Source organism: Ovis aries, chromosome 3, assembly GCF_016772045.2.
Source record: "Ovis aries strain OAR_USU_Benz2616 breed Rambouillet chromosome 3, ARS-UI_Ramb_v3.0, whole genome shotgun sequence".
In the NCBI taxonomy this organism is placed as follows: Eukaryota; Metazoa; Chordata; class Mammalia; order Artiodactyla; family Bovidae; genus Ovis; species Ovis aries.
The window spans coordinates 107842221-107897975 of NC_056056.1; the positions used below are offsets into that span (position 1 = coordinate 107842221).

The following is a 55755-nucleotide window of genomic DNA, read 5'->3' on the forward strand; positions in this document are numbered from 1 at the left end:
GACAGAGGAGTTGGTGGGCTGGAATCCATGGGGTTGCAAATAGTTGGACACAAATAAGCAACAAACACAAGCAGTTACTCTAATTGCTTATATATTCTACTAAAAAAGATCTCTTTAAATAACAGTGGCTTGGTCTTCTGAAAATCAAAATCTAAAAATGAAAACCAGAGTTCCCTGGTGATACGGTAGATAAGAATCCACCCGTAATGCAGGGCACACATGCCTATGCTTTACAACAAGAGAGGCCGCTACAATGAGAAGCCCTCACACCACAAAGAAGAGTAGACCCCACCCACCGCACCTAGAGAAAGCCTGCATGCAGCAATGAAAACTCAACACAGCCGAAAATAATCAAATAAATAAATGATTTTTAAGATTAAAATCTTTGTTGTACTATGTTCTGCTGTCTATATCTTTCCTTGGTACCTAGGATGCCTCATGGCTCCTGGAAATACTAGAGGGAAATTCCCACAGATTAAAGTATCACAATTTTATCCTACCTCAATTCATGCAGCGAATGTTTATTGAGTGACTGTTACGTTCTGGGCATAGTGCTAGGCCCTAGAGACTCAGTGGTGTGCCAACCATCAAGGTATCTGTTCTCGTGGAGCTTATAAACATGGACACAAATAAATGTTAGGAGTGTGACAAAAGTACTGAAGCTGAGCAGTGTGGTCCTCTCGGGTGCAGATCCTTTCTGTGTCCCCTGTTTCTTATTTGCAGGAAAAAAGGCTTCAGCCTCCTAGACCTTCTTTGAGTTCCAAAGCAGATTCAAACAGTTACTGGTGAGAGAAGTGAGGGAACGCAGGAGCAAAAAAGAAGCTGTCAACCAAAAAAAAAAAAAAAAAAAAATGCGGGATGGTCAGGGTCGTGGTTCCTCATCAAGGGATATGTGTGTATATATATATATATATATATATAGTATACACAGACACACACACGCACACACACACAGACACATGCTGCTAAGTCGCTTCAGTCGTGTCTCTGTGTGACCCCATAGACGGCAGCCCACCAGGCTCCCCCGTCCTTGGGATTCTCCAGGCGAGAACACTGGAGTAGGTTGCCATTTCCTTCTCCAATGCATGAAAGTGAAACGTGAAAGTGAAGTCACTCAGTCCTGTCCGACTCTTAGCAACCCCGTGGACCGTAGCCTACCAGACTCTGCCGTCCATGGGATTTTCCAGGCAAGAGTACTGGAGTGGGGTGCCATACATGTATATATCTTTGAGTTCTTTTGCCAGAACTAAGGGCTTCCCAGGTGGCGCTACCGGTAAAGAACCAGGAACTAAGGCTCCCACCCAGGTGGAGGATGGCACCTTTTGGCTCAGGACAAGATTCCTGGAGTAGTGCCCTGCTACCTCGTCAACCAATCAGAAGAAAGTCACACATCCTGCAGCCCTTACTCCAAATTTGCCTATAAACACTTCCCTGAAAACCACTGGGAAGTTTGGGGGTTTTTGACCATGAGTCAACCATTCTCCTTGCTCAGCCCTGCAATAAATCTTTCTCTGCTCCAAACGAGAACCTGGAGGCAGATGAGGACTAGGCCTGTAAGATCAGAATGGAAGCACTTGAGACCCTCCTACCATAATGATAGGAAGAGAAGATGGTATGAGATGAAGGTGGAAAGTCAGGCAACATCCTGATCACGTGGGGACTTTATAAGTCATGGTAAAGAATTTGAGTCTGTTTATTTTTAAGTTGTGTAAGTTTTATTTTTCAGTCAAGGGCGGTTTTTGTTTATTTTTGTGTTCGCATTTTGGCTGCACTGGGTCTCCGTTGCTGCACGCAGGCTCTCTCCAGCTGCGGCGCGCGGGGCTGCTCTCTGGTTGCAGTACGAGGACTTCTCATCGCAGCGGCTTCTCTCGTGGAGCACAGGCTCTAGGGGCACGGGGTGTAGCAGCCGCAGCACGTGTGCTCCCGAGCACAGACCCTGTAGTGCGGCACACAGGCTTAGCTGCACAGGCCTGTGGAGTCTCCCCAGACCAGGCACTGGACCCTTGTCCCCTGAACTGGCAGGTGGACTCTTCTCCACTGTGCCCCTAGGGAAGTCTCAGTTTATTGCTTAAATTACTCCGGCAGCTGTTTGAAGAATATATTGCAGTGGGCAACAGGGCAAAAAGCAGTGGCAGGGAGGGGCTTCCTTGGTGGCTCAGTGCTAAGCAAACCACCTGCCAATGCAGGAGCTGTGGGTTTGATCCCTGGGTTGGGAAGATCCCCTGGAGAAGGAAATGTCAGCCCACTCCAGTATTCCTGCTTGGGAAATCTCATGGACAGAGGAGGCTGGCATGCTACAGTCCATGAGGTCGAACACACTAAACAACAACCAAAAGCAGGGAGACATGTTAGAGGGCTATTGTAGTAGTCACACACACACAAAATGAGTTGATTGTCGGTTTCACTAGGGTGGTAGAGATGGAGAATTGATGAATGCAAGATCTGTTTCACACAGGGAGCCCGGCCAGATGCTCTAAGATGACCTAGAGGGGTGGGATAGGGAGGAAGGCTCTAGAGGGAGCCTATATATATATATAGGCTGATTCATGTTGTTGCATGGCAGAAACCAATACAACATTATAAAGAAATTATCCTCCAATTTAAAAAAAAAAAAGAAGCAAAAAATCTGTTTTTCGAGGTACAGTGGATGGATGTGAAGATTAAGAGAAAACAGAAAGATATTAGCTAGCTTTTAGCTGTAGTAAATAAAATTATTTACCAAGACAGGAAAAACCAGGGAAGAAACAACTTTTGGAGAGAAATTGAGGGATCTATTTTAAACATATGGTGTTTGATATGTCTATTTGACATTTGAGTGACGATGTTAAATGGGAGTTGCCTATATACATGTCAAGCACACAAGGGAGTGATCAGGAGTGATAGATGTACATGGAAGAGTAATGAATATGCAGTGGACATTTCAAGCCGAAGGACTGGGTGAGGCCACTAGAGAGAGAGTTTTACTGGCGACAACTGAGTCTGGAAGCCCACTAACACTTGGAGACGGGCACAGAGACTCAGACGCACTGAAGCGACAGAGCAAGCACTCACGCATAGGTGGAGAAGCAAGCAAAAAGATGGAAAAGATGCAGCTACAGCTAATCGAGCAGGGGGAAACTGGAAGATTGTGATAACCTGGAAAACACCGGGGGCACAAACGCCACAAAAAAGAGAGTGGCCAGCTGAGTCAAAGTTCCGAAATACTGAGAAAACTGAGGATAAAGGATGTGCCCGTTTGATCTGACTTATCTGTGGAGCAGCTGGGTTAGTCGATGTTCCTATGGTTCCATAGCTCCATGCGCTTGTCCCATAGAGCACTTACCAAAGTTTACTGTAACTGTTTCAGTTATTTGTGGTTCCCAGTAGGCTGTAAACTCGATGAGGGCAGAAGTCATGTCTTACTGGATTACATTTGTAGCACCTGACAATGTCCAAACAAGGTAACATTTCCAGGCACAAGGTATTCAAACCTGATATCTTCGAAGGGCCATGACCAACCTGCCACAATTTACATCTATATTTCCCTACTCTGTGCTCAAAATTGTGCCAAACTGACTTATTGCAATCTGGGAACATTCCTTAAACCCCACTGTAAGCTAAAACTGGCAAATTATTTTAATTTTAGACAAATTATTTCACAATAAAGTTTTCATTGTTTTTCAGTGATGAACACAAACTACTGTGTTTAGATTCCAAGATGATTAAGCTATTAAATGATATGCGATCCATATTATTTGAACAGTGGTTGAAACGATTGGCTATACTGAAAAGAAAAGGCTTAAAGGAAGATCATACAACTTTCTTCACATGTATTAATATAAGATGTTTCACAGAGAATAGATACATGTTGTGTAGGTTGAATGAGGAACAATTTATTGTAGGCAGTGAGAGGTGAATTTCAATTCAATATTAAAAATTCAGAATGTACAATGGAATCGGTCCCTTGAAAATGAAGTCTCTTCCAAATTCTGGAACAACTCATGAATATCCAAAGACTCTGAGAGCAGGAATGTGGAGAGAAGTAGAGAATACATCCTTAGAGGCAAGGATGAGGATATTTTATAAAAACATAAGGTTTCTTTATTGGCTGATTCAACATAAATTGAAGCAGTATTATCTTTCTCCAATCCATTTTTCAAATTATAGCCAGAGAGATCCTTTAAACATCAAATCTGATTATATCAACCTCTTTAATTAAAACCCTTCATTTGCTGAAAGGTCCTTTCAGTATTGATTCTTGGCTTCCGTACTAGTCTCCTCTGAAGTTATCTGCATTCTTATCTTACTTGTTTTTCATCTCTACCTCAAGGCTGTAGGTCATGCTATTCTTTCTGCTTGCAGAGCTCGCCTCCCTTCTTAACACAGATTACACCTTTCCAAAGGTAGCAGCTTTCCATAGTAGGCTAAACCAGTTGGGTCCCCATCATTTGTGGTGTGCTCAGTCGTGTCCAACTCTTTGCAGCCCACCAGGCTGCTCTGCCCATGGAATTTTCCAGGCAAGAATACTGGAGTGGGGTGCCAGTTCACACTCCAGGGTATCTTCCCCACCCAGGGATCTAACCGGCATTTCTAGCCTCTCCCGCATTGGCAGGCAGTTTCTTTACCACTAGCGCCACCTGGAAACCCCCTGGGTCCCCATATACATTTGCAAATACTCAGAACTGCTTTATAAAGATGAAACCATTCAATTGAATAATGACCGTTTCCGTTTTTCCTGCTAAACAGTAAGTTCTTAAAGACAAGGCATTGTATCTTATTCAACACAGTGCCTGGCATATGGGCGGCACCTTCCAATATTTATATTGACTCAATGAATGGATTTATCTGGTTTGAACTGGAAGAGGAGTCTCATGAAAAAGAATGTTTGATGACATCAGGTTTCTGGTTGCAAACTTTTAGAAACACTGGTATGGTATCTCGGAAGAACTTATTTCATGAAAGAAAGGGGAGGCACAGGAGGAAATCATCAAATCAGACAGGTTTGTCAAGGCGGAGTTAACACGGAATGTCAGTTTCATGGGGGAAAAAGCTTCATGAAAGACAGGAAAAAATGGGAACCCAAGGCATAACGTCCTAAGAAGTATCATTTATTCATTCCTTCCCAAATATTTGTAGAATACTAGTAATGTGTCTGGCACCTGGGGTCAAAAACTCAAGGGTGGGCAAGTTTCACACAGTTCTTGCCTTTAAGAAGTCTATAGCCTAATAAGGAAAGACAAATACTGAACATAGTAATTTCCACGAAGTATGGTAAGCTGAGCTAGAGAAGATACACCGGTGGGGAGAGAGATGAAATGACAGGGGAAAAGATGGGTGGTCCGGGAAACCTTCTGGTTTAAGGTGAGACACTGAAATTTAAGAAGGAGTCCAGGTGGTCTGGGGAACTGAAAGACATTCAATAGTTAGGATTTGGGATCCCGCAGAGAAAGACTGTCAAGATACTGAGGGGGCACCTTGGCAAAATCGTTTTACCGGGACCTCCGGAAGGATGAGGTCATTAGCCTCGTGAACATCCCTGGGCAAGAACGAGAATATTGTGTACATGAACATTTCACCTGAGCTGGGCTCGCCTCAAATTCCTCATTCCTCATTGCACGCAGGCTCCCACGAACTGCAGAGAGGTGGCGACCCGCAGACAGCCGGCGGCCTGCAGACAGCCGAGCTCCGCAGGAGCTGGCCCGCGGGGTCCTGCTGGGGCCCGCAGGCCCCGCCCACACCCAGGCGCGCTCCGGGGCCCGCCCCCGCCGCGGCCGTCACGTGACCCGACGTGTGACGTAGGAGGAAGGAGACGCCATTAGAGGGAGGCGGAGAGCGGGCGCTCCTAACCTCTCCCCAGGTTCCTGACGTGGTGCCCGGGGCCCTTCACTATCGGACTTTCCCCTCGGCGCTTCCAGGCCTCGCCCGGAGGCGGCAGTGGGGACGGCGCCCGGGGCGGGGGGCGCCGGTGCGGAGTGGCTGCGCGGGCCGCGGCTGTGAAGGTGCCGCGGCGGCTGTGGGGACCTCGGCGCGGCGCTAGGGCTCGGGCGGCGGGGACGCGACGGGATGGCTGCGGCCGGCGGCGGCGGGGCGGCGGCGGGCCGAGCCTACTCCTTCAAGGTGGTGCTGCTGGGGGAAGGCTGCGTGGGGAAGACATCGCTGGTGCTGCGCTACTGCGAGAACAAGTTCAACGACAAGCACATCACCACCCTGCAGGTGCGGGCCGCGGGGCGCGGGGGGCGGCGCTTCTGGGGCCCGGCGCCTCCGCGCCTCAGGAGACTTTGCTACCGCGGTCCTTGGGTCGGGGCGCCCAGATCCCAGGCCTGTCCCCTCCGCCTGCGCATTGCCTTTGTGATCTCGCCCTGGGAACACGCGTCGTCGGGGCAGCCCGGAGACGGGACAGGCCCTCGGGAGAGAAGTGGAAGGGCCCTGAAAAGTCCCCGGGGTCCCCAGAGTGGCTGCGCATGTGGTGGGGTCCCCGTCGGGGGGCTAGTGTTTCCTCTCTGACTCGCTTCCGCTTGAGCCCTAGGTGCCCTCACTCTGCGGTCAGTCAACCGGGCGTCAGCCCTTTTTCTTTCTTTCGGAATTAGGAACTTAGCTGCCGGTTTGATTTTGCGAACTAGGTGATGTGTAACTTAAGCACTTACTGATGACTAAGTGTTTGGGCAACTTCCATTTTGTCCTGTCTTCGAACAAGGTGCCGATTAGCAAGACTTTTCGCTCTGGAGGGATTTTGAAACGACCGCTTGCTGGTGAGGGTTACGCAGTTCCATTGCAGCCTGCGTGGGTCTGACTTGTGGGTCACTTATATTCACCGATGCAGGTCGACCCATATTCACATGGAAACGTCATATGAATACTGGGCAACAATTGGTCCTCAAGCTAACAGCTTTACTGCTGCTATTTATTTTCTTTGCTTGTAATTGTAGGGCCAGCTTTCATTTGCAGATACATCATTGTTAGTCAGAAAAGTGTTAAAATGTAATCATTAATTGGGCGTGAAATCAGTTTGCACGTGTTAGAACAGAAATACCCAATGAGTTCGCCCTGATCTGTCTTCACCTCTATTCGTTTAACTAGCTGTGATTTGGGGCAAGTTAATTAACCTATCTGTGCCCGTGTTTCTAGATCTGCTGAAATGGCCATAATAATAGTATATATAGTTCGTACCGTTGTCAGGACAAATACACATAACACACGTAGGACCTGGCCCAGTGTAAGCTCTCCATCTTTATAATTACTACCCCACAATAGATCTTAATTAGTGATTGTGTAGTGTGTAAGTCCATGGACACTATTTGATAGAATGCAGTTTTTTAATTATTGTGACTTTAGATGTTTGATACTATTATTAAACTACTGACTCTACAATTTCCAAAGATGCTCTGATCCCATGTTCTATTTTTACTCCTCTGTTTTTACTTCTTTATAAAGCATACGATCTGAAAAAGTGAATGTCAGGAACCTGGGTGGGTTTTTGCTTTTTTTCCCTTGCATTTTTGTACAAGATCACTTAACACAATTTTAATAATTATGGTTGAGTGTTACTAGAGAGATAAAGGAAATTTGTAGGGTAAATACCTGTGATCAGTTGGAAATTTAAAAATTTACTAAGGTAAAGTAATAATAATAGCTAACATTTAGTGAGTTCTTACTGTGCTGAGTATTTTACTTTTCTTCTATTCTTATAACAGCCTGTGAGGTGGATAGTTTTATTAGCCTCATTATACAGATGCTGAAACAGGCATGGTTAAGTTGAGTAACGTGTTGGTCATCATATTGCTACAAGTTTTGGTTCTCAAGCTGAAATTTGAATCCAGTTTAGATTTAAAATTTTGGAGCACTGTTTCTGGATGTTGGTAAACCACCCCTTAGTGATTTCTTTTGTGCTACAGATCTTAGAGAAAAGAGAAGACCATTTTAATTGAGCTCTTAATTTTTTAAAAAGATAATTTAGCCCTTCAGCCTAAAAATTACACTTACATTATACATTCCAAAGATATCCTCAAAGCTCTTAGCTGGGTAAAGATTTTTAAATATCTGAGAGGAAACCTCTGCAATCTACATAGATCTCTAGTATCAAAAGCATAGCATGTAATTCTTATCACAAACATTATCTGGATTATGTTCTAGAATTGAGGCTTTTGCTGTGTACCAACATATGGAAACAGCATTATATACAGTCTCCTTCTCTTGGATATCAGTTCATCTTTTTAAACAATCTTTTCAGAGAAATTTTATTTCAATGAGACCCATAGAGATTCTTGTATGCCTTGCATTCCAAATGGAGAGGAACTAATGCATCATAAGATGTGAGAGAAAGAATTTCCCCTTTTACTTAGCAAAAGGAACTACCTACTACTTATCTTTGTAAAATACTTTGTGTTTTGCTTGCAAAGTACACTCTCGAACATTCCTGTTTTAAAGACTGAAAGGAACCTAAGATAGTTCATGGTTTACTATTCCAGTCTTTCGTTTAATATTTCAGTCAAGTGATTTTCTACTTCAGTCTGAACAGCTTGGAAGTGAGATGAACTGATACAGAAGGTAGAAAACAATGTATCCTGAGATAAGCGTGTTTCATTTTTGGACTGATTACTTTCCTGCGTTTTCCTGTGTCTAGAGACAAAATCTGTTTCCCTGCTCTCTGAATCTTAGTCATACATGGCATCCCTTCTGATAGTTGAAGATGGCTATACATCCCCTTGAGTTTTGTCTTCTCTTGGTAAACAGTTCTGGTTCCTTTTACTAGATCTCCTCTAAGTCATATCATTATTTTGACATCTCTTCTGGATACTTGGTATTTAATCATTCCCTTCTCTTCTTAAAATTTGATAGCTTAAGCTGTAGAAATTACTCTTAGTGTGGTTTGAACTGTGCAAAGAAGTGCAGGCTATCACCTCCCCTGTGGAGAATCCTTTTCTAACTCTGAAGTTGAAAAGATCCTATGAGTTTTGGGGCTGCCACACTGGTTAATATTGGGCCTGCTGTCTTAGTTTTGTTTGCCTAAAGGAAGGAAGAGAGATACAGGGAGAGAGTGAGGAAGGAAGACTACATAACTCAAATTCATTTTACTTTCATTGTGTAGTTCCCTTCCTCGCCAGCCTCCAATGTATCTGACCCATTAAAGTCGGCTTTGATAGGTTTGCTCCAGTGCTTAATGCCTGTTAATATGCTTTTGAATTTTGATTCTATAGCTCAAGAAACATTGATGGAGCTACTGTGGGTCAGGCACTAGATTGGGTCCTGGCCATGCCCATAAAAATAAGGCATGATCTCTACTACTGTATTAGGCACCCATTTTAACTTTTCACCTGAAGATTTGGTAAGACTGTCTTCAGTGTTCTCATCAGTCATTAATAGACTGAAAGAAAAGGGTGAGCCGGGGCCAAGCACAAAGCCTTTCACAAGTCTCTGTAATCTAGTGACACAGGGCCAGAGGTGGGTTTCTCTTAGACTCGCAGTCTAGTTCAGGTCAGTCGCTCAGTCGTGTCCAACTCTGAGCGTTTGGGACCCCATGAATCACAGCACCCCGGGCCTCCCTGTCCATCACCAACTCCTGGAATTCACCCAAACTCATGTCCATCGAGTCGGTGATGCCATCCAGCCATCTCATCCTCTGTTGTCCCCTTCTCCTCCTGCCCCCAATTCCTCCCAGCATCAAGGTCTTTTCCAAGGAGTCAACTCTTCGTATGAGGTGGCCAAAGTATTGGAGTTTCAGCTTCAACATCAGTCCTTCCAATGAACACCAGGACTGATCTCCTTTAGGATGGACTGGTTGGATCTCCTTGCAGTCCAAGGGACTCTCAAGAGTCTTCTCCAACACTACAGTTCAAAAGGATCAATTCTTCAGCACTCAACTTTCTTCACAGCCCAACTCTCACATCCATACATGACCACTGGAAAAACCATAGCCTTGACTAAATGGACCTTTGTTGGCAAAGTAATGTCTCTGCTTTAAGGGTGGGGCTTTTCCCAGACCAAACACAGACCACAGCCTTCTTTCCTTGTGACTGCGCAACAGTCTCAAATGGAGTGTTAATACATACTAATGATGATGGAAACAGAAAACAAGACTGACTGCTATGGGCTACTGCCTAGCGGACATGAAACTTTCAATGAAAATGGCTATTCCAGCATTACAACTCTTTTTTTTTCCCTTGCTACATCAGTCTTGCCTGTAGGGGATATCACGAGATACTTTGTCAAATGCTTGCAGAAGACAAGATGCTTTTTTTTTTTCTGCAGTAGGACACTATCTGATATGGTAAAAAGGAACAGGACTTTGAAGTTAGTTTGAAGTTTTGGCTTCTGCCTTTTAGCTATCATGATTTTGGCAGGGTATTCTAATGTTTGTAAGCTAGGTCTTTATCCATGAAATTGTAGAATCTCAACGATAAGATTTTTATATGGGTTAGAGAACCACAGTATGTAAACCTCCTGGCACAGTGTTTAATGCATGTTAGCTGTTGAGTGAATTGTGTGTGTGTGTGCTCGGTTGCTCAGTCATGTCGGACTCTTTGTGACCCCATGGGCTGTGGCCCACAAGGGTCTTCTGCCCATGGAATTTTTAAGGCAAGAATACTGGAGTGGGTTGCCATTTTCCTCCTCCAGGGGATCTTCCCCACCCATGGATTGAACTTGGTGTCTGTTGTGCCTCCTTCACTGCGACGCAGATTCTTTACCACTGGCAACACCTGGGAATGAATAAATGGTGCTTAATTTCTGTTGGTTTCTTTCAGGGTAACGCAGACAGAAAGGTAATGGGATTAATTTGACATGAATTATTTTGAGAACTCATGCAGTCTGAGGGACTGCTCGCTTTTATATTTTTATACATACATATATATTTGTTTATTATCCATTCTGGAGTTTGTTTAGGCTTGACATTTCTGGAAGGTCACTTTTTTTATTTTAAAAAATTGTAACATTTGCCGTGCTTTGGTGTTTTTAGTACTGTTCCTTTTTTGCAAACCTCCTCCTCAGTTCAGTTGCTCAGTTGTGTACGACTCTTTGCGACCCCATGAATTGCAGCACCCCAGGCCTCCTTGTCCATCACCAACTCCCAGAGTTTACTCAAACTCATGTCCATCGAGTCGGTGATGCCATCCAGCCATCTCATCCTCTGTCATCCTCTTCTCCTCCTGCCCCCAATCCCTCCCAGCATCAAGGTCTTTTCCAGTGAGCCAGCTCTTCACATGAGAAGGCCAAAATATTGGAGTTTCAGCTTCAGCATCAGTCCTTCCAACGAACACCCAGGACTGATCTTTAGGATGGACTGGTTGGATTGCAGTCCAAGGGACTCGCAAGAGTCTTCTCCAACACCACAGTTCAAAAGCAATTCTTCAGCGCTCAGCTTTGTTCACAGTCCAACTCTCACATCCATACGTGACCACTGGAAAACCACAGCCTTGACTAGACAGACATTTGTTGGCAAAGTAATATCTCTGCTTTTGAATATGCTATCTAGGTTGGTCATAACTTTCCTTCCAAGGAGCAAGCGTCTTTTAATTTCATGACTGCAGTCACCATCTGCAGTGATTTTGGAGCCCCCCCCCCCCAAGTAAAGTCTGACACTGTTTCCACTGTTTCCCATCTATTTCCCATGAAGGGATGGGACCAGATGCCATGATCTTCATTTTCTGAATGTTGAGCTGTAAACCAACTTTTTCACTCTCCTCTTTCACTTTCATCAAGAGGCTTTTTAGTTCCTCTTCACTTTCTGCCATAAGGGTGGTGTCATCTGCGTATCTGAGGTTATTGATATTTTTCCCGGCAATCTTGATTCCAGCTTGTGCTTCTTCCAGCCCAGCATTTCTCATGATGTACTCTGCGTATAAGTTAAATAAGCAGGGTGACAATATACAGCCTTGACGTACTCCTTTTCCTATTTGGAACCAGTCTGTTGTTCCATGTCCAGTTCTAACTGTTGCTTCCTGACCTGCATATAGGTTTCTCAGGAGGCAGGTCAGGTAGTCTGGTATTCCCATCTCTTGAAGAATTTTCCACAGTTTATTGTGATCTATACAAATAGAGGTCAAAGACCTCCTCCTAGGTTATTGATAATTATGAAGTAATGTTGTAGGTAAGCTCTCCGAGGACTCAAGATCCTTTAGCTGGCTTACCAAGAAAGCTTGAGCTTATATAAAGTCCCCAAGCGTCCTTCTGTGATTTCTTCATTGTTTTGGGCTGTGTTAAACTTGACATAGACAAGAAAGACAGTTGGAGTGAGGGACTTATTGCTTTGTCTCTGGAATTGTTGAACCTAAGCAGTTGAATTCAAGAATTGTTATTTCATACCTGTTACATGTCATTGTGCCAGCTGGGGAAAGTAAAGATGAGAAAGATATTTTGATCATCTATTAACTTTCTTTATTCTTAAATGGTTGTGTGATTTCAGTTGTCTTTGTTTCTCTCTGTACTTGTGCTCTTGGGTAGTCACTTCTTTTCTTCAGCTGAAACTCCCTTTTCCCCTTATTGTAAGACTGTGCACTCTGACTTAAATGCCTTTTACCACTTTGAACTAGTCTTGTGTGTAAAAAGTAACATTTTTCATAATCAGAACCATCCATCATCTTTCCTTTTAGAACTCTAACTGGAATTCCACCTGTCTGCCTCCTGAAGTCTCGGGAGGTGCCTGCCATTTGATTAGCAAAGCAGTGCTGTAAGTGAGAAAACGAACGTGTAGGTTAGATTTCTGAGGTCCTATGTATAGTGATAGTGTACTGTTTTTTTCTTAAGCTAAGTCAGCTACTTTTTAAAAAATTATTCATACACCTTAACCTCCAGAGCAACACTTGGCGTTCAGATTCTAGTAGTTAGCTTTATACTCAGCTAGGAATCTTAATTTCCTTGTTTATAAGATTAATGTTTCAAATGTCTGAAAGACCTTCTAAGGTAGTACTGGAAACCAGTTAGAAGATTCAGCCAATTTGTTTACAATATCTTTATAAAATACCATAGTAGAAATCTTTCCTTTTTCCCCTCAGTATTTTACTAGATAATATGTGGGCTATGGAAGGGTGGATGATTTTTTTTTTTTTTAAAGAAGAGTTTTTCTGAATTGTTGCTTTGAATGTCTAACATATAGCTATTTTATATCTAACTTTTATTTTCTGCTGTTATGTTTTGAGCTAATCCTTAGAAGTGACTTTTTGACTCTTCAAAGTATTTACTTGGACTCTAAACTGATTATAATATCTCTTTATAGAAGCTAAAGATAAATGAGATATTCAAGAACCCAGCTTAGTTTTCTTTCTTTCTTTAAATTAAAAATATTTGATATATAGCATTTGATAAACTTAAGTTGTATAATATGTTGATTTGTTACCTTTATATGCTGTAACATGATTTTGACCTTGTAGAAATTCATCTTGTTCTTCTGGTAGCTCATTTTTATTGCCTTGCTACAGAGGACTCATTTTATGAGTTATCTGACTGAACCCTTTCATCTCCCTGGCTTCAGTTGAAAGTAGTCAGTGGATTAGCCCCACCCCTCCCAGCCCCACTTGCATAATCTTAGTCCCTGATCAGGGAAGGACCGTGGCAATGAAAGCACCAAGTCTTAACCCCTGGACCACTAGGGAACTCCCAATAGACACTTTAAATCCTTAAGCTGGAAACAGTGTTTGTAACTGTAGCAAAAGTAATGTAACTGGAAAGTCTATTGAATTTAGATAAAGACAGTTGAGTATTTGTCTACAGTTGTTACTGTACTGCACTAGGTATTCTGTTTTGCCAAAAGAACAAGTAGTTTGGCCAACAAAAACAAAAAAACATGAAAACTTCGATGAAACCAGTTATGGAAAGACTTTCATTTGGAAAATGCAATTTATTCTTATTATATCTCACCTATAAGCATTTTTTAAAAATACAGATTAAAAAAATACCCACCGTGACTTCAAATAAAATGCTGGGTAAATAAGCATCAGGTGCGAATGACAGATGTCTAATAAGATTGATAAGTCTCTTAATGCACCGAAAATATGGAAGATGAAATCTTTGGAATTAGAAGAAATAGTGATGCTGTAACTCAGGGTTTTCAGGTGGTGCACTGGTAAAGAATCCACCTGCCAGTGCAGAAAGTGCAAGAGAGGTGGGTTTGATCTCAGGGTCTGGAAGAGCCCCTGGAGTAGGAAATGACAGCCTGCTCCAGTATTCTTGTTGGTGACAATTCTGTAGCCAGAGGACCCTGGCAGGCTGCAGTCCATGGGGTCGCAAAGTCGGACATGACTGAGCAGCTGAGCACGCTGAGCGCACGCACACACACAAACACATACAACTCAGAGTTTGCAGGATTGAAGTGAGAAATGTACCATTGCTTTGATTCTCATTGTTTGTGGCTACCCTGAGAGTATTTTGGGAGATGAGTTGGTGTCTAGGAGTACTTAGTCCGAGTGGAGGAAAGCCAGGTTAAGAACGTGTTTGTGTTCTAGAATAGACAGCTTTGTGCAGTGGGAAAAGCACTATGGAGACAGCCAGCCTTCCGCCCACTGCGGTACCTGACTCAGTTGTCTGACCTTGGGTGAGTCACTGTATTTCTTTAAGTGGAGGATTCACACCTGTAAAATAGGGCTAATTGCCTACTTCACAGGGTTGTTATTAATACAAAGATAAAATGAGAAAGATGAATCGTGGTGACACATGGTATATACTATTTTTTTTCTTCCCATATTCCTCGAAACCTTTGAATTGACATTATTTATGCCACTCTCCCCTTCTCTTTCTCAATGGGGTTCTTTCACTGAGATGTTGCCAGGGCTTTATCCCTTAGGAAAGTGTGTGAAAAAAAATTTTTTTTTTGATATTTTGATAAGTGCATATAAACAGTTTTCTTGAGTGTTGAGTGGGTTCATGGCTTTTATCTGATTCTGAAAGCAGTCCATGATTATACCTCCCTCCCATTTTTACTACCATGTAACAGAATTAAGAACCTCTGCCCCAGAGTGTTATATAACCACGAGTGGTATCTCAGTAGCTTGACCAAATTAAGTATGCCTCATGGAGGTAGTTGGGGGGAGAAAAAAGAGGTTTCAACCTTCTGATCGTTTGCTGCTATCTTGATGTCATGTAAAATATTTCAGCTTTATTCTCACCTACCTATAATTGTTTTTAAAACAGAAGATGTTTGTTCTTTAAGAAAATATCTATGAAATATTAAGAATTTAGGATTTATATAAAATGAGATGATTTGTATTACAGAAGGACTCTTTCCATAGAGAGGGATTTAAGTTTTTTTGTTATGAAGGCAGAAAAAAAAGATTTAGCGAGTACTGTATTATAATTTGCTTTGCTGGTGCATCACATATTGGAGTTAAAATAATTTGGTTTATAAGGAAACTTTTCAAAACATATCTTTTATGTAAATTGAATTCTACCAGGCAGAGTGTAGATGAATTTATCTCCAGTAACAACATTTGCAAGTCTGCTGTGGGCAGCACTGTGCTTCCCCCTGCCCCCTCTGTTAGAGAAGTGTTCCTTCACCTCCCAGTCTGAGAGGCACCACAGCACAGTGAGTATGAGTCATGTCTGGAGCCAGACCGCCTAGATTGCAAATCCTGCTCTGTCGCTTGTGACCTTGAACAAGATACTTAACATTCCTTTGTCTCTGTTTCCACTTCTATAATATTTGGATAATAACCATATCTAATCACAGAGTTTTACGAGAAGTGAATTAATATTGAAAAGTATTTAAAACACTGCCCATTTCATTGTAAGCACTGTGAAAGTGTTAAATAAATAAAAATACGTAATCTAGTTAACAGAATACTTATACCCATGAAAAGATAACTTTTATGAGGTGGTATGTGCTGTATATTGTAAGATTAGGTTCCCTAAAGTTCTGCTGCATGGAGAAATCCAGTGTGGGCTGTATGGCTGGTATGAGACAATTTAAAAATTCAAAGAAGATTATAGGTCTATGAACTGGTCTTGGAGAGATGAGATTAAGATAGAGAATAAAAGAATAGGCCCAAGATAGAGAGGAATTTTATGAACAAACAGGATTGGAGGGAATATATAGTATAGACTCTATGAATACTGGAAGCTTTCTAGAAAGATTGGTATGGACAAGTGGTGGAGGTCCTTGGATACAAAGATAAGGGTTTGAGATTTTTATTTCTGTAATAGGGCTCCCTGACTTTCATAAAGGAGAAGCTTACGAATGACTGTAAAAAGTGCATTGCACGGTACTTGGTGAAAGGCAAGCATTCACTGTCAGCTGGTGTTAGCAATAGCACTAGAAGTGACTGTGTAGGCTCTCACCATATCGATGGGGTACACGTGTATATTTTTTAAAGAATTGCCTAGTGATGGACACTTAGGTTATTTCTTTCCATTTTCTTTCTTTTTGTAAAGAATCAATGCTCTGATGAGCACTCTTTCCATAAAATTGTTCTATACATACGTTTCCTTAGGAGAGACTTAGCACTGTCGCTCAACTCACTGTGGAAAGTGATGGTAAGTTTCAGAAGGAATGGTAGAAAGGAAATGATGGAGCTTTCCCAGCTATAATTCACTCCCCACTGCGGAGAAATCCCCACAAAACTCTTGACAAAAGGCTTTTATGGTATTAGCTGCCAGCAGGATATAGTTCAAGTATACTAATGTAAAGTGATAACTATTGGAGAACTCAGGTGTGGATGTGGTAAGGGCTTTTTGTTTTTGTTTGTTTGTTTGCTTGTTTTTATTTTTAATAGAATATTTAGGGTTTGAGGAAGATAATGTGGCATGTAGACTAGAGAACCAGAGTGTGAAGTGAGACCAAAGGTATTCATATTATGACTTAATATGAGACTGGTGGTCATAGAACTCCAGAGGAAATATGAAGACAAGATTTGATCAGTTTTTTGGATTATGGGATGACAGGGAAGGAAGAATATTCAGTGATGATATTCCTGAGATGCTAAACCTCAGTGACTTGGAGAATGTGATCAAAATACTAATGTTACAATGGAAAGCCAATTTTGGAGGGAAGATCAGTTTAACTTTAAATAGGTTTGAAAGTAGAGAGAGAGGCATTTAAGTTTACTTTAAACATTTGTATAGGAGTCAGATTTTGAGTTTCTTTATATAACATTGATAGTGAAATAGGGCAGATGATTGAGTTCAAATAAGTTACACAACTGATAAGTGGCAAAGCTGAGATTCAAATCCTAAGTTCTGCTTCAAAGTTGATATTCTTAACCCTTAAGCTATGAGTGGGAAATATTCCTTCATTCATATTTATTGTATATAACATGTATTTGGTCTTCTCATTTTCTAAGTTATTTCCTTTGTTGTTTTGCCATTGAATTAAATATTATGCCCTTTTCTATATAACCTCTGTTTTATTTAATAAAATATCTTGAAGGTAGACATTCCTGGATTTGACCTCTGCTGTTTGTGATTCCTTTGTATCTGGATTCCTTAGTTAATCATTCAATCTAGTGGCCTTTTCTTAGTTTTTAATTTTCCTTGGCATATATACAGTAGAAAGTCCTTCCTGAAATCTAGGTTCTTTCTCCTTCAGTAATATCAAGAATTCACCATCCTAGCCTTTTTATCTGTTTTACTTTCCATCTCTGCACTTTCTTTTGTATTGATACACTTAAATGTGATCATCTCTGCATAGCTTTGAACTTGGCTCTTTGTTCCTTTTTTAAACATGTCAACCGACTCAGGTTTCTGATTATATTCCCTCTTCAATTAGTCTTGATTTTATCCTCTTCTTTTCTATCTTCATGCATTTAATTCAGGCCCTTTATGCCTTTCTTTCCAGCTTTAAAATAGCCTCCTGTCTTCCAAGTGTAGTCCTGTCTTTCTTCCTATCATAGTCATTCTCTTAAAACTACAGATTTTATATGTTCTCACTGCTTAAAAACCCTTCATTGATTGTTCATTGTCAACAATATTATTTCCTAACATTTACTTCTTTGGATGAGTTAGGTGTTTCTTTAGGGAAAAAGAAGTCAAATGAGTTTGGGAAATACTTGTATAAATACAATTAGCCAGTCTTTCTTTTGGCAGACTCTTTAGTGTGCACTGTGAACACACAAAGGGGATACAGAGCAATACACTGCTGCTGCTGCTGCTGCTGCTGCTAAGTTGCTTCAGTCAACTCTGTGCGACCCCATAGACAGCAGCCCACCAGGCTCCGCTGTCCTTGGGATTCTCCAGGCAAGAACACTGGAGTGGGTTGCCATTTCCTTCTCTAGTGCATGAAAGTGAAAAGTGAAAGTGAAATTACTCAGTCATGTGCAACTCTTAGCGACCCCATGGACGGCAGCCCACCAGGCTCCTCCGTCCATGGGATTTTCCAGGCAAGAGCACTGGAGTGGGGTGCCAGTCTTGAAACAGCTTTTATTGAGATCCACAAGGTTAAGTCCATACCTTTAGATACGGAGTTTCAGGTTTTTTTGATTCAACCTTTTCCTAACTTTAGAGCTTCATCTCTGGCATACACCAGACCAACTTGGAGTTTCCTGTGGCGTGGGGAGTTAACATATTTCAGGCTTCAGTGGTTTCACTTGTCTGTCATGAAAAACCCTTACTACTCATAAAGAGGAGCTCATTACTTTCTTTCTGAAGCCTTCTGTGACTTATCCAGGCAAGCTTTACACTCCTTTCTCAGCATTTTCTTTATAGTGTACTTAGCAAGACCCTCCATTTTAACCATTATCTTTACATTTTAATATTTGCAGTGGAACTATAAGCTCTTTGAAAGCTGGAACTGTTCTCTTTCATTTCTGTGATAGTACCTGCTACAGTTATTAGCTTTAGTTTAAATAACTGAATTGCAAAATAATGGCAGGAACCTTTCCAGTAGTAATGGTATTCATACAGCTAAGTAAACACCAGTAAATATTTCTTTTATCTCATCTTAGAAGTCTTAGACTCTTTCTATAATGAGTAGGTTAAGTGGCATCAAATTAAATGCTAAGAAAATGTTTTAATGAGGGGAAAAAAACTAAGAAAACATTTAATTACCAGCTCTTGGGTACTTTTTATAACTTGTGTTCATAAAACAAAATATCTTTTTCTTAGAATAAAAATAATGTTCTGTTTTCAGTGGAAACAGTGTTTAGTTATTAATAATAACTCAATGATTACTTTTTCTCCCAGATAACTTGTTTCATATGATGTGATTCATTCCTCTATATTTTTTAGGATAATTTTTATGTGAAACATCATTTAATGTATATCTCTTTTCTTAGGCATCATTCTTAACAAAGAAGTTAAATATTGGTGGGAAGAGAGTAAATCTTGCTATTTGGGTAAGTTAACATTTTCAGCTGTATGAGTGAAGGCCTTTATCTATTCTTCATACTCTAATAACTAATTGGCTTAAGAAATAGGAATTTGAATTTCTGGATTTTTATTTTTTTAGTTAACTCAGGGTTAGCCAAAATCTTTTTTTTTTTTTTAAATTAAACATCTTTCCCCCTAAAATCTGGCTAAGAATTTTATCTTGAATACACTTGTTACACATGAATAGTGCTGTCATAACTTTTCAACTGGAGAAGGGTGAACTCAAGGGATTCCATTTCAGAAAAAGAGGTGGACAGGTTGTCTGGCCTTTATCCCCCCATCTCTGTATCCCAATCTTCCAAGGGAGTGGCGGGTGGAGACTAGGGCAAGGATAATGCAGTAAGGCATCACTGCCAGGTGGTCCTGGTGCTCGTTCTTTCTCCTTGTCTCCTCTCTCTGTGGAGAACTTAAATTCAGGGCCAAGCCTGTTCCTAGGTTATAAAGCCGTTGTGGTCATTCCAGCCCTTTGGCAACTGAACTGGCTTTTTAATGAGGGTGGGAAAGATTGCTGAGGAGGAGGGTTGGGGAGAGGAGAAGTAACCTTTACAAAACAGTAAAACATTAAATATTAATTACAACTTAAAAATTTTTATAGCTTGTTTCTTTTAACAGTGTTTTGGGGTTATCTATAACTTTATACCCTAGTTTATAATTAATCAGAAGCTCACTGTAGTTTAAATAATAGATATATTTTTTCTTCTGGTCTAATAAACGTTTGTTGCTTTATTTAGGATACAGCAGGTCAAGAGAGATTCCACGCATTGGGTCCAATTTACTACAGAGATTCAAATGGAGCTATTTTAGTTTATGATATAACAGATGAAGATTCTTTCCAGAAGGTATCTTGCTCACTTATGGGTGAATGACTTAATAGAGCAATAGTGATTGGTCAGGTCTGCATTAACATGTCTGTGATTAGCCTTGGCTTTAAAAGTATACTGCTGCTACTGCTAAGTCACTTCAGTCGTGTCTGACTCTGTGGGACACCGTAGATGGCAGCCCACCAGGCTCCCCCGTCCCTGGGATTCTACAGGCAGGAACACTGGAGTGGGTTGCCATTTCCTTCTCCAATGCATGAAAGTGAAAAGTGAAAGTCAAGTCGCTCAGTCGTCTCTGTCTCTTAGCGACCTCATGAACTGCAGCCTACCAGGCTCCTCCGTCCATGGATTTTCTAGTTTGTGCATAAATGATGACCAGTCATAATTTTTAATGGCATATTTAATTCATAGTAACAATATGGATATCATCTATTAATAGTTTATTATATGGCTTTCTCAGATATTAGGAAAGGGAAATAATCTGAACTAAAGCTTCAGAAAAATATAGACGCCTTTTTTTTCTCCTTATTAAAGAAAAATCACAAACTTTTTTTTCTGTACACACTGGGCACCTGAAAACTTGGTATGGCTGCACAGGTGGGTTCCATAATTATGGGGAGGTAAAAGAGGAACTAAATCAAGTGTAAGCTCTTTTCTCCTCACTAGGTATCCTGGAGTATTCAGTGCAGATTTTAAAAGGAAAATCTACGCAGTGTTTATTTTAAAGCACTTCCATTTTTATAAAGTTTTTGGGACCAAAAACGAGTGACCATTAAACTTACCTCTGAATTCTCATCACAGTTAGGATTGTGACAGTTTACTTATTTGATCTTTTGAAAGCCTTTCTGGGAATAAGAAAGGATATGTAACTCAAGGGGGTAATTCCAAGGCGAAGCTTTTCTTGCCGTGAGTTACAGGTGTGTACTTCTTGAAATTACTTGCCCTTTTTGTTTCTTTATTTTTATTTATTTCCTAGCATTTAATGGATGAAGCAGATATACAAGTTAGCCTTTGGGTTATTAATACCATGTTGCAAAAGTTAGGCCAAGGAGTAGAAAAATGAAAATAGGTAGCTTTCAGATTTAATGATATTTTACAATGTTTTACCTTTGGGATGCTGTTTGTTATCCCTTCTTGCCTTTTTTGCATGAAAAGAAATGGTTTAAGTATTTTATTGATTAAAAGAAAATGGAGTCATTTAGGTTGAAAAGTGACCAGTTATCTCTTGCTGCATAACAAAACACCCCAAATTTGATGGCTTAAAACAACCTATTTCCCACAGTTTTGAGGGTTGCCTGAGTTTCCCTGATAGTTGGTAAAGAATCTGCCTGCAATGCAGGAGACCCTGCTTCAATTCCTGGGTCAGGAAAATCCCCTGGAGAAGAGATAGGCTACCCATTCCAGTATTCTTGGGCTTCCCTTGTGGCTCAGTTGGTAAGGAATCTACCTGCAATGCAGGAGACCTGGGTTCAATCCCTGGGTTGGTAAGATCCCCTGGAGAAGGGAGAGGCTACCCACTCCAGTATTCTGGCCTGGAGAAGTCCGTGGACTGTGTAGTCCATGGGGTCGCAAAGAGTCGGACAGGACTGAGTGATTTTTACTCTCTTTCTTTTCTGGACAAATCCTTCGCTCCATGTGGTGTCAGTGGAGTCACTCAGACAGCGGCAGGAGCTGGGGGTTGGCTGGGTGGGGGCCTGGATCTCCTCTGTGTGCCTTCTCGCTCCATTTGGTGTCTTGTTCTCCGGTACTCTGTCCACATGCTCTCGTTATTCTGTGTTCCAGCCAAACCTTATATGACAACCAGATCCCAAGAGAGAGCTGCCAGACCTTCCTAAGGCTTTAGTCCGGAATTGGCATGGCGTTAGTGCTGCCACCTTCTCTTGGTCAAAGCAAGAGACTAGGCTAGAACAGAGTCAGAGAGAGGAGAAATAGACTCTTGGCAGAGAATTTCTGACCCTCTTTAACTCATCACAGAGTGTTTGGGTTAATCAATAGAATACCTGTGGAGGGGAATCTGACTGCAGATGAATAACAGTTAAAAAGAATATTGGTTAGATTTAGGGATTCCCTTGCAGTCCAGTGGTTATCCATGGGTGATAGCGATCTCTAGAGGCATCCTTGGTTGTCGCACCTGGCAGTGGCACTGGGTCTAGTCGGTGGGAGGCCAGGGGTGCCACCAAACAGCATTCACTGCACAGGACAGCCCCTCCCGGCAGAGGGCTGTCGAGGCCCAGATACCAGAGGTGCCGAGAGTGAAGAAACCTACCACACACCAAAGGATAAAACTTAATTTGCCCTTTTTCTACTCCTGTACGTTTTGTTTTTCCTCTAAATGTTTGTCACAGAAGCTCCCGTGCCCTCTCTTTTGGAACCAACTGGGGTATAAAAGAATTAAGCTCGTGTATGTGTGTGTTTTTTAGTTTTTTTTTTTTTTTTTGGTCGCATCTTGTGGCTTGTGGGATCTTAGTTTCCTGACCAGGGATTGAACCCTGGCCCTGAGAGTAAAGCACTGAATTCTAGCCACTGGACCACTAGGGAATTCCCAAGCCCATATTTTCTTCAATCCAATGTGATTCTATACAAGCATCTATTATTAGACGCTGGAGTTGACATGCTTTTGCTCTGGTGAACAGCTTTGCTTAGATTTGTGGATGATTTATGAAAGATTGTAATTAGAGGTGCTTCTCTTTATACTTATATGTAGATGGAGAGAGAAATCTTTCTTGTGTGTGTGTGTGTGTGAGTGTGTGAGTGTGATTTGCAATATAAATGATCCTGTATAGTCAATCTAATCACACTAGGACCACAGCCTTGTCTAACTCAATGAAACTAAGCCATGCCCACAGGGCAACCCAAGACGGGTGGGTCATGGTGGAGAGGGCTGACAGAATATGGTCCACTGGAGAAGGGAATGGCAAACCACTTCCATATTGTTGCCTTGAGAACCCCATGAATAGTATGAAAAGGCAAAATGATAGGATACTGAAAGAGGAACTCCCCAGGTCAGTAGGAGCCCAATAGGCTATTGGAGGTCAGTGGAGAAATAAATCCAGAAAGAATGAAGGGATGGAGCCAAAGCAAAAATAATACCCAGCTGTGGACTCATTGAAAAAGACTCTGATGCTGGGAGGGATTGGGGGTAGGAGAAGAAGGGGACGACCGAGGATGAGAAGGCTGGATGGCATCGCTGACTCGATGGACGCAAGTCTGAGTGAACTCTGGGAGTTGGTGATGGACAGGGAGGCCTGGCATTCTGCGATTCATGGGGTCGAAAAGAGTCGGACACGACTGAGGGACTGAACTGATAGTGAATCATTCCTAATAACTAAATATGTGGACCATTAGACAGAATTTTGAGGTACTTTCACAACATTGCATTTTGGGGTATTGTAATTGTAGTCATTGTAACAGGATTTGTTTTAATATTTATGCTTGTATACACAGGTTAAAAACTGGGTGAAAGAATTACGGAAAATGTTGGGAAATGAGATCTGTTTATGTATAGTAGGTAAGTGTCATTAATTTTTTAAAATGTCCTTTGTTTCTTTAATACTTTATTAAAAATAGTAAATGAATAATTTTCATTTTAAAGTTACATGAGAAAAGAATGGTATTTTAGTATTTAATATTTTAGAGTAATTTAGAATTTGGAAGGGATCTTTCAGGAGATTCAAACATCTGTAATTCAAGGAATGCCCTTGGGCAGCAGCTGGGAAACCCTGAACATGTAGGGCTTTTGAATCTCCCAGCCTTCCTTCAACTTGACCTTTAGTTTTTCATCATAAGATTATTTTAGAAAATAAAAGAGTTTGGCAACTACAGTGTAATTAAAATCAGTGACTTAAGCTGTGTTTTTGTCATATTGTTGTTGTTCAGTCGCCAAGCAACTTTACAACCCCATGAACTGCAGCACGCCAGTCTCTTCTGTTCTCCACTGTCTCCCAGAGTTTGCTCAAATTCATGTCCATTAAATGGGTGATGCTATCTAATCGTCTCATTCTCTGCCACTCCCTTCCCCTTTTGCCTTCAGTCTTTCCCAGCATCAGGGGCTTTGCCAGCGAGTCGGCTTTTCACTCAGTTGGCTAAAGTATTAGAGTGTCAGTTTCAGCATCAGTCCTTCCAATGAATATTCAGGGTTGATTTATTTTAGGATTGACTAGTTTGATCTTGCTATCCAAGGGACTCTGAAAAGTCTTGAAGAGCACAAGTCAAAAGCATCAATTGTTCAGCAGTCTGCCTTCCATACCTGACTACTGGAAAAACCATAGCTTTGACTACATAGATCTTTGTCAGCAAATTGATGTCACTAGTTTTTAATACACTGTCTAGGTTTGTCATTGCTTACCTTCCAAGGAAGTGTCTTTTTACTGTGTGGTGGCAGTCACTATCCACAGTGATTTTGGAGCCCAGCAAAAGAAAATCTGTCAGTTTTTCTACCTTTCCCCCATCTATTTGCCATGAAGTGATGGGGCCAGATGCTATGATTTTAGTTTTTTGAATGTTGAGTTTTAAACCAACGTTTTTACTCTTTTTCACCCTAATCAAGAGGTTCTTTAGTTCCTCTTCACTTTTTGCTATTAGAGGGGTATTATCTGCATATCTGAGGTTGTTGATATTTCCTCCCAGCAATCTTGATTCCAGCTTGTGCTTCATTCAGCCTGGCATTTTGCATGATTTACTCTGCATATAAGTTAAAAGCAGGGTGACAGAATACAGCCTTGTCGTACTCCTTTTCCAATTTGGAACCAGTCTATTGTTCCATGTCCGGCTCTGTTGCTTCTTGACCTGCAGACAGGTTTCTCAGGAGACGGGTAAGGTGGTCTCCTAGTCCCATCTCTAAGAATTTTCCACAGTTTCTTGTGATCCACCCAGTCAAAAGCTTTAGCATAGTCAATGAAGCAGAAGTAGGTGTTTTTCTGGAACTTCCTTGCTTTCTCCATCATTCAACAAATGTTGGCAGTTTGCTCTGGCTTCCTCTGCCTCTTCGAAACCCACCTTGCACACCTGGAAGTTAGCGGTTCACGTACGATTGAAGCCTGTCTTGAAGGATTTTGAGCATTACCTTACTAGCATGTGAAATGAGTGCAATTGTGCAGTAGTTTGAACATTCTTTGACATTGCCTTTCTTTGGGATTGGAATGAAAACTGACCTTTTCCAGTCCTGTGGCCAGTGCTGGATTTTCCAAATTTATAGACATACTGAGTGCAGCAGTTTAACAGCATCATCTATTAGGGTTTTAAATAGCTAAGCTGGAATTCCGTCACCTCCACTAGCTTTGCTCATAGTCATGCTTCTGAAAGCCCACTTGACTTAACACTCCAGGATGTCCAGTTCTAGTTATCGGGGTCATTAAGACCTTTTTTGTACAGTTTTTGTGTGTATTCTTGCCACCTCTTCTTAGTCTCTTCTGCTTCTGTTAGGTCTTTACCATTTATGTCCTTTGTCGTGCCCATTCTTTTATGAGATGTTTCCTTGATAGCTCCAGTTTTCTTGAAGTGATCTCTAGTCTTTCCTATTCTATTGTTTTTCTCTATTTCTTTGCCTTGTTCATTTAAGAAGGCCGCCTTATCTCTCTTTGCTATTCTGTGGAACTCTGCATTCATTTGGGTTTATCTTTCCCTTTCTTCCTTGCCTTTTGCTTCTTTTCTTTCCTCGGCTATTTGTAAATTCTCCTCAGACAACCGCTTTGCCTTCTTGCATTTCTTTTTCTTTGGGATGATTTTGGTTACTGGTTCCTGTACAGTGTTACAAACCTACATCCATAGTTCTTCAGACATTCTGTCTACTAGATCTAATCCCTTGGATCTATTCTTGTTACATTTAACTATACATATTTTTGAGTTAAGGACTCCAAAGGTAAGTTTTGACTCCAAAGATGAAAGTAGACCATGATTCACTAGAGTGGAGGAATATTCTTAATGGGTAAAGTAAAAGAACTCTAGAACTCTCTCTGTGGACTTCTGGCATTTCTTTTTGGTTCCTTTTTTCTTTAGATTATTATCTCTAAGATTGCATATGCTTTTTAGCAGTCATGTCAGCTTAATTTGTCTTTTACATAGATTATAACAAAAATCAGAATTCCGTTTTTATAAGTATTGCTCTTCTGTTAGGCTTTCCCTGTCTTCCTGCATAACTGTTATATAAACCTAAGTGTAAGAATTTCAACTTGCCATATGTTTCTGAATGTTTATGTTTGACGTATTTATAATCTACTAGCTTTTTCCATGTGTAAGAAGCTTCTCGGTCCTTATCTAAACCACTGATAATATGTAAATCAGAAATAGAGAACTCCATACTTTGCTAGTAGAGACTTCTCCCTCTAGTTTTAGTTAATCCATTGATCAGCACTCTTGGCTGTGGTTGCTCTATTTAATAGAATATGTTGTCAATAGTCTGTTCTCAACATTTGTATGTTTGTTAAACATATATTTGTTAATAACTACTTACCACTTATTGAGTGCCAGGTACTGTTCTAAGAACTACATCCTTATTATTTCATTTAAGCCTCCTGACAACACTACAAGAAGGTATTGTTGCCATTGCCATTTTACACATGAGAAAATGGACCTAGAGAGCGTGACACTTCCCAGACTACATAGTACTTAGAGATAGGCCTGGGATTTTAATTCAGGCCTGTCTGTTGCTTCAGGCCCATATCCTTAACCAGGAGTATGTATTACTTGCTGCCATGTACCATGCTTTGAGAGTAATACAGTGAATAAGTTAAAAAATAGATACAGTCCTTGTAGTCCCAGAGCTTATCATGTAGGGTGAGAGAGGAAAAACAAGCTCTTATTGTATATTATGGTAAAAGCTGTGAAGAGGTAAGGAGAGGGTGCTGGGATAACGCAAAAGGAAACCTAACTAAATTGGGGGGTGGGGTGGGTAAAGGATTTCCTAAGCCAGTCAGGATTGTGATAAGATATATTAATTATCATGGGCTTTAAGTCTCTCATAACTCTTAATTTTTCACTTGATCATTCACTGATGGATATGGCTGATTTTAATAACTACTCTCCATCGCATGTGTACTATTTACTAGGCCTTTTACATTATATCTTATTTTCAGATTAACCTTGGAAAGTTTATTAGCTACATTTGTACAAAGTGAAACTAAGAGGGGTGAAGTAATATGCCTCAAATCATATAGTTTTGAAATGAGCCAGAAGTTAAAACAAATTTTATCAGATTTAAGTTTCCACTACGCCACATTCCATCCAGTCTAAGCAAAATAAAATTCTCTTTATTGCTATTAGCCATCTGCTCTTAGTAATGGGTATATCCCTTCCATGTTCTTTATTAAAATAGGTATTTTAAAAGAAGAAAAAGTTTTTAGTGTTCTTAGCAGGATAGCCTTTTCCTCTCCAGTGGCTTCAGCCCTCAGAAAGTATATAGTGCTTTCAAGTAGGTGCTTATTTTGGTGGTTATTCTTGTTTTCAGGTGTTTTAAGCCTATTGGAAAGTTCCCAATGTGGCCACAGAATAGTATTGAAACAGAAGTGAAGTGAAGTTGCTTAGTCGTGTCTGACTCTTTGCGACCCCGCGGACTGTAGCCTGTCAGGTTCCTCCATCCATGGGATTCTCCAGGCAAGAATACTGGAGTGGGTTGCCGTTTCCTTCTCTAGGGGATCTTCCTGACCCGGGGATCGAACCTGGGTGTCCAGCACTGCAGACAGACTCTTTATCATCTGAGCTACCAGGGAAATAAGCCTCAAAACTGCTAACTTTAGCTCTCTTGCCTTCAAAAGAATGTAGGAGCTACAAAGATCTTGAACTTATCAGTCACTGACAGGCAGTCTTGTGACTTAGCCTGTGCTGTTAATCCATCATGAGCACTTAACTGTTCAGAGAAACAGTAGTTATTTAGTAGAAGGATTTTTTTTGTTTAAAATATTAATTGTGTTATTAAAATAGTTAGCAATTATAATAGTAACCGACTTTAGGGAATTCCCTGGTGGCCCAGTGTTTAGGACTTGGCGCTTTGCCTGCTGTGGCCCAGGTTCAGTCTCTGGCTGGGTAACCAAGATACTTCAAACCACGGTGGCGAGGCAGAAAATTTAAAAAGAAAATAACTGGCTTTATTAAAGTTGGTTAAGTCTAAATGTTATTAAATAATAAAGCAGTGTCTCAGTTTTCCCCGAATATTCATTTGAGGCAATAAGGTGATTGTCTACTTTTTCCCTAGCCTCATTTTTAAAAAGTAGATATTAGTAATTCTGGCAGATTTTGGGGGGAAAAAAAAAAGACATTTAAGCTCTATCAAACCAACTGAGAGGGTTTTCATTAATTTCAACAAAAGTCTCCTTTTTCTATAGGAGACTGTTTACCTTTTTCAGTTCAGTTCAGTTAAGTCGCTCAGTCGTGTCCGACTCTTTGCGACCCCATGAATTGCAGCACGCCAGGCCTCCCTGTCCATCACCAACTCCCGGAGTTCACTCAAACTCAACATCCATCTAAGTCAGTGATGCCATCCAGCCACTTCATCCTCTGTCATCCCCTTCTCCTCCTGCCCCCAATCCCTCCCAGCATCAGAGTCTTTTCCAATGTGTCAATTCTTCGCATGAGGTGGCCAAAGTACTGGAGTTTCAGCTTTAGCATCATTCCTTCCAAAGAACACCCAGGACTGATCTCCTTTAGAATGGACTGGTTGGATCTTCTTGTAGTCAATGGGACTGTCAAGAGTCTTCTCCAATACCACAGTTCAAAAGCATCAATTCACCGGCGCTCAGCTTTCTTCACAGTCCAACTCTCACATCCATACATGACCGCAGGAAAAACCATAGCCTTGACTAGACGGACCTTTGTTGGCCAAGTAATGTCTCTGCGTTTTAATATGCTATCTAGTTTGGTCATAACTTTCCTTCCGAGGAGTAAGCATCTTTTAATTTCATGGCTGCAATCACCATCTGCAGTGATTTTGGAGCCTCCCCAAAATAAAGTCTGACACTGTTTTCACTGTTTCCCCATCTATTTCCCATGAAGTGATGGGACCAGATGCCATGATCTTCGTTTTCTGAATGTTGAGCTTTAAGCCAACTTTACCTTTTTTCTGTGGCAGAATCTTGTTGCTGTTTGTTGGAACCATCTGCCACTAGGTGGTGCCTTTTGCATTCTTCATGGCATAGAACAGCTTACTCTGCTGGTGATTGTGGGATGTATTGGCTGTAATATTTATCAGCTTAAAAATTTATTGACAGAATAATGTCGGAGATCAGAACTAATACGTGTTTTCTTGCTGAGATAGACTGATAACTGTTCAAAGAAGGAAGAGTTCAGTACTGAATTTGTTAGGACCTTTTGAGCTTTAGCATATGTGCTTCCCTCTCAGCCTTAGGCTACCATGTCAGATGTCGCTTGAGGCTGCACATAATTAGCGGCTCAGATTATTTGAGGTCTTCTATATACAAAACCTCTGGGCCTGTACCTCTCAGTTCTAAGCATTGCATCTTTCATTGGGAGCTTAGTTCAGTGCTTTATCTGAAATTGTCTTCTTGATGCTCTAAAGTTCCAAGAAAAAAAATGACCTTATTTACAGGATTTCCCTTTTTACCTCTGCTGCTAAGTCACTTCAGTCATGTCCGACTCTGTGTGACCCCACAGAGGGCAGCCCACTGGGCTCCCCCGTCCCTGGGATTCTCCAGGCGAGAACACTGGAATGGGTTGCTGTTTCCTTCTGCAGTGAATGAAAGTGAAAGTGAAGTCGCTCAGTCGTGTCCGACCTCAGTGACCCCATGGACTGCAGCCTTCCAGGCTTCTCTGTCCATGGGATTTTCCAGGCAGGAGTACTGGAATGGGGTGCCATTGCCCTCTCCGATTTTTTTACCTCTATAGGTCATAATAGAAATGAAAATATTTCTTTAACGTGTCCTTTCTTAATGTATTTCTCCCTTTCCTGTCTGTTATTTCCCTTGCCTTTAGCACTCAGTCCAGCCTTCTTACCTTCATCTCTAGCCTGTATATAATAAGGAATCTGCATTTTGAAGTTTCTTCACTTTTGTTCTGGTTGCTTTGTAGCATAGTTTGAGTTTGGTTCCATTGCTTAAGGAAAGCCAAACTTATTTTCAGTAATTTAAAATCTGCATGGTGTTCATATACTAAGTTCTCTGACGGTTTTAAAACAAACAGTACAGTTTGTTCCCTTGCACTGATGAAGTACTTCAAAAGCCATACATTTTAATGCTTTCTTTAATCAGTTCATATCATCCAGAAAACCAAAGTATTCTTAGGATCCAAAAGGCTAGCCTAATATATTTTCATGAGCAATAAGGTGGCCTTATTTAATTACTGAGCATCTCTGAGTTGATTGGGGACCACTTAGACTTGGGGCTTCCCTGCTGGCTCAGAGGTTAAAGCGTCTGCCTGCAATGCAGGAGATCTGGGTTTGATCCCTGGGTTGGGAAGATCCCCTGGAGAAGGAAATGGCAACCAACTCCAGTATTCTTGCCTGGAGAATCCCATGGACGGAGGAGCCTGGTAGGCTACAGTCCACGGGGTTGCAAAAAGTCATACACGACTGAGCGACTTTACTTAGACTTGGATAGAAATCATAGATTTTTTTCTTAGAGTTCCCTAGTAAATCTTAATCCCGTTTATACTCTAAATCAAAAAGAATGCTCATCTCCTTGGGCGAGGTCTTTTCTCTCCAAGGCCGCAGCTTCAGGAGGGATATGCATTGAGCCATCTGAGGGAGGTTGAGGCATTCACCTTAACAGTCAAGATCAACCCTCATATCATAGGAGTTCACTTGATAGTTTCAAGACACTGAGAAGTCTGGTGGGGATTTGCATTATTTTTCTATGGGATCAAAATAGAATTTGTATGTTTAGAATTAGCTTAGTTTCATTATAAAAATGAATCAGTGTTAAACACTGGCATTTACTTTTTCCAATTAGGTAATAAAGTAGACTTGGAGAAGGAGAGACATGTTTCCATTCAAGAAGCAGAATCGTAAGTGTTTTCTTTCTCTTCCTTCCATCAGTCACTCTCTGTAAGAAGTCTTCATCCTTGCACCATGTTCTTTACCATTTAGTTATTACTCAAACCTTTTAATATAGGTTGAGCTATTGGATTCAATGAAGTGTGTTTACATTGGCAGTGTCTAGACTTTTCGTGACATTTAAAGATGTTTCACTTTCAATTCTTTTTCTGGTTTCAGTAAAAAGTATAAAAGTGATGCAAAATAGCCAAATAGCGAGTCACAAAAACTAAAATATTTGGGTTGCAAATTAATTTATAAAAATTTCAAGTCTTGCAATATATTCTTATTTAAAAGTTGATTCAATATATAGAGATATTAACCAGTATATAATTTTAATTTCACTAAACCTGAGTTAATTGGTAATAAGTCACCAAAAGTGCTACTGTAAAAAAAAGAAGTTCAAATAGCAGTTGTGTCAAAAACTTGAAACATTTTTTTACAGCAATTACTGATGTTGCTTTTCTTTTTAAGGTATGCAGAATCTGTGGGAGCAAAACATTATCACACTTCAGCCAAACAGAACAAAGGAATTGAGGAACTCTTTCTTGACCTTTGTAAAAGTAGGTGTATGGATGTGTTGTGTTTGCTAAACATATTAAAATAAATGCAATACCATTAAAAATAAAAATGGAAGGGGAATATACAGAGTAAAAGATTTAAGAGATGTAACAACGTGTTGCAGTGGATGGACCTTATTTGTATCCTAATTTGACAAACTAGTGAAAAAGAACATTTATGAAATGATTGGGACTGTATGAACATTCACTGGATATTGATGATCTTAAATATTGTGAATTTTGTTAGGCATAATTATGGTGTTGTGATTATGCCTGAAAATAATTTTTATTTTTTTAAAGGTTTTATCTTTAGAAATCATAATTTGTGAATGAAATGTATATGTCTGGCACATAAATTTGATTTAAAAATAATGGTAGTGATGATTGCCAAGTATGGATGAAAGTGTGTGATGGACATACAGATTTTCATTATGTTTTTCTTTTATGTATGTTTATGCTTTTTCATATTAAAAAAAGAGAGAGAAAGGAAAATGTTTATCATATACAACCTGAAAGTCATTTCTCATATCACCAATAGAACACATACTATACTTAGGAAAACCCTAGTCTGTAGAATAATGGCTTGAGATGATTTTGTCAAATTACATTCCTTGAAATCACAGACTCTTTTGAGAACATGATGAAATGATGGTTTTCTCTCTAGAAAAATGTACATATATACAAACTTTGGAGTAAATACTAGTATTATGTAAACCTGAAGATCATTCGTAGTTCACCTGGGAGAGTAATTCTCTAAATGTAGTCTCCGAGTTAGCAGCATTAGCATCATTTGAGAATGTATTAGAAGTGCGAATTCTTGAGCTTTACCCCAAACCTACTGAATCGAAATTCTAGGAGGTGGTTCTCCAAACGTGTGTTTTAATCATTCCTCCTTAGGATTCTGATTTATACTAAAATATGAGAACCACTGCTGTACATATCAGTCACTAGGAGATCTTGTTACAATTGTAATTTGATAAAGCTGGTCTCATGTAGGCCTGAACTTCTGTTTTCTAACAGACAGCCAAGGATTAATGACACTTGTCCGCAGACCATACTTTGAGTACTGAGGTTCTAGATCAGTGGCTTGTAAATGTTGTATATGACATCTTTATATAAAAAGATTGAATGTTCTCCATATGTTATTTTAAAATTATAGAACATATACAAGTGCTTATGTATTTTGTATATAGTCAAACATATTAAAAAAATAGAAATTTTGAAAGGTTGGGGGAAACTGTTTTCTAATTTCATCTCAATGAATTGTCCCATATACCTCGATTTGGAAACCATTGTTCAAGATTGGTCTCTGGACCCAAGTTTAGAACCCTTATTCTGTTCTAAGGACTCTCTTTTCTTTGCTCATCTTTTCAGATATGTATTTTGCAACTATTTACTCCTAGTCTGTGTCTTGTATTCTCATTTTTCTTAACTGTTTCTCAAAGAGCAAAAGATCTAAATTTTAATGAGGTCTGATTTGTCAGTTTTTCTTTATGAGTCATTTTTTGTGTGTCTTACATGAGAAATCTTTGCTAACTCAAAGTCATAAAGATTTTCTTCTACAGAGATTCCCTCCTATTTTTTCCTTTTTTTTAATTAGTTAATTTATTTTTGGCCGTGCTGGCTCTTCACTGGGTGTGGGCTTTTCTTCAGCTGCAGAGAGCAGAGGCCACTCTCTAGTTGGGCTCTGCGGGCTTCCCACGGCAGTGGCTCCCCGCGTTGTGGAGCACCGGCTCAGGGGCCCGCAGGCTTCAGTAGCTGTGGCTCCCAGGCTTTATGGAGTCCAGGCTCGGTAGTTGTGCTGCGTGGCCTCAGTTGCTCTGAGTCGTGCGGGATCCTCCTGGATCGAGGATTGATCTCCTGCGTTGGGATTTACTTCTTTACCAGTGAGCCACCAGGGAAGCCCCTCCTGCTGTGTTTTCTTCTAGACATTTTGTTTTACGTTTAGATCTGAAATTAATTTCTTACTAATGTTCACATATGGTGGGAGATACAGATTGAACTTTTCATTTTTTTTTCATGTAAATGTCCAGTTCTAGTACTGTTTCTTGAAAAGATGATTGTTTTCATTCAGTAAACTTGGCACATGTGTTAAAAATCAAGTGACCATATGTATGGGAGTCTGTTTCTGGACCTGTTTTGTTGACTCTGTATTTCTTTTTTCACCAGTATCTCATTGTCATCATTAGAGTAACTTTCTATTGTATCTTTAAACCAGATAGTGTGAGTCCTCCAGCTTTCTTCTTCCTCCTTCATCCTAAACTCTGGTTCTTTCAAATGTTATTTGCTTAAAAGTTTTACATTAATTGAAGAATAATCTTGTACCCTAAATATTGCTTGTACTTGGAACAATTTGACCTTCTTTGACATATTTTGAAGGCGGGAAGAGGGGACGACAGAGGATGAGATGGTTGGATGGCATCACCAACTCAGTGGAAGTGAGTTTGAATAAACTCCGGGAGTTGGTGATGGACAGGGAGGCCTGGTGTGCTGCAGTCCATGGGGTGGCAAAGAGTCAGACATGGCTAGGCGACTGAACTGAACTGAGCTGACATATTTCTAAGTATACTTGGAAAATCTTAAGGATGGCCCTTGTATACAGTCATTTGTTCGGATCAAAAACTTGTTTTCTCTGGTGATGTCACTGTGGCTGTGATGCAGCTGGACAAATACCCTTGCTATTACTTAGTTTCCTTGTTGGTTGAAAGTCCGCTATCATGATAGTAAACGGAAATTAGAGAAACAGAAGACTCCGGTTGTGGTCCTAACTGATGTCTGCTTTCTCCCTCTCTTAGGAATGATAGAAACTGCACAAATGGATGAGAGGGCAAAAGGCAATGGCTCCAGTCAGCCGGGAGCTGCAAGGCGAGGTGTTCAGATCATTGATGATGAACCTCAAGCCCAGAGCGTTGGCGGAGGGTGCTGTTCTTCTGGATAACTGTTCACCCCTAAGAAAGTAAAAAAAAACAAACTGTGGATCATTGCCCTCAACATGAAGACTGCCATATTCCAAGTCACATTATTTTACCGATGGAGTTACAGAATTAACAGTATTTTAAATTACGTTTATAACTGCAGAGACCTTAAGTGCTAAACCTAGTGGAGTTTGTGACCAGAGAATTGGCATTTTCTACAAATGTTAACAAAGCAATTACCAATGGCCTTTTTACATATTTTTTTCTTTAATAAGAAATAATATGCATGTAGAAAAGACCTACTTAAAGGCTTCATTTATATTCTTTTAAATCAAATCTTTATTTAATAACTTATATATGTTGTTGGAATGGTATACATTTTTGCAGTCCTTTGTATTTTGTGGTAGTTTGAATTGTATCCCTTCTAAATGGCAAAATGTCTTTTGTTTTCTTCTTTTTTTTTTTTTTAATTAGCAGATACCTGAAGTACTATTTTTGCAGGGTTTGCACAGGCCCCTAACTGTCTACTACACTTTGATATAATCTATATACATCCTGTATGCTGAGCTGGTAAAATACAATGTAAATTACATATTAAATATTTTATCTGCTTTTACAAGTGCAAGGTGCAAAAATATATACAATAGTCTCATTGATGACTGTAAAGTGAATTAACATTTGGTGATAATGCCTAAGCTTTTTGACTCTGATAAAAAGATCATAGCTCCCCTTCACTTCTGTCTTAACTTGAAAGTGGTGTGTTTAAATTTTCTCATATACTTTACTTGAATTATTGCTGTTGTCATGTTTTTTGCCTCTAAATCCATGTGATGATTGATTGAGCAACAGCATTTGCCTTTGGGTTTTGGGTTGTTTTGTTCTTTTGGGGGTTTGTTTTTTGGGAGGCAGGGATAAAAGAGATGACTTCTGCCGTTTTTGCTTTAGAGTGGTTACCTTAGAAGTATTTGGGTGGAGCATGCTGAGTTTCACTTCTGCAAAGCTTTAGTTTTCTCTTATGCTTTATATGAAATGGATTCACTGGTATGAGAAGAGAGGAAGAAGTCCCAGATAGTAGCCACTCACCAAGACTCCTTTATACAGCAGCATGTTAGTGGTAGTTTCTGCTCCGGAGGCAGCAGTTCTAGATCTTTCCTAAGCAAATTGTATTTGTTCATTGCTTGCCAGAGATGAACACGGAAAGTTTTGTTTCATTTTGTAAGCGCTATCCGTCTGAGTTTCTTTGAAGGGAAACATTTCATGTAACGTAGTTATAGCAAACACTGGAAAGATTTATAAAATTATATTCTTGTATACTTTGTAAATGAGTCTCACTAGGTTTTTTTTTTTTCCTTAAGCATAAGACTAAACTTAAATTTGTTAATTTTAATAAAATCAGGCACAGGAAGAACACAAATTATGTAAATTAACAAAAATTGTTCTAATATATATATTTTTCCATTTCTGTCATGCTTGGAAAACTAGTAAATGATATGTCTAAGATAAAATGGAATGGTCCCTGGATTTACTTCTTATAAGAAGCAGTAGTATACAATAAAGTTGTTAGCTTGAACAGTTAAGAGAATGTAAAGAAGTTATAGTTACAAAAAAAGTAACTTTCCCAAATGGGTTAAAGTTGAATGAATTACCATCTTGATGTTATGATATTGCAATTTTAACTTAGTATTAAGTATTCTATAAGTCTGCATTTTTACCCTCTTTAATTACTGTCTCTGTCGAACTCAACACACTGCTGCTCTGTTGTGTGTTCCCTCCCGGGTGGGGTGGAAAGAGTTTCCTGGAAGATAAGCTAAAGTCGTCTTCTTTTATGGGATGATCGTTCTCTGTGCAGTTTCTTGGTTTCCTGGAGGGAGGCAGCGGGGATTCTGAGTACAGATACTGGAACAAATAGTTTTTGCCTTCCTGTCTTTTTTCTATAGAGAAAGCCTTGTTGTAGATGTAGATGGGAAATAAGCTCCTCTCCATTGGAGTGAAGTATATTTTTAAAACTAATTAGAGATGAAATTGAGGTTTATTTTAAAAAGTAAAATCAAAAGTCATAATGGAGAGCTGAACTCTCTGATTTTCAACCCTATATTAATGATATAAAGTCCAGATAGAAACCTCTTCTCCAGAATTGCCAGATAATTATTGGTGAGGTACAACCACTCTCTCTGTTTCTTTACTCTTCCTTGGTTTCTGTGTCTCTTCCTTGGTTTTCTATGTATCTTCCTTAACATCAAGCATTTCATTATTTTTTTTCACCTGTAATTTAATTCAGTAGCAACAATAGATAATATGGTATACCTGACCTTGCTCCAAAGCTCAAAAGTTTTAGGTAGGAATAGAGTGAAAGGGTAGTGAAAGAGGACAAATCAGTTGCAATGTGTATTCAAAGGAAAGATAAAAAAAGATAAACCAAGGCTAAGAAAGTTTTTCCGGTACTTTACCTCCCTAAAACAGATTTTGTGTTCCTGTCCTTATAATTGTGCTACTAGGAAGAAGACACAAACTATCATGTTGTGTATTAAAAGTAGTAGGTAGGTAGAACCAATGTATTTTTCAACTAATAAGTGTATACTCTTGGTATATATAAATTAAAAGTTGGTTTAAGATAGTCATTAAAAAGATACCCAAATATTTAAAGTATATAATCATAGTTTCTGTAATGACAGTGGGTATTCTGCTAGTTTTGCATTGTGATTATAGAGCAAGATTATTGTTTTTAAAAATACACATTTCACAATTTGGGGCTAAACAGTAATCTGAAAAGAAGCATCACATTATCATATGAAATATCTGAATTTCTTTGGTTCTGGGGGTATCTTCTGAAAATAGCCTAAAGCTATGGCTGTAACGGAGAAGGCAATGGCAACCCACTCCAGTACTCTTGCCTGGAAAATCCCAGGGACGGCAGAGCCTGGTGGGCTGCCGTCTGTGAGTTCACACAGAGTTGGGTACGACTGAAGCGGCTTAGCACCATGGCTGTAATAGCTAAATTAAAATCTTTTAAAAAATATTAGCTTGTATAGTGTTAGTAATTACTTTTTATTTGGCATTAAAATAAAAGCAGAATATTTCATTTTTAGATTTTCAGTGAGAAAAGAAATAGAGAAGGAAGGTAGTAAGAAGTAGAATGAAAATCAGGTAGATAGGAAATTGTACAACCTGACAGTTTTAAAATCATTTAAAAAATTACAGTACTTTTAACAAATAGTTTCTAAAGCAAATTATGCATTGTGCCAAATATTTAGAACATTAAAAATGAGTTGTTATACTGTTTATTTCTTTTAATCCATAATTTGCAATTTTCTGTATTACAGATGCTACCAGGGGTCTAGATCATTGATCTTATATTAACTTCAGATGATATAACTTACATTCTAGAAGGGTTTGATCGTGCCTTTGACTTTCGAAATTTACCTTTGACTTCTGTTTGCCATTATAGTTTTTTAAAGTAGATACTTTAAAAGTATCTAAAAGTATCTATATGTTTAAAAGATAGATGTTTTTAAAGTAGACACAGTGTAACAGAGGGAATACTTAATTTGTGACCATTTAAAATGTTCATATCCTCTAGAAAGTGGGGTAGATAGTAATGACCAGCAAGAACCTTACAATAATTTCTAAAGATACAGAAACTAAATAGATCCTTAAGTGTTCTTTTCTAAATTATAAATTGTATTACGTAGATTTTAATAATTAAAAGCTGGGATTCATTAAACTTGTACATTTACTTGATTTCATAATAGTCATTGATTCTAGTAAGCTGCTGTTCTATAATTTTTTGTCAGCTAAAACAGAATATATTTGGTGTTGTGGGCTAAAATTCATGCTACACATATGTCTGACTTTGATAGCTTTTCCCTTTTCAAGAAAACTATAATTTTCAGCAAACTTTCCTACATGTTAAGTATTTTAGTATTAATCACAGGTAATGAAAAAATGTAGAAATACTCTTAAAGGTTTGCAATTTTAAGCAAAAATGCTTTGCTTCTAAACAAATACCACTTTGGCAGATCTTTAGCACTGCTTGGGCTATCTTGGATTTATATATAATCTCTCTTCTAAGGAAGCTGAGTGTGCTTTTTGGGTGTTAATCTTTCTACTGCAGTATTTTTTCTGCAGTAAATAATGAACATGGCATGGTACATGGCACACCCAGAAAGATTAAAGCATCTTGTCTTCTCTAAAATGATGCACGTATTTCCAAGTGCATTGGATTAAAGCCAAAGGATGAGGCCACCTACTTAAATGATCTTCATTGTCACGATACCAGTTCTCTATTATGAGTTTGGTACTTCTGGCGACTGAATCATTTCTTCATTATCAAATACTCAATAAAAAGCTTATGTAATTTCCTTAGATTTGATCTTGTGTGGAGCAATGAGAGAAAGGTGTGGGGGTAGCAGGGGTAAAGGATGATGGTGATGAAAAACAGACGACAGTCCTATTTGGTAAACTATACCTTCAGTGGTGGGTTTCTCTGGTGGCTTAGTGGTAAAGAATCCGCCTGCCAATGCAGGAGATGCGGATTTGATTTCTGGGTCAGGAAGATCCCCTTGAGAAGGAAATGGCAACCCACTCCAGTATTCTTGCCTGGGAAATGCAATGGACAGAGGAGCCTAGCCTGCTGCAGTCCATGAGCTCACAAAGAGTTGGGCACGACTTAGTGACTAAATAACTCAAGAATCTTAAGTGGTAGCAAGCTATTTTAAGGAAACCATCGTATGAAGTACTTCCTAGAAGTATAAAAAGTTCCTTTTTTTGTATTTAATTACATATGACTATATTCTAGGAAAATTAAAAAAACAGATACTATAGAAGTGCCACTGGGGTACCCTCTCCAAAATGGTAACTGTTGCTCTAGAGTGTATACTCTTCAATCACCTTTTCTTTATGCATTTATATACATAACATGTTTACCTGTAGAAATACATAATTTTATGCATTTAAAATTTTTACATATTGTGTCTTACTATGCATATGTTTTGAAACTTGCTTTTTTTCCTAACAAAATGTCTAGGAGATTTTATGTCAATATATACAGATTTTCATTTTCTTCCAAATCTCTTTGGGTGTGTTTTTCCTTTTTATATAACTCCTGACTCTCCATAAAACCTTCTGCAGGGACTTCCCTGGCAGTCCGATGAGTAGGATTCCTTACTCTCAATGCAGGGGGCATGTGTTAGGTCACTGGTGTAGTCAGGGAACTGGAACTTTCCCTAAAAGTCAGGGAACTTTTAGGCTGCATGGCCTAAAAGAAAACAAAAAAATCTTGCCCAGAGGAATCTGGCCACTTAGGTGGATTTCATTAGAATCATAGAACTTAAATGCAAGGCAGGACTTAACTTAGAATCGGGGTCTCTTAAGCATGTGAATCAAGAAATTAGACATCTGCCTACAATTCATTTGAAGTGTTTTACTTTTGGTGTACTTTTGACTGATTAATACATAGAATTCAGGAGTTAACTTTAGCAGGTTTTTTCTTTATTCAGAATAAGTTTTTATTTGAGGAAAGAAGGAAGAAAGGGAAGGTATAGTTGATAGGAAAAAGAGGACAAACTAAAACGAGTCTTTATACAGCTTTGAGCATTACATAACACAAGACTTCATGCTACCAAAAACTGAAAACTTGGTTAATTTGTGCCATTAATACAGAATGAAAAATGAAAATCTTTCTTCAGGTCTCCCCCTCCCCCACCATCCCTCTTTAGAGGTAACTGTTGTAAACAACTTGGTACGTGTCTGTATCTAATACATAAATGTTTTAGTTTATCTTTGGCCTTTATAAATGTTCAGTTCCCTGAAAGCAATTTCTTAGTTGAGTTGCTAAGCTGTGTCTGACTCTATGACCGCATAAACTGCAGCACATCAGGCTTCCCTGCCCTTCACTGTCTCGCAGAGTTCACTGAAACTCCTGTCCATTGACTCAGTGATGCCATCCAACCATCTCATTCTGTCACCCCCTTCTATAGTCCATGGGGTCCCAAAGAGTTGGACACGACTGAAAGTGTTAGTTGCTGAGTCGAAAGCAATTTCTACCCTATGTCAAATTCTGCCCTTGATCAATTGACCAACTGTGCAAGAAGAAATCAGAATCATACCTTTTAAAAGAAAGTTAAATCAGTGATGACAGTTCTTGAAATAGAAGTTAAGTACCTGACTCTTAAGATGTTGTATATTTCCTTTAGGAGTAACTAGCATTCTGGGAAGAAGGCAATGGCAACCCACTCCAGTACTCTTGCCTGGAAAATCCCATGGACAGAGGAGCCTGGTAGACTGCAATCCATGGGGTCGTGAAGAGTCAGACACGATTGAGCGACTTCACTTTTCACTTTCATGCATTGGAGAAGGAAATGGCAACCCACTCCAGTGTTCTTGCCTGGAGAATCCCAGGGACGGCAGAGCCTGGTGGGCTGCCATCTATGGGGTCGCACAGAGTCAGACACAACTGAAGCGACTTAGCAGCAGTAGCAGCAGCAGCATTCTGGGGAAGTCCATAAAATTGTTGGTTTTGCCCCCGATGGAAATAGGACTGGGAAAAAGCGGTGAGGGAGTCCAAAGTCCTTGATACCAGTGTAACTTTTGGCATATTTTCCTGCTTGGGAAGCATTGTAATATCCCCAACAATTACTTCATGAGTATTTCTTTACACTGTCAAGGTTATAGCTAAGCGTGTGTGCTGAGACATAAATATGTGTGCTCCAGAAGAACAGATTTATTCATATTTGACTTTTAGTGAAAACAATTCAGACAGCAAGTTAAGCACAAGTTTACATGGTTTTGTTAATTGTTTCCATATGGTATTTTTAAAAATTTAAAACATGTTCTCTGTTCATTATGACTATCAATTTCATTCATTCATTGAGTGCCCAGAGCATGCACAGGGGAACCAGACTGACTTTATAGTTAGAGCTTGGCGATGGGGAACTGATTACCATTGCCCACAGTTCAGTTCAGTTGCTCAGTCATGTCCAACTCTTTGCAACCCCATGAATTGCAGCACACCGGGCCTCCCTGTCCATCACCAACACTCGGAGTTCACGCAAATGCACGTCCATCTAGTTGGTGATGTCATCCTCTGTCGTCCCCTTTTCTTCCTACCCCCAATCCCTCTCAGCATCAGAGACTTTCCCAACGAGTCAACTCTTCGCGTGAGGTGGCCAAAGTACCGGAGTTTCAGCTTTAGCATCATTCCTTCCAAAGAACACTCAGGACTGATCCCCTTGGTCTAGGATATAAATGATTTATTTGTGGATATGAGGTCAACCAAGCACATGTTAACACTCTGTTTGATCACATAGACAGGTACTGGCCAAACTTGTGAGGTGCAGTAATTAGAGTGACAGTAGTTGGTTAGTGAATTTGCGGTAAAGCGGGACAGAATTTTGGGTCTTGCAAACTACATTTTCTAGCCAGATTAAAATAGAATAAGTTTTCTAGCCTTAAGTGGCAATTAAGTCCTCAAGTTCTTACTGCTTTTCCAGATTTTGTGGTCACACTGAAGAAACATGTCTTTTGCTTGTTTACACAGTTTTTTTTTTAATCTGGAAAAAAAAACTATTTAAAAAATCAGTTGTTTTCTTTGCCTTTGACAGATGCTCCCTTGTCAGATAGTAATCCAGGACGCAGTCCATTCCCGAGTGACAGTAAACCCCTTTGGGGAGGGTACTGTGGCGTGCTATGTACAGCACGTACTATACACGTGCTATGGCGTGTATTCTTCTGGCTGTGTTGGGTCTTCACTGATGCGCATGGTCCTGTGGTTGTGGTGCACAGGCTGCTCATTGCAGGGGCTTCTCTTGGTGTGGAGCACGGGCTCTACGACGCATGGAATGCAGCAGTTGTGGCTCAGGCTCTAAAGTGCTGGGTCAGTAGCTGTGGCACACAGGCTTAGTTCTGTGGCATGTGGGATCACCCTGAGCCAGGGGTCAAACCTGTGTCCCCTACGATGGCTGGCAGATTCTTGACCACCAGGGAACTCCATAACATCTATTTCTAAAGGCACTTTCCAATTTAGGAGCATGGGTTGCCTTTTTCCTTCCCGAAATTGAAGATACAGGCCAGAAAGACAGCTTAATGAATACCAGGATTTCCTAATACTCTCTCCAGTGCCTTTTAAGAATATTTTTGATACTGTGGTGTGTTATTAAAGTTATCTATGTCTCTTCTTGATCCTCTTGGGGAGAAAACAAAGTCAAATCATTGACATTTGTTTTTAAGAAAAACTATTCCATGAACCAGTTATCAAGAAGTAACTTCTTTTCATCTGCATTAATTCATCTACACTAGTTCACAAAACGTAAATACTTTTAGTAATGTAGTGACAGCTCTTCAAAACGTAAGAAGCCTGTAAAGGAAAAACTGTAAGAACAAGAGGCTTTGAGACTTCTGGCTGTCTCCTGGGTAACAAAGTTATTCCTCTTATCCAAATACTATGCAGTATAAGCTCCTTGCTCCCCATTTTGAGGATACCGTGTTGGTAATACCCATGTTTGGTATTACGAAACCTGAAAACGTACTTTAGCTGACGAAATGGCGTTGAGTATTTCCTCTCTGTCAAAGGTCAGCAGTAGTGGCACAAGAAATTTATTAAGGATATAACCCAGGATGAACTTTATTGAAGATTGCCAGGTATAGCATTCTTCATTTACTGAGAACTTAATCTTTAGTATGTTGCCTTGAGGTTGCCATGTGACAGTTCTAGTTCCTCAGCATTTGATTCACTGCTTTGCCAGAACTACAGCTGTGCCACTTCCAAAACAATTTTTTTTAATTATTAACTGCATGTAGAATTATTTACAAAATAATCAACATACATGAGCAGTTCTCATCTATGAAAGGTTTAACAAAATATGATTTTAATACATGGGGGCGGAAAGGGGGAATTATCTTAAATACAGAACTAAACGCTAAAGTTCAAGAGTTGTGTTGATCAAGAGCTTCATTCAGTCTGGTAAGTGACTTGTCTTTTTCTGTGAACAGTCAATCTAGGAATATAGGTGAGTTTCATTAGAGAAATAAAATTTGGCAAGATTTGTGATTCAGAGTATTAAAAGCCAAGAATGCAGAAATAGCCACTTGAAAACATACCATCAAAGAATCAGAATATTTGTGGCAGTGCTGAAAAAGGAAGTAAGGGAAGGAGCTCTAAGTTAAGCTCTGCTTTTTTTCTTTATAAAGAAAAAAAAAGCTTGCATTTAATAATGATAGAGAGATTTGAGTATGTCCCTTGCCTAATAATAACTTCTACTAACTATTTAAAGTCAATTTTAATATTGTTAGGGACGACTGAGATAAGTTCTGTGACCTTTAGTTACTAAGAGTAACTAATACCTTAGTCAACTCTTCCCCACCCCCCAATTACAGTCTTTCTCCATGATAATTAAATTACACAGAAGCTTCCAGCTACTTGGCATTTCTGCAATGAATTCTCAATTTTTCATATGCCTCAAGTTCTGCTAATGCTGTCCTTGAATTTCCTGACCATCTTTGCTCTCTTTTTTGGTGGTGGTGGTGGTGATTGCAGGGTCTTTTTGAAGCTGATTATGGCACTGCCTGTTATCTGTGGAAACACTTGAACTAGAGAACTTTAACCATGTCTCACCATTTTTGCCCTAATATTAAAAACTGGGTGGAAGTTAGTATCCCCAAATTCTTAATTTCTAATAGAAAAAGATTTTTTTTTAATGTTTTTAGCTTCTTCAGTATTTCAAGGTGATTTAGCTGTTGTTGTTTCCTGGTTACTTTGCAGTTAAAAATGTACATGCCAGTTACTTATAATTAATTCAGTACATTTTAATGGGATATTCAAAGCAGATCACTACACTTACTATATTAACTGAATTTTTATGCTATTTTATTGTACACACCAAGAAATACTAAAAGGAAAGTTTGCATGTACCTGATAGCAACCCCCCAAACACACCCCAACTGAGAATTAAACAGTGAATGGACAGGAAAAGAGGCAGAAGGTAAAATAAACGAGTCATAATCACAGGCTGTCATTTACACTGATTAGCCTTGTAGATGGACATTTATCTACAGGCATACCTTGTTTTAATGAGCTTTTGCTTTATTGCACAAAGAAGTTTTTTGTTTTTTCACAAATTGGAGGTTCCTGGTGACCCTGTATTGAGGAAGTCTATCAGCATCATTTTTCTAAGAGCATTTGCTTCCTTTGTGTCTCTCGCATTTTGGTAATTCATATTTCAAGTCTTTTCAGTAATAGTATATTTGTTACAATGATTTCAGATCAGTGATTTATGTTACTATTGGCAATTTTTGGTGTATTTTTAAATGGTTTTGTACTTTATTTTTTAGACATAATGCTATTGCTCACTTAATAGACTGCAGTATGGAGTAAAAAGTTTTATATGCACTGCGAAAACAAAAAATTTGTATGACTCACTTTATTGCCGTATTTGCTTTATTTTGATGGTCTGGAATGGGACCTGCAATATCTCTGAGGTATGCTTGTATTTATCTAAATAAGAAATAATGAAAACTAGTTGCACTTATATTATTTGAATGTTGTGGTCGGGATTCATATCTTGATCTTATGAATGCATTGGTTAGGTCTCCAAATTTCAGTTGCCTGCCCTTAATGGTCTTTGATAGTAATCTTAGAATACTAGCACATTTGAAAATTTATGCCTCAGTTTTTAGGAGTTGGGAGTGTGAAATATATACAGTCAGTATAAGATCTAAAGGATATTAGTCTACTATAAAATACAAGGAAGAATCAATTATTGAAGAAGTGAAAGAACCTCATCATGAGGTTTGAGAAGAGCCTTAGAGTTAAGCTGAGGGATGGTATCTTATGACCCTGTGAGGAAAACCTACAAATATTTATTCATTTTGGCTGGGCAGTGTTTTTTTGGTTTATTTCTTTTATTTTTAAAGTTTATTTATTGAAGTATAGTTGATTTACAATGTGGTGTTAGTTTCAGGTGTATAGTAAAGTGATTCAGTTATATATATACACACTCGTATCTTAATTTTATCTTTCTTTCCTGGATGTGTATTTTTATAGGTATGAAAACAGGCATTTGAGCTACTTAAAATATTAAACATACAGAAACTGCTTTATGTATTTTTTGGTTGGGCAGTTTTCAGAGCTGCTTTTTGGGGAGTTGGGGAGTTCCCTAGTGCCTAGTGGTTAGGATTCTGGGCTTTCACTGCTGTGCCCAGGTTCAGTCCCCGGTGGAGGAACTGAGATCCCACAAGTCAATGTGGCGTGCCCTCCCCCCCCCCCCCCCCCAAAAAAAAAGCTTTTTGTCTATACTTTCTTGAATTTTCATCTTACTTCACTGTATCACAATTATTGCTACTTATTTCACCGAATGAAAATTTTAATTTGGAAGTAAGAATTTTTAACCACATTTGAAAATGGTTTGGGGAAGGAACATTTGCTTTATCATGTGAAATTCTGATTTTGTGTAGTATTTTTAAGAAGGACACATGACTGATTTATTCTTCTGATATCCAGGTAACTGGTGTACTTTGGAAATATTTTAATAAGATCTCTAACTATAAAGTAAGAAGACTGATTTTCTTGTGTATAGAATTTAATCTTCTGTTTTGTGCATGTAAACATCTTTGGTTTAGATCTATGTGATGTTAAGCTTTAATGGCCATTTCCCCCATCATGTTATACCTAATGTGTATAGCTGTTACGTGAAATCATATATACCTTTAGGAAAACTACTATGGACAATGAATGAATATTATCAAGGATGTTTAAGCAAAACTGAGACTAAAATTTTTACTTTTTGCCTGCAATTTCATATGTAAATCCAAGAAAAAAATCTTATAAGCTGAAAGGCCTACTTTATTACAAAATATATATGTGACACTTTATTTAAAAAGTTATTGTGGTAGGAGAAAGGAATTAGATGCCATGAATGGGTAGAACTGATAAATTTCTTTTTAGGAGGAAATCAGTTTTGGTTTCATTTGTGAGTGAGACCTGGGAAAAGAGATACGAGTGAATCACTGAGACAGATTCAGAATTTAGCAGGCACTTCATGTTTTTGCTTTCATAATAAAGAGTCAGCCATAAACCGTTCTATGCAGAGAATTTTACTGGTGCTCTGAAAGGTGTACAAAATGCAGTACTATAATTCATGTCCTCAAGGAACTTAAAAATCTAGGGGAAAATTATGTGACAGATGTGAGGGCATTCAGAGAGATTAAAAATGGAGGAGGAGGAAAATTTATAGAAGACAGTAAAAGGCTTCAGAGAGTCAACTGAAAGGAGTATCCTAAAACTAATAAAGTCACGGTATAAAATTAGTCACAGAAAGTAAAAGCTTTCATTTAAACAAATAATAGGCAGTTCAAAGATACAATTGAAGAAAAGTCCCCTTTTAAATGCCTAGAAATAAACAGTCTGCAAGACTACAAAAAGAAAACTTTTTTCTGAAAAGAAAGTTTGAGCACATGAAAAAGCTTATCGTATTCTTGGATAGGAAGACTTAACATCATTCATGCCAGTTCTTCATAAATTATTGTATAATCTTAATGCAACCCCCAAGAAAACTGTCAGAATTTTCTAAAACTAGAAAGCTGATTCCAGACTTCCCATGAAAAAGAAGCAAGACTAGCCAAGAAGACTCTTAGAAAGCAATGAGGTCAGACTAGTCTTACAGAATTTTAAACTAGAGAGCACTAGTAATTAGAAGAATTTGGCACTAGCATATGGCTACTCAGATGTTTAGAACAGAATAGAAGGGTAAGAAACAGACCCAGATATGGTAATTTAGCACAAGGCAAAGATGACATTTCATTTCAGTGGGGGAGAATATGGTTTAACTCATTAAAGATATTAGGACATCTGATAGCTGTTTGGAGGATAAATAGTTGGATTCATATCTCATATTATACTAAAAACCCAGTTTTAAATGTAAAACTGAAATGTTTAAAGTACCTGAAGAAATCATGGGGAAAATGTTAAAAGATTTTAGTGTGGTGAAGGCTTTTCTAGATTTGATATAAAATCCAGAAACAATAAAAAAGATAGATTTTCACTATAAATTTATAACGATGATAAACCATACACTATATAAAATAATGGCAGAACCCACTGTAAAGAAAAATGACAAATATACAAAAAAAATCTGCAAATCATGTCATGCTTTGCTTAATATATAAAGAACTCCTGTAATTCAATAAGAAAATGTTCACCATTCCAAAAGAAAAAAGATCCAAACTGTAAACAGAGTTTTCACAGAAAGGGATATGAACGACTTAAACTGGAAAAAACAAAAAAAAAGATCAGCTTCACTATTAAGAGAAATACAAAATAAAACTATATAAAGAAATATTTTTTAATCTATTTGAACAGGAAAGACTTTTTAATGTTTATGAAACACTCTTATATCCTAGATATCGTTGGTCAGAATTGAGGAACAAGTATTATTTCTGGTAGAGGTATAAACTGAAACAACCACTGAGGATGCTGTGCTGTGCCTTCTTGGATATACTCACTCAACTACCAGTTTGCCCACCTAGTCAGAGAAGTTGAGAGATAAATACATTTCCTAGAATTTTTCTCTGGTGTGTAGCTAGGGTTCTGGAAGCTAATTAGGTTTTCTCAGTTAAATGTTCTCTGTATGATTTGAAAAGAGAAATGAGGCAAAGGCCATCTTCTGGAGGTCTTTGAATGTTGCAAAATTATGTATGATCGCAGAGATAGTAGCTCCCCTGGTGAATTTGTTTTGTATCAAGGTGGGATTAATCCTGGGAAACTCAACATAGATTCCCAGACCTTGCTCCTTCAGCCCTTCCACTGAATTTGTAAGCACCAAATTCCCTGTAATAAGTGCCTTCCTGTTTTAAGTATCTAGAATGGTTTCTGTTTGCTGCATTGAAAACTGACTGATCAATTCAGTAGTATCAATCTGAATTGTAAGGGCATTTCCTTTTGACTTAGTCTAGGAATGTATCCTGGAGAAGACAATGGCACCCCACTCCAGTGCTCTTGCCTGGAAGATCCCATGGATGGAGGAGCCTGGTAGGCTGCAGTCCGTGGGGTCGCTAAGAGTCGGACACGACTGAGCGACTTCCCTTTGACTTTTCACTTTCATGCACTGGAGAAGGAAATGGCAACCCACTCCAGTATTCTTGCCTGGAGAGTCCCAGGGATGGGGGAGCCTGGTGGGCTGCCATCTATGGGGTTGCACAGAGTCGGACATGACTGAAGCGACTTAGCAGCAGCAGCAGGAATATATCCTATAGATATGCGTGTATATGAAGGAAATGAGTTTGTTCAAGGTTTTCCAATGCATTATTTATAAATCATCATCAATGGGGGAATTGTAAAAATTATAGTTCTTGTATATATAGAGTTATGGGTAGCTAGCTAGAAAAAAGAATTACAAAGCTTTGTGTGTTTAAAAGAAGCAATCAACAGGGCATCAGTTCAGTTCAGTCACTCAGCCTTGTCCGACTTTTGCAACCCCATGGACTGCAGCACACCAGGCCTCCCTGTCCATCACCAACTCCCGGAGTTTACTCAAACATGTCCATTGAGTTGGTGATGCCATCCAACTATCTCATCCTCTGTCCTCCCCTTCTCCCACCTTCAATCTTTCCCAGCATCAGGGTCTTTTCAAATGAGTTAGCTCTTCGCATCAGGTGGCCAAAGTATCAGAGCTTTAGCTTCTGCATCAGTCCTTCCAATGAATATTCAGGACTGATCTCCTTCAGAATGGACTGGTTGGATCTCCTTGCAGTCCAAGGGACTCTCAAAAGTCTTCTCCAACACCGCAGATCAAAAGCATCAATTCTTCAGTGCTCAGCTTTCTTTATAGTCCAATTCTCACATCCATACATGACTACTGGAAAAACCATAGCTTTGACTAGATGGCCCTTTGTTGGCAAAGTAATGTCTGCTTTTTAATAAGCTGTCTAGGTTGGTCATAAGCGTCTTTTAATTTCATGGCTGCAGTCACCATCTGCAGTGATTTTGGAGCCCCCCAAAATAAAGTCTGTCACTGTTTCCACTGTGTCCCCATCTATTTCCCATGAAGTGATGGGACCAGATGCCATGATCTTCGTTTTCTGAATCTTGAGCTTTAAGCCAACTTTTTCACTCTCCTCTTTCACTTCCATCAAGAGGCTCTTTAGTTCCTCTTCACTTTCTGCCATAAGGGTGGTGTCATCTGTATATCTGAGGTTATTGCTGTTTCTCCCGGCAGTCTTGATTCCAGCTTGTGCTTCTTCCAGCCTAGCATTTCTCATGATGTATTCTGCATATAAGTTAAATAAGCAGGGTGACAATATACAGCCTTGATGTACTCCTTTTCCTATTTGGAACCAGTCTGTTGTTCCATGTCCAGTTCTAACTGTTGCTTCCTGACCTGCATACAGATTTCTCAAGAGGAAGGTCAGGTGGTTTGGTATTCCCATCTCTTGAAGAATTTTCCACAGTTTGTTGTGATCCACACAGTCGAAAACTTTGGCATAAAGCAGAAGTAGGCATTTGTCTGGAACACTTTTGCTTTTTTGATGAGCCAATGGATGTTGGCAATTTGATCTCTGGATCCTCTGCCTTTACTAAATCCAGCTTGAACATCTGGAAGTTCATGTACTATTGAAGCCTGGCTTGGAGAATTTTGAGCATTACTTTACTAGAGTGTGAGATGAGTGCAGTTGTGCGGTAGTTTGAGCATTCTTTGGCATTGCCTTTCTTTGGGATTGGAATGAAAACTGATGTTTTTCAGTCCTGTGGCCACTGTCGAGTTTTCCAAATTTGCTGGCATACTGAGTGCAGCACTTTCACAGCATCATCTTTCAGGATTTGAAATAGCTCAACTGAAATTCCATCACCTCCACTAGCTTTGTTCATAGTGATGCTTCCTAAGGCCCACTTGGCTTCGCATTCCAGGATGTCTGGCTCTAGGTGAGTGATCACACCATCATGATTATCTGGGTCATGAAGATCTTTTTTGTATAGTTCTGTGTATTCTTGCCACCTCTTCTTAATATCATCTGCTTCTGTTTAGGTCCATAACATGCCCCTCTTTGCATGAAATGTTCCCTTGGTATCTCTAATGTTTTTGAAGAGATCAACAGGGTATATTATTTGAAAAAAGAAAAAAAAGCCAAGGGGCAGAATTGTGTAAACTGTTTTTAAAAATTAGCTTTGTTGAAGTGTAATTGACACAAAATACATATTTAAAGTGTGCAATTTGACACATTTGACCTAGAAACCGTGATCACATAGATAATGAATATACCCATCACCCCCCCCAAAATTCCCTTATGCATCTTTGTAATCCTTTCCCTCACATGCTTGCTGTGCAACAGATTAGTTTGAATTTTCTAGAATTTTATATAAATTGAATCAAACAGTGTGTATACTTTTGACTGTGGCTTCTTTCACTCTGCATAATTATTTTAAGACTCATCCATGTTGTTGCGTTTATTCCCTCTCTTTTTTCGTTAAGTAATATCCCTTTGTATGCACGTACTACGTCTTGTTTATTCATTCATTTGTGGATGGACATTTGGATTGTTCTCCATTTGTAGTTATTAAAGCTTCTATAAACATTAGTGTACAAATCTTTGTAAACATAGATGCTTTTATTACTCTTGGGAAATTACCTTGGGGTAAAATGGCTAGGTTATTTGGTAGGTGTATATTTAACTTTTCAAGAAACTGTCAAAGTGTTTTCCAAAGTAATTTTACATTCCTACCACCAGTATGAGAATTTCAGTTCCTCTGCATCCTTGCCACCACTTGATATATGGTCAATTTTTAAAATATACCTTTGAATAGGTAATGACAAATGCTGTTGAATGTTTTTCATATGCTTATTTGACTTCTGTATATCTTCTTGGTTATATGTCTGTTCAAATCTTTTGCCCATATTTTATTTAGTTAGTTCTGAGAGTTCTTTATGTATTCTGGATACAAGTCATTTATCAGACACATGATTTGCAAACTCTTCCTCCTGGCTTGACTTGTCTTTTCATTATCTTTCAAAGAACAGAAGTTTTAAACTCTTCTCTGGATTGTGCTTTGGTGTAGTTCCTAAGAACTCTTTGCTTAGTTATGGTCACAAAGATTTTTCTCCAATATATTCTTCAAAAGTTTTATAATTTTAGGTTTTACATTTAGGTCTGTGATTCCTTTGGAGTTATTTTTTGAATATGGTTCAAGGTAAATATTAAAGTTTTTTGTTGGTTCACTGCATTACCATTTGTTGACAAGACTGTTATTATTTATACCTTTGTTGAAAATCAGTTGTCCACCTAATGGGTGGTTCTACTTCTGAACATTGATTTGTCTATCTTAATGCCAGTACCACACTGTACTGATTATTGTAGTTTTATAGTTGGTCTTAACATCAAGTAGTATTAGTCTCCAACTTTCTTCTTTTACAAAATTGTTTTTGTCCATTGTAGTTTCATTCCCTTTTTATCTTTTTTAAAATTTCTTTTTTTTTTTTTTGAGGGGGGTCATTCAGTTTCATATGAATTTTAGAATCAGCTTATTAATTTTTATAAATTGTTTTTTTAAATCTTGCTAGAATTCTGATTAGGATTGCAATCAATCCATAGATTGGTTTGGGAAGAGTTGCCATCCAGTAATGACTGAGTCTTTGAATCCATAAAGGTAGTATAGCTCTCTATTTAGGTGTTCTTTTTTCCTTAAGCAACATTTTGTAATGTTTAGTGTACAGGTCTTTTACCAGAGGTATTCCTAAGTATTTCATGTTTTTGATGGTATTGTAAATAATGTTTTAAATTTAATTCTAATTTTTCATTGTTAACATAGAAACAAGGCCTCCCAGGTGGCTCAGTGGTAGAGAATCTCCCTGCCAAGCAGGAGATGAAGATTCAATACCTGGGTCAGGAAGGTCCCCTGGAGGAGGAAATGGCAACCCACACCAGTATTCTTGCCTGGAAAATCCCATGGACAGGAGCCTGGCAGGCTACAGTCCCTGGGGGGTCGCAAAGAATTGGACATGACTTGGCGACTAAACAACAACAGCAGCAATATATAGAAATATTTGGTATTTCTGTATTGAACTTGCATCCTACAACTTTGCTGAGCCCACTTATTAGTTGTAATAACTTCTTTGTAGATTACATAGGATTTTTTTATATAGGTATTATATCTTCGGTGAATGAAGACAATGAGATTTCTTTCTTTCTGATTTGGATGTTTTTACTTCTTTTTCTTGTCTTCTTGCACTGCCTATGTTGAATAGAAATGGTCAGAAATGATATATTTATCTTGTTCCTGATCCTTTTGTTGTTGAAAAAGAAAAAAAGGGTAACTATACATACTTGCCTGTATAAACCTAGACTATCTCCAAAAAGTTACATTAAAAATTGATAATATTGGTTGCTTCTGAGGAGAAAAGCTGAATTGGATGGGGAAAGAGATGAGAAGCAAACTTCTTTTATAGTTTTTTGTTTTGTTTTGTTCTTTTCTTTATTTTTGAGAAACAAACTTCTGACTGGACACTTTTTGGTATATTTTAATATAGGAGCCATTAGATACAAATCTAAATTTATGATGGAGTTATGATAAACCCTTCAAGAGTTGAAAATATCATAAGTCAAAAACATGCATTTAAAATTCCTCACCCACCATCATAGCTTAGCCTAGCCGATCTTAAATATGTTTGGAACACTTACATTAGTTTACAGTTGGGCAAAATCCTCTAACATAAAGCCTATTTTATAGTAGTGCTGAGTAGCTCATGTGATTTATTGAACACTGTACTGAAAGTGAAAAACAGAATGATTGGGTACAGAATGGTGGTTGTAAGCTTATCAGTTATTTCCCCTTGTGAGTGTGTGCTGACTGGTAGCTGTGGCTCATCCACTGCCCAAAAGAGAATCACATATGGCTAGTCTGGGAAAAGATCACAGTGCGCAATTAGTACGGTTTCTACTGAACGTGTATTGCTTTTGCACTATCATAAGGTCAAAAAATCATAAGTTGAACCATCCTAAGTTGGGGACTGTGTGTATATTGCCTATTCCAGAAAATAAGAAAACTTAGGTGTACAAACAGAGCATTTGCTAAAATATTGAATATTTTTGTAAAGAAGCATCAAGAATGGGACACAAGAGAACACAAAAATGAGCAAAAGTTTGCTGAAATATTTAAGAATCTTTAAAGAATACTTGGAAGTAGGTAGTCTTTGCAGTAAACTTTGAAAGAGGAGAGACATGAATTGAGAATGAAGTAGATATTCTGAGAGGAAGATATGTATAAAGGCATGAAAATGGTAAATGGCAAACTTTAGCAAGCAAATTAATTTGACTGGGGCATTGGGCCTGGGAAGGGAAATGAGGAGAAAAAGTCAGATAAAGGAGGGCTTTGCAGGAGAATTAAGGCTAACGTAAATGCAGTTTCATGTGGTTCACTCCAAAACCCACCCAACCCAAGGCATATATTTGCCTTCAGTTATCTCAGCTGGTTGACAGACGCCTTGAGTGAGTGCCTGCTCTTCACTAGATCCAGTGCGAGGCATTGCATGTGTACTTAGCTGTGAACCAAATGGACACGCTGACTTTTCTGGTAGAGGTTTTAGTCTAGTGGGCACCTCTGGGCTTCAACAAAATGAGCAACCCCATGTTCCCCTTTGTTTCAAAGTTCTGGCTACAGATTCAGTCTAACACTCTTAAAAACCCTAACCCTTTGCCCACTCCTAAATATAACCATTTTGATAAAGATCCAAACCATTACTCAAACCCCTTGACCTTCAGTCTTCCTCCCCTTTCACACTTATCAGTACAGGATAGGAATGGAAACCAGACTCTGAAGCCAAATGTCTGAGTTTGAAATTTCACTTTACATTTCCCTTTGTGATTTGAGCAGTTAACTTTCTGTTCCCCAGCTTCCTCAATTATAAAATAATGATAGTAACAATATGTACCTTGTAAGGTTGCTGAGAATATTAAATGAATTATTACATATAGAGTGCTTAGAATATCTATATACATTTAAGTTTTAAATAAATATTAGAAATTATACTATTATTAGTAGAAGATCTTGCTTGTATCATTTCACCCAAGCCTAATACTTCTCACAAACTGTGTTCCACCTTCATAGATGTTTCATTTTTCCCATAGCATATTGAACATTCTGGCCCTTTTCCTAGAATTATAAACATGCCCAAGAGCTGCCCACCTAAAATCCATCCATAATTGTGAGCATCTCTTCTCTCCTGTTTTGTAATCAAATTTACTGAAAGTTCACATTGGCACCTCTTTTCTATTCCTTAACCTACTGCAATCTTGTACCTGACCCCATCACTCCACAAAACTGCTTTTACCAAGATCAAGCACAACTATTTTATCTACCTGCCAATACAGGAGGTGTGCACTCAATCCCCAGGTTGGGAAGATCCCCTGAAGAAGGAAATGACAATCCACTCCAGTATTCTTGCCTGGGAAATTCCATGGACAGAGGAGCCTGGCAGGCTACAGTCTGTGGGATCACAAAAGAGTTGGACACAATTGAGCAATTAAAACAACAATTCCCTCTAACATAGTATGATTTTTACTTATTTATTTTGTTTTTATCTGTTTTCCTTGGTTAGATTGTAAAATCAGGAAGGACAGGGATTTTGTCTGCTTTGTTCACTGCTACATATCCAGCACCTAGAATAATGCCAGAATATCATAGGTATTCACTAAATATGTTTTGAATAAATGAGCACTGAATTGTGGTGATCTATTAATGTCTTCTACATTAGATCAGGAGCTACTTTGAATACTGGAACTGTTTTTTTTTTTTTTAATCTCTTTATTAGCCCTATTGGCTTAGCAACTGACCCATAGGTAACAGTGAGTATAACGAATGTACTGGAGTCATCATGGTACCAATACTTTTGGTAAATGCTTCTGGATGATACTCCAGGGCCTAAAAAAGTAATTTTAAATTCTGCAACCCTAGAGCTCCAATGACCTAATACTAGGATTTTGTAAACAATGGAGATTTAAGTTGCCTAAAGAAACTATTTAACTTACATGCAGAGTACATCATGCAAAATGCCAGGCTGGATGAATCACAAGCTGGAATCAAGATTGCAGGGAGAAATATCATCAACCTCAGATATACACACATGATACCACTTTAATGGCAGAAAGTGAAGAGAAACTAAAGAGCCTCTTGATGAGGGTGAAAGAGAAGAGTGAAAAATCTGGCTTAAAACTCAACATTCAGAAAACTAAGATCATGACATCCAGTT

At 39.0% G+C, this 55755-nt stretch overlaps 1 protein-coding gene across 1 annotated transcript; it reads left to right on the plus strand.

The window, feature by feature from the left end:
- Positions 1-6042: 6042 nt before the first annotated feature.
- RAB21 (RAB21, member RAS oncogene family) lies at positions 6043-34554 on the plus strand. The gene is given in 7 exon segments (NM_001161874.1): positions 6043-6192; positions 19170-19229; positions 19995-20102; positions 23526-23589; positions 30974-31028; positions 31531-31619; positions 34412-34554. Coding segments are annotated over 7 exon segments (669 nt in total).
- The last annotated feature ends 21201 nt before the right edge of the window (positions 34555-55755 follow it).